Genomic DNA, 72089 nt, shown 5'->3' with positions numbered 1-72089 from the left:
ACCTTAAACAAAGTGTAACCATACCTTACAGTATACAACTAACAACTATCTACTCTACTATACTATCAGCCGTGGCTCTGTACAGCCACTGCTGGTCATCGTAGTTGCACTTAGTGACTAAAGATGCAGCTTTTTACACACACAGACACACACACACACACACGCGCACACACACACACACACACACACACACACACACACACACACACACACACACACACACACACACACACACACACACACACACACACACACACACACACACACACACACACACACACACTGACATGCAACTAAAACAAAGCGACAGAGGTTTGATATGCATTTATTTACCGTTAAAGTGGAGCTACTAGCGGTGACACAACATTGCTACTAGAATGTATCAGAAAAACACAAAATTAACACATTTCCTCTGTTTTACTGCTGTTGATGGAGGGAACACATGGTTAAAAAGAATGAATCTGTGCATCCTAGTATTAAAAGAAACATGCACAGTGTAGATGCACACAGCACAACTTGTATAAATGACCTTTAATAATGCTCTGAGAATTAAACGTCTTTGTTAGCTTAACAAGGATCTTTCATTGTTTAACATTTGTAGTTCTAGCAAAACTTGATGTCAGCTAAAAATAAACTAGGATGGACTAAAATAGGCTTGGCAGGAAAAGCTGGCAGCTGTCAACAGTTTCTTACCAGTTTATTTTTTGCTTAACCGGAAATTTCAATGAGAGATTGAAGGAAAGTGACAAAGGTGTGACTTTGTTTTCATTCAAACTCTTGGATTGCTCAACCAACCGTTTTAATTCTCACACCTGTTGTAGTCCAGTTTGGGCAATCTTCTGGGAAAAATGTTTTTGTTTGTGTCATTGTTTGTTTGTTTTCATGTATTCATCAAACAGCTGTCCTGTGTGTGTATGAAATGGTAAATGATAAATAAATAGAATAAATAATTTTATTTGTATGAATGTATGTGTCTTTTATCAGATTCTACTTAAACCTCCGCATTGGTGCAACCTTTATTTATCAATTTATCATGCGCATGCACCCGCACATATACCCCTTTTTTATAACACTAGAGTACAGAGTATGTACACCTCTTTGTACATCCAACCTTCAAACACATACTCATGTGGCCATAATTGACAACTCTACTTAAGCTCCCACATGAATACATACTTCTGACGAGCACTGTACTAGTCACACATTGGGTAATTGAAAATACTTAAACACACACCTGAATATACTAATTGACAAAACTGACCACCAATCAGCCAGCTACAAAAAGGCCTCAGTTAAGACATTGCAAGCATGGAGAGCTAGAGGCAGAGGAAGAGGAAAACAGAGAGAGAGGAGGATGTTGTTGAAGAGGCCATGCAAGGACATTTATCCATAATAAAAACGTTCCAACTAGAAAACAGGTATGTCTCCAACTCTCTACTGTACTCAGACTGTATATACTTACAGTACTGTACCAGGGTGGCTAATGCTCCTTTTCTAACAAAGTGGTTGTTTAAATTTGCAATACAGAACAGTAACAGCTGAATCTGTACCATAGTGTTGTGCTCAAGACCGCATTATCCGAGACCAAGACTTTCCCGAGACCAGATTGGTCCGAGACCAAGACAAGACCAAGAATTTTGGGAGTCGAGACCAAGACCGAGAGAAGTAGAGACCGAGACAAGACTAAGGCCATAAAATACATTTGAAAAACCATGACAAGGCTGAACAGTTTAAGAACATTCTCCCTTTAGTTTTAGTTTCTTACATGTGAAATACATTTGACAGACAAAAAAAGAAAACCCATGAATCAAAGATATTTATTGTTTTACCAAGTTCTTTTCCTCATTATCACATTAATAAATTTGAAGAATAGCAGAAATCAGTGCTTGTCTTGACAAAAAATCCACAGTCTGGGCACTCCGAGACTGAGACAAGGCCGAGTAAAAATGCTTTCAAGTCCGAGACAAGACCAAGACCTTTAGAATGTCATCTCGAGACCAAGACCGGTTTCAAGTCTTACAACACTACTGTACTACATAGATACATTTAGAAAGCTACTCAGGCATCTGTGTGGTGTGGTGTGGTGGTTCTACATGTCCAGTAGTGTAGTTTTTTACTTTCAGCAAAGCCAACTACAATATGTATTTTTAGTTACAGTGAATCTTTGACATGGATGGAGCTGCCCAGCCTCATGAATGTATTTACAATGACGAGGCTGGATTCAACCTTAGCAAAAACAGATGACGAGGACGTATTATAATTAGCCAAAGGGCAATTGTTCACGTCCCGGGCAGTGCGGCCGGGAGAAATATCACATTGTGTGTCCTCGAGGGCTACTGCACCATCATGCCAAACTGAGTCCAACACATGGTCACATTTCTAGATGCACTTGATGATGCAGTCGTACAGGATAGACCAGAGCAGCACAGGTTTGTTGTTCAATTCAATTCAACTTTATTTGTATAGCTCAATTTACAACAAAGTCATCTCAATGCTCTTATCAAAATATAAAATTCATAATAAGAAAGAAAAAACCCAACAAGATCCAAATGAACAAGCATTTAGCGACAGTGGGAAGAAACAACTCCCTTTTAACAGAAATGCGACCGTTTACAGAGCCAATGTCCGCTTTAGCTGTTAGGTTATGTTATGATTCAGTCTGGGATAATGTTGTTTTCCATCGCACTGCTCTGGTCCAGAAATGATAAACCAACCATGATCAATTTGAAGTTGTGTACTTGCCCCCTTACTCACTAATTCTGAATCCTATTGAGGAACTTTTTCCCTACGGAGAAGGTGCATATATGACCGCCAACCACATTCCTGTATGCCTGTTCTGCAGGCAATGGACCAGTTCTGCAGGGACATTGAGATGAGGTCAATTCAGAGATGGATTCGGCACACAAGGGGTTATTTTTCCTGATGCTTAGCGAGAGAACACATGATTTGTGATGTTGATGAGATCCTGAGGCCAGACCTCAACAAACGGCAGGATTAATAAACCCACTTGTGGACAATTGTGGTGGTCTATGTTTACAGTAGTGTATTGTTTGTTTTATTTTTGCTTTAACTGAATTTACTGTACTGTAAAATACATTACTGTAATGTAATGCTTTTGAATTGAGTCTTTCATTTTTTGCTTGTGAAAACATGCCTTCTGTGGAACTAACTAAAAACAGTGAAAACTAAAGACTGCAGTGTTTTATATAAAGTAAACTAGTGGGTTGCTGCTGAACTGAAAGTGAAATATGATGCAAGTGGGTATTATATTGTCATCACAGTCAAGAGCGTCAGTTTGTTTTGAAAAGTGGGAGGGACAAATACTAATAGCAAAAGTGACTTTTGAGAAGTGCTTGGGACGATGGCTGTAATTGGTTTTACTTTAGGTGATGCACTTATTTCATGTTTCATGTGATTGTCATGTATTGAATAAAAACAGCTGGACCAACACTTTCAATGTTTCCCACCCAGGGGTGATGCCAGGGTTTTTGGGCCCCATGAAAAGAAATCTTACTGGGTCCCAGGCCAGTGGGACATTTTGATATTGTTTATCTTAAAAGTATGCATTTTAATGATATTTTTGACAATCATTAATTGATAAGGGAAGCACTGAAAATAAACTCAAACTCATTTAGATTCAATCATTTGCACTATACTCCAAACCAATCTCTTTCTTTAAAAACAAAAAATACACATGTAGCATTTTATGAAAATATTGATTTACTTTTGGGATTTCAGTAGAACGTTAAACATTTCAGTCCCCCCCCCTCCCCAAAAAAATAAAAAATAAAAAAAAGAGAATTTTCTGGCTATATTTTGTGTTTTCAAGCTTTAGGGGTTCAAATTGTTCTAAAATAAATACAGACCACCAGCTTTTACTAAAAAAAATTAAAAAAATTCAGAACAATTTTTATTCTCTTTTATGTTAATGTTTTTTTCTCCCTAATAATTGATTAATTTAACACAGCTGATAAGCATATCTGTCAAGTTTTGGATTTGAAAATAAGGGAAATTTTCTGGCGTCCACTACGAGCCGTCCCATCCGCCCAACCAAGCTCCAGCTCCAGTATCCCTTATATTTTAAGATAGATGTACAATAAATCTAAAATACCCACTTGTCAAACACTTACTAAATACAATTATGTGATTAGAATCTGGTAGGTCGACCTTTATTAACATTGAAGTGCTGTGAACATTCCTACTAGGGCTGGGCAATCTGGACCAAAACTCATATCTCAATATTTTTTCTCCAAATGGTGATATACGATATAAATCTAGATAATTTTATTTCGAATGAAGTCTGAGAAGAAAGATCATTCTGGGTTAAATTTGCTGATCCAAAATGCTACACAGGCTCATTTATTAACAAACTGCTGCACAATATGTGCCACTTTTGGTTTTTTCTCCTGTAAGGGACAGCACGTGTGAGTGATATGTAATCTGTAATATGACTTGTTATGGGGAAGGTCTGAGTTAGGACTCTGTTCTGAGAAGTAAAAGCAGTGACTCTTAAAACTAGTATTTTGATACAAAATAAGCTATTATATATAATAGAAAACTCAATACATCTTAAATCTCGATATATCGTCCAGCCCTAATTCCTAAATCATAAAACAGCCTAAATAAAAACATAAATGGATATATTAAGTACATGTTTATTTAATATACTTACAGTTCATATACAAGTCAACACATTGCATATTTACTGTTAATTTCACGTTGCTTGTCTTTAAGTTAGACATTAACATTTTATTTTCATTATATATTTTATTTTAATTTCTCATGCTCACTCAAGTGGTTCTCTGTCAGCACTAATCTCGCGATAACTGTCACTCAGGCCATTTCAGGTGGAAGTTCTCGCAAGGCTAGTGATGGCGTTCAGTTTAGTAAAACATCTTTTAATTATTATTACATTAAATTATGGGATATTTACGGAAAAATACTAATACGGGAAGATGGCGCGAAAGAGGGGTAAAATACGGGAGTTTCCTGGTCAAAACGGGATATTTGACAGGTATGGTAATAATTGATTAATTTAACACAGCTGCAGTGATAATTGATTAATTTAACACAGCTGCAGTGATAATTGATTAATTTAACACAGCTGCTGTGATAATTGATTAATTTAACACAGCTGCAGTGATAATTGATTAATTTAACACAGCTGCTGTGATAATTGACTAATTTAACATAACTGCAGTGATAATTGATTAATTCAATACAGCTGCAGTGATAATTGATTAATTCAATACAGCTGCAGTGATAATTGATTAATTCAATACAGCTGCAGTGATAATTGATTAATTTAACAGAGCTGCTGTGATAATTGATTAATTCAATACTGCTGCAGTGATAATTGATTAACTCAACACAGCTGCAATGTTAAATGGTCTACAAATGTGTGTGGTGGGGGACAAAACGACCCCATATTCCTATTTACTACTCATTTCAGTTTATTGCATTTTTAACTTTGGTTGAGTTGTAGATGATGGATGTCTGACTTTGATCATTGAACAATATGAAGAAGTATCACTAAAGATAGGGTGTTGAATGTAAAATGACCAGTAGAGGACGCCAGAGCATTTTAGTTCACTGGCCACTTGTGCATTGGTTCTTTAGTCACTAGATGGAGCCACGAGCGTCAGTAGTGGGGTGGGAGATGGAGTAGAGGAGGAATCATTAAGTAATATGGAGGAATGGTCTGCATCCTGCAATGGAATGCTAGGAGCCTTATAGCTAATGGGCAAGATTTTAAAAAGTTTGTCAGAGATTGTGATGTGAAACCAGATATCCTGTGTATCCAAGAGACATGGCTGAAGCCATGCCTAGATTTCTCAATTCCGGGTTATGATTGTTTACGTAAGGATCGAGGGCATAGGTCTGGTGGAGGGTGTGCTACATTTATCAAAAGGGGTATTCACTATAAACAATGTGAATGTGAAATTACATTGGAATGTTTAATCACAGAGGTATGGAGCACTGAGGGGAAAATATCTATTGTAAATTGTTATAACCCGTGTAAACCTCTGATTTTGGCAGAACTTGAGGAAATTGAGAGGAGGACAGGTAACTCTGTGGTTTGGGTAGGTGATTTTAATGCTCACAACCCTCTGTGGGGAAGCCAGGAAAGGGATGCAAATGGTTTAGTAGTAGAAGAATTTTTAGATAGAAGCAATTTTGTAATCTCGAATGATGGAAGCGCTACTTGAATTGATATTAATACAAACAAGACTTCTTGCCTTGATCTCAGTTTTACGTGCCCTTCATTGGCAATGATAGCAAAGTGGGAAGTTTGGAATGATGATGCGCTCGGAAGCGATCATTTTCCTGTTATGGCTACTTTCAGCAGAGCACTTATGGTAGAATCTTCAGACAGGTGTCACAGATTGGATTTTTCTAGGGTGGATTGGGACAAGTTCAGGGAAGGTACTAATAAGGGGTTGGATGGGGTAGATAGTAACGGGTCTATAGATAACATGTGTAAATCTTTGACAGATATGATTATGAGAGTAGCTGCAGAGACTATTCCGAGTAGAAGGTTGCCCCGTGATCGAATAATTGTTCCATGGTGGAACAAGGAATGTGCTGAAGCAGTAAGCAATAGAAGGAAGGCTTTTAAAAAGGTAAGGATACGTCCTACTCAGGAAAATGTTATTGATTATAAGAGGTGTAGGGCTTTGGCTCGGAAAACAATTAAGGGGGCAAAAAATAAATGTTGGAGGGAGTTCTGTAGTACAATAGGACCAAGAACCCAAGTTAAAGAAATCTGGGCTTGGATTCATAGAATGGTGGGGAAAAGGAGTAATACTGCTCTACCTGTGTTAAAGAATAGCAGCGCAGAAGCTGTCTGTAGCAAAGAAAAAGCTGATATGTGTGTAGAAGTATTTCAAGAAGTGCATAACTCGACAGTTTTGGGAGATGAAAGTCTTAGAATGAGAAATGAAGTTCTGCGAGATAATAATTGGAAATTAACATGTAGTGAAGACACGAACAGCTCGATTAATCTGTATTTTTCTTTTAAGGAGCTTAAAGATGCAGTAGAAGCTGGGGCCAATACTTCACCAGGAAAAGATGAGATTAGTTATAAGATTTTGCAGCATCTGGATGAGCCAGTGCTGGAAGAGATCCATGCCTTGTTTAACTACATATGGGAAGCTGGATCGATGCCAAGGGTGTGGAAACATGCTGTAGTAATTCCAATCTTGAAGCCGGGAAAGGATCCCTCTTCTCCGTCGTCGTATAGACCTATTGTATTGACTTCAGTGCTGTGTAAGGTGATGGAGAGGATGGTCACTAATAGACTTGTGTATTTTTTAGAAAGAAATGGTTATTTTGTGAATTATCAAAACGGATTTAGGTTTGGGAGAAATACCATGGACTCGGTTGCAGTATTGGATCAGGATATCCGAAGGGCAGTGGTTAATAAGGAGGCTGTGGTGGCAGTTTTTCTCGATATAGAAAAGGCTTATGACAGTATGTGGCTGGAGGGTTTGCTGTTTAAAATTTTTGATGCTGGCATTAGGGGAAGAATGTTTGTATGGATTAAAGAGTTCCTTAATGGTAGAACAATACAGGTAAGAGTAGAAAATCAACTTTCAAAAATCGTTAGTATTTTGAATGGTACGCCTCAAGGATCTGTAATTAGCCCTGTTTTATTTAATGTAATGATTAATGGTATTTTTCAGGGTGTTAATCCAGGTTTTGGAAAATCCCTGTTTGCAGATGATGGCGCTATTTGGCATAGGGGTAAAAATTTAGAACGCTTAATCAAGCAAACTCAGGTAGCCCTGGATCAAGTAGTACACTGGGCAAAAATGTGGGGTTTTAGGATTTCAGCATCTAAAAGTAAGTACATGATATTTGGCCTGAAAAAGAAAATTCCACAAATGACTTTGTATTTATATGGAAACCAGTTAGAAAAGGTAAAAGTGTTTAAATTTCTCGGAATGTGGATGGATGAGAGGCTAACATGGAATACGCATATTGAAAAGACTGTTGGTAAGTGTGAAAAAGTTGTTAATGTACTTCGTAATTTGGCTGGCAGTGACTGGGGAGCAGATAGGTCAACTCTGATTATGATTTATAGAGCAATGATAAGATCTGCATTGGACTATGGGAGTATTGTATTTGGAGCTGCGGCAATAACTGTGTTACAAAAGCTGGACAGAGTTCAAGCAAAAGCCTTAAGAGTGTGCAGTGGAGCTTTTAGAACCACGCCCATACCTGCACTGTTGGTTGAAATGGGGGAAACATCTTTAAAAATTAGAAGGCAGAAGCTGGGGCTCCAGTACTGGACCAGACGAGCAGGACTGCAGCATAAATCTGCGGCCAACCGCCTCTTGGAGGATTATTGGGAGTTTGCAAAAAGGGAGGGAAAAGCCCATTTTTTGAGACATATTTGTCAGCTGGCTGGTAACGTGGGTTTGGAGAACGGGAGTGTTGCTGAGTTAATGTGGTCCCCTGTCCCATTCTGGCTTTTGCCAGAGCCGGACGTTCAATTGGGCATGTTGGGGCTGGATAAGAGTTTTGTTTGTGGCCAAGTAAATGAATTTGTGGCTCTAAATAAAGAAACGGCTTGTCACATTTTTACAGATGGGTCTAAGGATCCGACATCAGGAAAAGCCAGTCTTGGAGTCTACATTATGAATTATGAAATTGGGAAAAGTATGCGTGTATCTGATTATGTATCTGTGTTCACGACTGAGTTGTTAGCCATTAGGTGGGCTTTAGATTGGATTGAACGAAATAAACCTGAGATGTTGTATATATATTCGGATTCCATGGCTGCCTTACAGGCAATTTCTGACCATCCCTCCGGGGCTAGGATAGATACTGTGGTAGAGATTTTGTTTTGCCTTCACCGGATAGAGTTGATGGGGTCTAGTATTGTTTTTTCCTGGATTCCATCTCATTCAGGTATTGTGGGGAATGAAGCTGCTGATAGGTTAGCAAAGAAGGCTCTTCTCGAGACGGAAATTGAATATGTGGTCCGATTGGGGAAGGCTGAGTGTGTCAGTGTTTTCAAAGCTACTGTGTATCAGCAATGGCAAAGGGAGTGGGAGAATGAGTCTAGAGGGAGGCATTATTTTAAGTGTCAACCTTGTGTGCAGGGCACTAGACTCCTGTGGGCAACTTGCCGATCAAATCAAGTTAAGATAACCAGATTAAGACTGGGGCATTGTGGACTAGCTGCATATTTAAATCGAATAGGCAAACATCCGGATGGATTATGTCAGTGTGGGCAACTTGAGACTATTTCCCATGTTCTATTGGCCTGTAGATGTTATTCTGTTGAAAGGGGAACGTTATTTAAAGAACTTTCAACTCTTGGGCTGACAGTGTTTTCAATAAAGTCAATATTTGCACCAAGAACAGAGTCGATTTTAATAGATAAGGCAGTCGTGAGGTATCTCCAATCTTCCAACCTCTATTTCAGAATCTAAAATGGAGTGATTCTAAGTGAACAGAAGAGGGCAGCATTACGCTTCTTTTAGTGTACAGCCTGCCGGAAACCATTAGAAGAAGAAGAAGAAGAAGATGGAGCCACAAACAAATCATATCATTTATACAAAACCTTCAAATGATCTAGACTTGGTAAGAAATAAATAAATCATTTACCCTGTAAGTAGGTGACTGAACTACTGCTGTTGGTCACTAAATGAAGCGTTTATACAGGAAGTGAATTATTAGAGATGATCCTTGTAAAGGAGACTTTAACCCTCCTATTATCCTCAAATATTATTAACACATTTTATCCCTGGGGTCAATTTGACCCCAGGGATATTTGCCTCCAGAAAATGATTTTCAGGAAATTGTTGACTAGGTTTTTGCGTCAGACACTTTGTTTATTTTTTGAAAACATAAATGACCCATTGATAAGGAACAAAGACCGGTTCTCTAGCGCCACCATCAGACCAAACTTTTAAATTAGAATTCATTTGAATTGTTTACGTTCAAAATAAATACATTGTGCAATATAAATAATTGTATATGTTACATAATTCTATAGGCATAGAAAATAGATATGGGTTAGGGTTAAGGGTTAAGTTGAGCGACGCCACGAACTGCAGGCTATAGTCAGGGGCTTCTCCTTGGATGAGGTGATGATATGACCATTACTGCAGCGCCACCATCAGGTCACACTTTCAGTTTTAGAGTTCGGCTGCATCCGAATAGTCCCTCCTATCTCCTTTCCTATCCACTGTTCCTTCACCCCCGGAGGTGTTTAAGTGGTGGCCATGATTAAGAGCGTCCAAGTTCTCTTTAAGCTCAGGAAAAGAGGCTCAATGCTTCATTTTTAAACCTCCTTTAGCCTAGGAGACGAGATAATGCTGACCCACAATTCCTTGCGGCGACAACATTTAAAGGGACACGCACACCCGAGCGCTCACAAGTAATCATGTAAATTACCGATGCAATAATATGCCTTGAACAACTTTAAATAAATAAACTAAAACCCATATCTTACTATATGTAACACAAATTATTAGTTTATAACTGACATAAAAAAGACACTCTGTGATTTAAGAAAAAGGGATCAGAGACATTTTTAGCCACATTATGTTTTATTCAACATAATTCATATTAGTGAGTGGAAAGTGAGTGTGAGCAACCATTCTCAATGTGATGTTTTTTTAGTTTCACTTTTGTTCCTCGTAGCCTGGTAGTTTCTTTTCTTTTGATTTACATTCAAACTGTGTGATTTTGGAGATTATATCAGAGGAAAGTGTTATAAATGTGCTTTTAGTTCATTTTCGGAAATTAGTAGTTTTTTCACCACGACAGACGTCACTAACCTTTGCGGCCGTCAGATTATTACGTCACCTAGTTGAAGTGCGTCTGATTGTCAAAACAAATGTGATGGCCATTTCCTAACTCCTCTCCTAACACCTTTCCTTAACCATGTGACCTCATCCACGGAGTTAAGGAAAAGTGGATGAAAAAGGGGATCAGGGGGACTATTCAGACGCTGCCTTAGTGCATCTTGAAAATCTAATTTGGGGTGCACACTCATGGCTCTCACAGAATTAACCATATTGATTGATGTTGGTGAACCCCCGTTTCTCTCGTTAACATATTTATTTACCACTTCATATGACAATGCCTCAAAATCAGGGTCACAATTATTAACTCTGCAGGTGTGAGAACGCAAGGTCACACACAAGCTGTGTTTCCATTACCCATGGAAATGCACAAAATCTAAATAGCGCAAAAAACTGGTGATGAAAACATCTGAATTAAAAAAAAAAAAAAAACACTCAAATATCGCTAAAAGTTTTTATGCGTTCATGAGGAGGAATTTCAAACGTTTCAATATTTGCGGAAATGGAAACACCTTTTCCGCAAATACATGTCAGGATGTGACATACCTGTTCACAGGACCAATTCTCTCCTTGTACAATATCAAGCGTGAAACAACAAAGGAATAAGGAGAGAAATAAGGCGGTATGGGGCGTCCGTGGAGTCGCCTGCCCAAAACAGCCTGCAATGGAAACATGTTCAAAGCGCAATTACATTTTGTCAACATTTAGAAATATTGCTTTTATTTTGCGAAAATCTGTAATGGAAACCCAGCTACGGATAGGCACATTTTACACAGCTAAAACAGCTTGGGGTCAAATTGACCCCAGAGGAACAGCGTGCAATATGTGTTCAGCACATTAAAGAAATATCATCATTATAAATTTGTGCTTAATTATTTTTACCCATCAAATTAGGAAAAGTCATGAAATATGAAGCAAAAAAAACTATTATTTTTTGAATAATAAACATTGAATGGGGTCAAATTGACCCCAAGAATAATAGAAGGGTTAAAGACCTAATTTATCACCTGCCTCATCTTTTGGGTCATGGGATGACCATGGGAACTTAAAGTGGAACTACTGGAAATTCATCTGTGAGGTTTGCGTTCTTTGCTGCCCTGAGAGAATATGTGTTTTTATGCTAAAACAACTCTAAAGCCACTTCATTTACCATTTATATTCTGGAAGCAGTAAGAAAACTCAAGTTATTTCAGCTCAAATGTGCCAGAATATTTAATAAGTTCTTATTCATAGCCAAGACTTTTAACTTGGAGATCGGTTGGTTCAATGAATATTAATTTTCATGGTTGGGGGAGGGATAGGCAAATTATAAAGTGCAAATTATAAAGTGCAAATTATAAAGTGCAAATTATAAAGTGCAAATTATAAAGTGCAAGTTATAAAGTGCAAATTATAAAGTGCAAGTTATAAAGTGCAAATTATAAAGTGCAAGTTATAAAGTGCAAATTATAAAGTGCAAATTATAAAGTGCAAATTATAAAATGCAAATTATAAAGTGCAAGTTATAAAGTGCAAATTATAAAGTGCAAATTATAAAGTGCAAATTATAAAGTGCAAATTAATATGCCACAAATCTTAGAAATATACTAAACTTAAGTAAATGTTGCACTATGAACTGCAAGTAAAAAACCACACACACACAAAAAAAACACTGCTATTAAAAAAAGGATTTGTGATTACAACAGGATTTTTTTGGTGGGGACAACTACATTGAATTTGCGCTCCTGGGTTCAATACTAATTTTATTGTCATAGTGAGTGTGCCATAGTATATACCAGCGATTTTTAACTGGTGGGTAAGGACCCAAAATTGGGTCGTGGACCTGTATTAGGTGGGTCACGGGCAGCTGGTCAAAAATGAATAACACTTAATGTCTCTTGTGTTGGACTTGCCTTTTATTTTGAAAGAAACTTTTCTTTGACAAGCATGCTGTGAAATGCATGTTGCACGGAAAAAAAAATCAAGATTTATGTTTTTAAAAAGATTATATACAGTATGTGTGTGTGTTTTCACCAGCTATTTTTGAAAAACAAAATTTGATTGGTTGAATTCTAAAAAAAAAAAAAAGTGGGTTGCGATTTAATGACCGTAGCAAAATGTGGGTCCCAGTGTGAGACCAGGTGAAAACCCCGGTATATACGCTAAGACATTTGACCTTTAAATTTGTCTGATCTGATAGCTATCGGCTATAATATTTAAACAATGTTTAACTTTTCATTATCTGTCTGCTTTGTAGTGACTGAAATTATTCAAATTATCTGTATTAATACATATACATGAACAAATGTAATAAAAAAGGCTGATATGGGCTGCCGAAAGTAAAAATTTGATTTGCTGATAATTTTCTTGCTGATATATTTTCATTTGGTTGGGTTTGATGTGTGATTTCTACTCAGAAAGTGAAGCTCTCTATAATCATTCCAATCTCTCAGAGTTTGTGAAACTGAAATGTGAAATTGACTTGATGCATTTTTTGTGGGTGTCAACATGATTTCTGCATTTAAAAAAAAAAAAAAAAGAAAGAAAAAAAAAAGCAGATCTGTTATCTTATTTTCTATGTTTGAAACGGAATGGGGTCAGGTTTGGGTGCTGTGTGGTGAGTGAGTGGTCAGGTGATACATTTCAATTTGTGTGAGAAAGATGCACAAATGGATGTTGAATAGGTGAATCGACAGCTGGCCTCTGGAAAATGAATAAATGAGGTTTAGCAACGTATAAAGGACTTGTTCTTGACACGATCTTTAATCGTGCGTGTGCACACATTTGAATAATGTCAGGCTGTGATCATTGGCGGCTGGTGCATTTTTCTCAAGGGTGGGCTACAACTCCAAAATAGGCATACACCAAAAACAGGGTTTGTGTAGCTTTGAACAAATAAGTAAGAAACATTGCACTAACAGAACTGCTTTCAAACTAACCACATTTATCTCCACAGAACCCATAAACAAGCAATATTTAGTATATACTATATACTGCATAGTAGTGCTCTGAACAAGTAACAAGCTGCAGTGAGACTTTTTGTGAAGGAATTCTGTCGGGACTGCATCTGATTTCAGATGTAACTTTGGCTCCGTGCCAAATCCCTCTCAGAGCAGCTTGGTTTGTTGTGGTCCTCACATTAGGGGTTGAATGTTTTAAAGGTCAACTTTATGTGCATACTTGACTAGTCTAGTCGCCTAGTCGATGAAGTCACCAAGAGCCGAAGCCGAGCCGAAGCCGAGCCGAGTGGCAGCCGAGTGCCAATCTTGTGCGAAAATCTGTGACCCGAAAAAAATCTGTGACCGCAGGTGGCGACAGTTCCAACCCCTGCGGCGTCTCGGCGGTCATTTACTCCCCCTTAAACATGTTTGTAATTATTCTCCAGTCTGATTTACTTCCTGAGTGTCATGTTTAAGGGGAGCACTCATCTTCTCTACCGCAGTGGTCACAGATTTTTTTGGGTCACAGACTTTGGCACAACACCGCCAGCCCCTGGGACACGAGACATGCTATAGAAGCTAAGTAAACCCAGGAACACTGCTGCTTCGCCTACCATGAGTCTATGGTAACTGTTAAGCCCCGAGGTTTCCTCAGAGCTGCGCGTTTAGACTTTGTTTGGGTTGTTTTTACGCTACCTTCAGCTTCCTTCACCGAAGCCGGTGTTGTGCCAAAGTCTGTGACCGCTGCAGCTTCTCGGCAGTAGAGAAGAAGAGGTCTAAACCTTTTCGTAGCTATTAAGGAGCTATTTATTCCCCCTTAAACATGACGCTCCGGTGGGTGAAGTAAAAGCAGACTGGAGAAGAATTACAAACGTGTTTAAGGGGGAGTAAATGTCTGCCGAGAAGCCGCAGGGGCTGGAACTGTCGCCACCTCAGGTCACAGATTTTTTTTGATCAAAGGGACTATTCAGTCTTCCCCCGCTAACGGAACCTCCGTCCTGCGCTGCTGATGTTTTCTAGATCTGCATAATACACAGACATGTTCCCACTACAGCTAACGTTAGCATGTATATTAGCCGCAGTATCTGTCTACCAGCTGCAGTTTGAGCACAAACCAGGAAGGAGCGAGAAACGCTTTGCCGTGCAGGGGTACTAGGACCCTCATTTGCCGTGTCACTTCACCATCTTGGGCAAAATTCACGTACTGCAACTAGTCGACGTCACATAGACAGAGTCGCGAGCCAACACTAAAGTCGACTAGTCGACTAGTCTGTTCAACCCCTCCCTCACACACCACCAAATTATATTTGGAATGGAAACGTTTTAAGTGTGCTTCCCGTACCAATATTACAGTATGGAGCCAACGTGTGGATAACTCTGTTAGTGTTGATATTTTGGCTTAGAGACGTAAAATAAATGTTTCTGTGGAGTTTTTCGTTTCTTGTTTTTGCAACCGTTGGCTTTACACGCCACCATTGTTCAGAAATTGTAGACCAACGGAACACTGTTTCCTAGCAACAGCTAACAGGAATCAATGAAAGTACGTCATATCCTGACAAAAATGGCAGCTCTCCATAGTTTATGCCCCAAGGTATAAAATTGTTCTAAAAGGTCCTTTTAATGTGTGTGGTTTTTTTTTTTTTTAAAGATGCACATATTTTGTTTATTGGGTCATACGTGAAACATATTTTTTTTGTTATATATATTTCCACTACAGGTACCCTTTAATGGATTAAAATGCCAAATGAGTTTGGATGAAAGTGGCCTCCTCTATGGCTTCTTCCTATAGGAAAAGGAAAAACACTGTGATCTTTATCATGACTTATCTGTCAGAAATAGCTCTTACATCCAACCAGTGTGCTTTCTTCAATAAACTTTTAATCTGCAAAATTGTCTTAGCTAAAACTTGCTTTTGCATTGCACATTATATATATTTTTGTACCCTATTGTTTCTCTTGCTTCATAAAAAGCACAATTCAAATTCATCATGCAAATTAAAAGCAGCACAAACACTTCAAAGAGAAACTACTAACTAGACCATCATAATATTTGCACAGGAAAGAAGAAAACGTCAACCTAACCACAGCGTTGTCCTCCAACTGTGCCCAGCGTGCATTTGTTCTCACGAATAATGTGTTGCCTGAAGAACTGATGCAAAAGATGAGCTCTGTGGTTTTCAAACCACTTTAGAAATGGTAAACTGTGAAAGGCACAGTGTTGTGTTCAAGACCACACTCTCCGAGACCAAGACTTGCCCGAGACCAGAATGCACCGAGACCAAGACAAGACCAAGACTTTCGGGAGCCGAGACCGAGTCAAGACCAAGACCAAGACAAGCCGAGACCGTAAACATTTTTTTTTTCAATTTAAAAAAATATATAAATAAATAAAATTATGACAAGGTTCAACAGTTAAATAACATTCTCTCTTTAATTTTAGTTTCTTTTAAATACATTTGACTGACAAAAAAGGTGCCTGCAAAAAAACAACTACAATATTAAAACTACTACTGCTACTGATAAATTCACAATTATTCTACATATTTGACAACAAGATTTTTATGTCAGCTGAATGTACAGCAAGTGTTTAAAGGCATTTCTACCAAGAAATAATGATTCTTGATTCTGATTCTTTGAGTTGTGCAGGTCAACAGGTCACAGATTTCACAAGATAATATTTTAGTTTGAAAAAGCCTTTACACAGGTTATTTTTATTAATTCACTTAGTTGATATAGTTTAATTTGGTTACTGTAATGTAACTAGGATATTCAATTAACAAAGGTTTCCAGCTGTAACTGTAAAAGTGAAACTTTCTGAAATAAAACTACAAACAAGTTGTCAGCAGTGTAAAAAACATAGAGCTACAGGTAGATGTGAAACTAAATAAAACAAACTCAAACCCTGGAACAGTCATGTGACAAATTAATCAATAGTTCTTGTTGATAATTATTATTATTATTCTGGATACAGTGGAAACAGAAACTATAAAAAAATATTATATTGTGAACCTGTTTATATTGTGGGGAACATATTATATACATACATGTAATTGGAGTCTAAAGCCACAAAAAACACCACTTTAAAAAGAAAATAGACTAATATAAGACCTGTTTATAGTTATTTGAGTCATTCTGTGCTAGTGCAATTTGTGGTGATGACGCACTGGTGACGACATAATCCAAGATGGCGGCGGCCCGGACTACAGCCGACACTATGTAATAAAAGCCTTAAAAGACATGGATATAATGAAAAGAGTGGATGGACAGATGCATAAACATGCAGACTTTCACACGGACACACACGGACTTATTAAACACACACGGACCTCAGTAAACACGGTAAACGGAACAGACTTCCTTAGAGGCAGGCACTAGGACCCAGAGGTGGAGTAAATGCGTCCCCGTACTGCATGTACAGACTGTAATATCATCAGTTTATCATTTTACCTGTTATTAGAGCTACTGTCTTTACCAGGGAGATAATATTTATTACTGGTGATTGTTTTCTGGAGTTTTACTAGGATTTTTACCGGTGATTAGTTCATATCTCCTTCTGCTCCGTGGTCCAAACTGACACCGTAGCCACACACACACACACGCACACGCACACGCACACACACACACACACACACACAAAGATCCATAAACACAGAGATCTTGAATACACATTTTTATTACATGATTAACATCAAAAAGATTAACACTTTTTCTCATTTTGCCACAACAGGAAATGGTCTTTTTTTTTAATGTAACCCATAATCATGATTACACCCAAATAAATAATTTAAAAGCTACTTAGTGTTAAACACACCTTCTCCTTGTAATATGTTAAAAAAAAAAAAAGAAATAAAATAGTTATTGAAAATATTTATAGTAACTTTAATGCTTCTTCGCTCAATTCCATTCCTGTAAAACATAAAATTTATTAGATACATGCGTTTTAGGGCAAAACTTTCAATATTTTTTCACATAAATAGTCAAGAAATTGTAAAGATTGTCCAATTTTTCATTGATTTGAATAGACATTTTTTTTAATGGCTTATGACTTTAAGGGTTTTTCAGTCTGATTTCAGGATTTCATACCCTCACTTGTGTCATTACAACTCTTGGGCCTCATGATGTCATCCAATGCAGGTAATCCATACCACATGTACAGTGCAGGTTTTTATATTTATAGAAGTCATTCTAAGTTTCTTCATTTGCAGACAAAGAGAGTGACGGTTTCACTCCTGCATCTCTGCTGCAAAGCCTTCAGATCATGTACAGTCCAAAGAAGTTGGCATTGTGTGAGAGGTGGAGGGCAGCAGGGTTGGAAACGTTCACATAAACGCGGTCGTGTTTCCTGAGCTGATGGATGGAGCTGAGGTAACTCTCTGTGGTCCAGGACTGGCTCGGCCTCTGAGGGCTGCACACACTTGCTTTGAAGGCCTCCATCAGCGTGACAGGCAGGGCGTATCCTTTCCTCCTTAGAAACACAGAGTGAACCGTGGACGAAGAGGAAGAGCATCCCCTCAACAGCACCTCCACACGAGAGTAAATGTGGTAGAGTCCGGTCTGGTTGACCTGCAGAGCTCCATCCTCAGCCTGGTACGTCACTCCTCCAGAGGTGAACCCCTGACCTGCCTTTGACTCCCATCGCAAAACGTTTTGGGGGTTGTGATTCAACCCTGTCAGTGGAAATACACAGTGATTAATATGTAGATTGGAAAATAGCAAAACAATATGGGCTTCAAATTGTAAAGTTTTACATTATAAACTAAACAGCATTTTTTTGTGTGCAACATTCAGCAACAAACCACATTTAAAAAAACTTATGTGAATTTTTTTTTGTTACTTTTACAGTAATATCTGTGAAATTTGTGCTATTTTTATGTCAAGGTTAAATCTAAATGATAAATCTAAATCTAAATCTACATGTTAAATATTAAATCTAAACCTAAATGTTAAATCTAAATATTACATTTAAATATGAATGTTAAATCTTATATTTTGGTGCTTTCTGTGAATTTGCATATTAGCTAAATATTTAGTTTCACCAGTGACAGTTAGATTTAACATTTAGACTTAACATTCAACATTTATATTTAACATTTATATTTGGACACTTAAGATTTATATTCAGACATTGAGATTTAGATTTAACATTTAGCATTTAGCATTTAGCATTTAGATTTAACATTTATATTTAAATAAAACATTTAGCATTTATATTTAACATTAAGCATTTAAATTTAACATTTATATTTCAATGTAACATTTATATTTAACATTTAGATTTATATTTAATATTTAACATTTAGATTTAGATAATATTTAACTATTAGATTTAGATTTAACATTTTAACATTTAAATGTAATATTTAACATTTAGATTTAACATTTTAACATTTAGATGTATATGTAATAACTAACATTTACATTTAACATTTAAACTTAGATTTAATATTTAACATTTAGATTTAGATTAAACATTAACATTATATTTTTCCGAGAAAAAAATTATCAGAAATTTCACAAATATTGCTGTAAATCTGGTCAAAAGTAACTTTTTTTTAAATGTGGTTTGTTGCTAAATGTTGTAATAAGTTGCAGTTTATTTTAGCATGGCCAACTTTACAATCAGCTCCCCATAAAGCAACTCTTTAACGATCAGTGTTGTCACCTATGACGTGAGCTGCTGGCCTGTCCTGTCTGGTATTTTGGTTTGTTTCTGCTTCCCAGGGACCTGAAACACATCATTTTTTTAAATCTTCAATGAAAACATTCACTTTGCATGTTAAAAAATATTTAAAAACTGCGTGATGACCAACCTATTTGCTTCTGAGGTGTCTCAAACTCAGTCATGGGTTTGACCTTTAAAAAGACAAGAGGCACAATGTAATCTCAGATCAAACACACGCACACACACACACACACGTTCACTCGGCTCAGTCTACCTAAGAGGAAATCTTATCTGACCACAGACGGAAAGAGTGAGGTGTTGGTCTGTGATTCTGAATGTCAAACACAAGTTTTTAACAAATAACACAAAACCAGAAACCAAAATGTCACATTTTCCTGTCAGATGTTTCCTTTAAGGTGATTTCTCACATTCACAATCAAACACATCTCCATGGAGCTCCTTGTAAGACAAGTTGTTACCTTATATCTTAACATGATGGCCACTTTGCATTGTTTCTATTCATTGAAATATTTTTTTTTTAATCTGATATCAGATTCCTGCATGAGTGACTGGATCATGATGCTATCTGATTGATACTCAATGACAGTACACACTCCAAACCTGCACTAAACCACCATATGCACATAAAGAACACCTTGTTCTTTGCTTTATTGCAGAAGTTCTCAACCTTGAGGTCACAAGGCACTGGGAGGAGGTTGTCAGATGCCTTCAAGAAACTAAGAATTTTTTTTTTTTTTTTAACAATTTCAGCACATTTCTGCTCTTTTTTTACCCTTTTCTGTAACTACACAAAACTTGCCACATTTTATTCATATTCCATCACTTTTTCTTGCCATATTTTTTGCTCCCTTTAATGCTTTTTTGCTAAATTACTTCCATTTCTGCCACTTCTCCATCAAATTTCAAAACCTTTTCTGCCCATTTTTCCACTTTCAAGACATTTTTGACACTTATAAACCCTTTCCACCACTTTCCCACCTAATGTTGCATATGTTGACCCAATACTGTCACTTTTAACCTCTTTTCACTACATTTTCTGTTTATTTTTGCCAATTTAACCACATTCATGATTTGCAATGTCCATTATTTGCCAGTTTAAACTAAATTTTCCTACATTTTTAAATTCCATTACCCACAATTTGCAACTTTTAACCATTTTCTGTGGTTTTTAAAATCCCATGCATTTCACCACCTTTTACGCAATTTTTGGTCACTTTTAACTCATTTTATTCCTGAATAAAACAAGGATTTACATCTTTAAGAAGACTATATACTATGGCCCAAATAATTCTGAACTTCCTGGATAACAGTGGATATTATTCAGATAAATAAATAAATGTGGTTATCACAGATTCATAGAACAATTGACCTTAATTTTGCTGACTCTCCCCTTTATTCCCCCTGCTTTATTGTATGCGAGGCTGTGCTGCAGATATGACAGATTTGTTTTTTCTGTTTTTCTCAAACTTCACTTTGCAGAGTCAGCAAGAAGATGGGGAAGCTGGTTTCAAAATGAGTAACATGAGAAATCGAGAAACGATTTCTTGATATTTCTGCCAACTCAGACATGTAAGTAAAGAGTGCCATCATTGTAGGTTGATCGTTCACATTTTTCATACAATCGCGGTGATATAAGGAATCAAGGATTATTATTTTATCTTCAGAGATTTTTTGTGGCATTAAGAAGTATCAAAGGAATCTAATTTTAAAACAAATAAAGCAAGTTTAGTGAAGTTTGGGAGGAGAATCTGAATTAAGGTCTTTGGACTTCAGAAGATATAACAAAGTTCTTTGTAGGCATCTTTAAGAACTGTGTTTCTCAATTAAAGTTTTCCTCTTTGGAAATCCAAGTCTTGGCCAGCTCACTTTTGCAAAAGAGGTTTTTAAATCTCAATGAGATGAACAACTCCAAATGACACCAACAATGCCAAAAATGAGAGAAAAATACACAAAATAACTTCAAAAACACAAGAAATGACAACATTAACACACAAAACAACAACAAAAAGACACAAAATGACCACAAAAACAGACCATTTTTGTCCTATACTGTATTAATAATGCTCAGATTGGTTATTACTATAAATGCTGTCATGAAAGTTGATAATATGGCCCTTGGGAAAGACAATCACATTTTTCTGGCCCCCCTTTGAAATAACAGCTGCCCACCTCTGTTGGAAAGGGACATAAACGTGTTTGGTCGTACATGTTGGCACAAGCTTTGAATTTAACTGAGTTTAATCCAGTTATATTTAAAGCAGAAGAATAATACCATAAATAAATGATTTATTGAACTATTTATTTATTTATGGTATTAAGAGTCAAATCACAGTTAAGTGGCTTTAACCAAAGAGAGAATATCAAGCCAGAGTTATCTGCTTTTGCAAAATAATTATTAATTTGTGTTCGTGAGCGTGCATAATGTACAGTACTTTGTGTGTATCTGACCGACTGCAGCCAACAACTGTGTTCACAGTGAAAAGTCAAATAAAAACGACTATCCTCACTATAGGTTTATTGAACATTGCTGTTGCTTAGTGTAAATCAGTTTTGACCTTACATACAGTATACTCATCACCTGTTGTTCCTTACCTGCTTTATTTCTTTCAGTGTTTTCTGTATGTTGAAGATCTGATAGGCCTCAAAGCCCAGAGCAGCGAACACAAGCAGGAACAGCAGCAGCACCACCACAGCCGCTCCATGGCCGATACCCCAGCACTTCCTCCTCCTACGGTGCATCACTCTCTGCTGGGCGGGTGGGAAGGACCAGCACGGGATGAGGGCCGGGGCCTCGGCTGGGTGCTGTGGAGCTGTCCTGCCATCTACCATGAACACTGGTGGAAGAGGGAAGTTTTGTGGGAAGCTCATAGTGCAGCGTTATCTTTGCAAAAAAAGGAGTGAAGTTGTTTGATCTCCTCTGACTTAAAGATAACCCCAAACCCCTGCTGTCAAAGCTTTTACCACAAGCACTAGTCCCTCCCACGCTTCCTCTGAAGGGTGCATCCCTAACAGACATTTAACTCCACGCAGTGTTCTGCTTACCTGTGTAATAATGTTGCTCCATCACGAGTGCATTTGCAGAAATCTTGTTTTTTGTGCACAAACTTGTGTATTATGTATTATTTTTTATCATGTAGTTTTCTTTCAAATGCAAAGTTTCACCTTGCACTGTTCATGCAACCTTTGTAAAGATTCTACAAAAAGGAAAAATAAAGCAATTCCCATCACAGATTAGCTGCAAAGCATTATCTTTTTGAATACAGTATTTATTCCACACACACACCATAATTTCAGCAAGTTCTTTTTAATCTTATTTTTCAATAACATGTTAAAGTTTCATTTATTCAGACGGCTGTTTTTCAGGAAATTTACTTTCATTTCCTAACATGTTTCCACTGTCAACTGCCAGTCTTCTTCAGAGGTGTCTGCTGATCGCTTTGATGTTTCCTTGACTTCCACCAAATAATTTCAGCAAGTTCTTTTTGTCTTCTTTTTGAAAAATATGTTAAGGTTATATTTATTCAGACTGTTTTTCAGGAAATTTCCTGACACGTTTTCACTGTCAACTGCCAGTCTTCTTCAGAGGCATCTGCTGATCATCATAAAACCCCACATCAGTCAGGCTGCGCCATTGAAACAAAATACTTTACAAGACTTTATATCTGAAATCAGTTTTGCTCTTTTATGGTACGTTTTTGTTAGCAAACAATGACACGGCGGTTTCAGTAGCACACAGAGAATCCTTGGTGGGAAGATGTTGCTGCCACATGAAACAGTTGCAGGTTTCTGCCAGGCACCTTTTCAAGAGTTTGTAACATCTGTGAGAACGAACCTCAGCCTAGACCTCATAGATGTAATTACAGGAAAAAGCAGCATGTCAACCGTTTTCACACCCACTCATGACACAGTCACAGGGCTCTCTAACACATTTATACACAGGATCATTACATCGCAGATTAATAATGCACAAGCATCAATTAAATATTTAGGGTGCAGACTATTTGCAAAAAATCTTAGAAAAATTTAGTTTTTTTTTTAATTAATAATAATAATAATAATAATAATGGTTTAGATTTATATTTCGCTTTTTTCAAGGTGACTCAAAGCGCATTACAGAAATTACAGAAACCATTTTTCATTCACACCAGTCACTCACATCAGTAATACTAGTGGTGGAAAGCTACAATGTAGCCACAGCTGCCTTGGGACATACTGACAGAGATGTGGTTGCCACTTTGCGCCTACAGCCCCTCTGACCACCATTAACATTCATACGAGACAATGATTTGGCTGGAGCAGGATTTGCACCCCCAACCCTTCGGTTATTGGACGACCCACTCTACCACTGAGCCACGGTCGCCCCCAACATTAACAATTTGCGATACGATAATTGTGGATGAGGATGAATAATATATGTTTGTATTTGGAGAGGCTGACAAATGGTATTTCACACGATTCATGTTTTTTTAATTTTCTTGGATTCTCATTATGGACCAGATTTGGTCCCCGCCCCGGAACTTGAGTTTGACACGTGCTTTAAAGCTATATTATATCCTTCATTTTCAGACCCACTTATTCAGGGTAGCGGGGGTCTGCCGGTGCCAATCTCCGGCTCTCATTGGGCGCTGGGCGGGGGACACCCTGGACAAGGCGCCAGTCCATCGCAGGGCATATTATATTGCAACAATTTAGTTAAATGCAAACACAGAGAACTCTGTCCTGCAGCTGGCACACATAGCTCTATGACGTCACATTAACCATAAATTACCTGTGCTCTACAGACTGATGCGACGGTTTCCAAGAAGCGTGTTAGTCAGAGCGGGGCCTGTGCAGGCAGCAGCAGCACTGAGGTGTACTGGGTGGAAGTGGAGGTTTTTGGGGTCAAACCTGGTCCTATTTCTGCTCTATTCACTGCAAACTATAGCATGAGAAGGATGCGAATCACTGAATCAGCAACGCCGTCTCCACTCATGGCATGAAAAAGGCGTTTGCGGTTCTGATGACTCAGAACAAATCACAGAAAATACCTGATGATGGCAATAGGTTTCTCATTCTGATCCATGGCTCTTTCACATGCACCGTTTTTCCTTACGCTGCAGAGTTTGAAATGACACATCATATCTATTATGTACGCAATCCATCAATGTCTATTATCAGTGTTTGGAGTTAAGATATAATTAAGTATATGGCTGATACAGTCAGATTAGACACATTTTTAAATTACAATTATGTCTTCAATCATCCATGCTCAAATACAACTCTACTACGATTACGTAGACCGACATTTTTCCCATTTATAATTGAAAGTACTATTTTCCCCCTTACAGTAACTTACAATTACATTCTCAATTACTGAAGTTTGAATCACAATTACTGAGCATTTAATAAATAAGCCCATAAATGTAACCATTAGCTTTCTGTTAGCATCACTTATGATAACAGTTCAGTTTTGACCCATGTCTTAAATCAGCTGTAAAATACACAAAACATAATATCTATCAAATAATTTGTTTTCCATCTCTTTGTTACCTTGTTAAGCTTCCTTATCCATGAACATACTGGTATTAATATTAATGGTGGGGGCGTCTGAGCCTTGATTTCAAATTATGGTAAAATTATCCTCAAGAGAACTGACAAGAAAACTTGATATGAAACGTATTTTAATAATTGTTAACTATGTGTGTGTAAGGTTTGCGTTGAATTAAATTGCAAATAACAGTTTTTGCAGAATTTTCATGCCAATTACAATTACAAAGTCAATTATATGAACTCAATACAATTAAATTATGATTAAAACAGACAAAATATTTTTGAATTACAATTATAGTTGCGTCATAATTGTAATTAAATACCAAATACGTGATTACAATTATAATTGACCACAACCCTGCTACAGTCTGGAGGGACTAACGCTGTCAACCCCCCCACAGGAACCAGGAGAACATGCAAACCCTACAGAAATACTGCCTTATAAAATCTAATAAAGGTTTCAGATCAAGTCTGATGTTGCCTCTGACTGCATTGTAGTAAAATGTAATTTATTCCTCAGATTATTCTAAAACGGTGCACAAAGGTCAAAGGTCACAGTCATCATCTGAAGAGGAGTAACAGTCCAGGCCCAGGACGTGAGCCGTCCTCTCTTCTGTCCCTCCTCCTGACTCCTGCAGAGCAGCAGCTTTCTGTCCTTCAGCGTGACGCTCCGTTTCCACCGGGCTGTTCGCTGCTTTTCTTGACGTAGGCGTAGTACTTAGATTTGGAAGTCCAGCTTGCAGTAGTTTGGCCAGATGTTGCGTTTGTGAAGCCGCGGGTAGAAACGAAGGACCTCTGAAAGCAGCCGTAGCCACTGCTAGTCGTGTGCGGTTGAAAGAGAGAGGCTGGTCCTGGACGCCGCACACCGACCCTGTGGTATCTGAGTCAGGGTGGAGGGAAGCTACAGCTTGGGCCGAGCTGAGGCGTCTCTCTGCCACGGAGCATTCATGGCCACTGTCACCCCACTGGTTGATACCATCGTGAAAACTGGAGGGCCGAGGGTTTTTCACTGCATACAAAACACAATCAAATATGATCTACTTACTTTACCCTCAGGCGAGATTATATTTTACTATCATGCTGAGTCATGTGTGAATGACACAGGAGTTGTAAATTAGCATTAGCTACACTCTATGAGAATCACATCAGCTGCAAACTTATTTTGTATCTGTCAAATTGCATTGTTCCTGTCAAATAAATGAATAAACAAATAAATTATGGCAGGAGTGTCGAACATATTTTAGCTCAAGGGCCAAATACAGAGCAGTTTGATCCCAAGTGAGCTGCAAATTTAAGGTGGCAAAACGTGCACATTCAACATTATTCTGCAATATAAATATATGTAAAATAATCAAAGTTACAGACAATATCCATTCTTTAAATTTCATTGAGTTTGTGACCAATCTTTATTAAATACAAAATGATTCATGTTTTCTGGAATTTCAACATTATCCATGCTTTAAAGGGCCGGATTTGGCCCCCGGGCCTTAAGTTTGACATGTGGATTAGGATAAAAAAAAAAAAAAAAACTAAAAACATTCACATTCAAAAACCACTGAAAATCTTTGGACTTTTCACCTTAATTCATCTCGTAAAGTGAGTTTTAAACACAGTTAAGGTTATTTTAATAGTTTCAAGCAGAATAATAATATCATATAATGAATATTATTGTCATTTTGTTGATGATTTCATTCTAACTAACTGACAAACTTCCCTGTGGATCTTTTTCATAGGTGCCATACAAAGCAAAACTCACATTTTAAACTGTGTCCTGGTCTTGCAGAGTCATCGGTGTCCGCTCGCCTTTTGCAGTAAGCTCGAGGAGTCCAAGGCGTGTGCTGGCACGAGGGATCAAGGACTCGAAGTTTGGTAATGAACCTTTTGTACTCGCTCTCTAAAGAATTAATCTGAAGCTCAAACTCCGCAATTTTCCTCTCTGGATAGTGGGAAAGCTGGGATTGCTGTAAAAAAAGCCCATCAAGCAGAGATTCAATGACTGTAGAAAACATAAAAACAAACAAACAAACAAACAAAAAACGTATTGGTCACATAAAAAAAAGATGAAATCTTGCCTGCAAGTAATATTCTATGTCTTTTTTGATACTGGGAATCCACTTTTTCACAGAAGAGGCTGTTGTGAGGGATGCCTTTGAAAAATGAGATTAAAATTAATATAAACTTAGTCTTAACTGTTGTGAAAACATTTTAGTGAATTATTTGCTTTATACATTACCAGTTTGGGTCTTCTCTCGTGCACATCTTTGAGACGTCCCTCTAAAAAAAGTAAAAAGTACTCACTCACCACTTTTGTAACTCTTCATATCATAAATAAACTACGTTCCTTTTCCTTTGAACATTATAAATTCTAAGACAAACAAAATATGAATAGCTTAAATAAAGTGTATGAACCATGTTAATAATCCCCAATAGTTTAAGGTCAACAATACAATATGTAAAATTACTTTTACATTAAAAACATTGAGTGATATTTGATGTAATACTTGTTAAGTATGCTTTGAGTTAGGGATGTAAAGATTAATCGTGAGGCGGTTAAAAATTGATTAAAACGTGTCACGGTTCACATTGATACTCTGAAATTGAATCGCAGTACTTAAAAAAATTTTTTTTAATTATTATTACTTTTTTTTTTTTTTTACAGCAAAGGCCCAATCTATTTAGAATTTGAAGTTCAGTACGCACCACCGTGTTTTAAATCAGAAGTGTGGAAGCATTTTGTCTCCCCCAAGACAAAATGAAAGAGATGAGAAAGAAAGAAAGAACATCTGGAAGGTTAGAGGGGCTCAGAGAGGAAAAAGAGAAACAAGAGAGAAATAATGAAAGCTATAGTTTTATTTATATTATTTCTTTAATATGGGATTTGTTTTAAAATCCAATTGTTAAGGCACAAAATTTTCAGTTGCACTTTTAAAAGGAAAAGGAACTATTATGTAGTTTTGCATAGTTTACTGTAGAGGCAGAATTTAAATGAATAGGCTTCTTCTTAGGGGTGGGCGATATGGGAAAAATATCATATCACAATTTTTTCTTTGTAAATCACAATCACAATTTTTTTCATTCAAATCATTTAGACTATTTTAAAGTTATTTACCAATAAAACAAACCAAATCACCTACTTAATTATCGCCCTAAATGGAAAAAAGGAATAAAAGATAATTTAGGACAAGGTCATTATCTTTTTTTTTTTTTTTTTAAATTGTATGTAAGCACTTCATCAAACTGGTTCCAAGTACAATTAACATCAAACAAAAAGCTGACAAGTAATTTTAGTCACAGTCTTTTTACTTTGTTTACCTAAAGTGGTGTAGCATTAGCATTAGCAACACTTGGGCAGCATATCAGTCTAGTGATTTCTATTTGTTATTGAGGTAACACACTCGTATTAATAAAATCCTACTTTAAGCAGTGTTTGAACGCCTCATTTCACACAGTTTAGACAATAATATCCTTTACATAATAAAACGTTAATGCTTTGGTTACATTAGGCCTGGGTGATATGGACCAATATTCATATCTCTTTATTTTTCCTCAAAATGGCAATAGGTGATATAAACTCAATTTATTTTTATTATTTCAATAGTTTTATAAGAAAAACAATAATTGGTCAAAATCAGTGGAGAAAAATGCCACAAAGACCCTTTTAATAATCACGAGCAGCTCAATAACATTTTGTGTCACTTTTGACTTTTTCCTTCATTAAGGCTGAAATGTGATTAAATTATGTAGTGTTGCTTTTTTCAGGGCAGCTCTGAGTTGCTGAAAGTAGCTTTTAAAGTAAGTCACATTCAGGACACTGTCTCTTTAAGAATATGGAAACAGCCCCGTTAGCTACAGCAACAGCAGCGGAGCGTACCCCTGCCCCGTTTAAGCGCTTAATTAATCTTAATTAATGTCTGTTATGCTGACTAGCAAATGGTGTGATTTGGCAGAGCAACAAACCATTAGATGTTCTGTGTATGGACGACAGACATGACGCAGACACGGCACCGCAAGGGTTAAAATGTGAACTACAGACGGTTCTACGATGTCCGTGATTTAGGAGATCGTCGTCATGTTGAAATCCTTAACGATCTAATCGCACACCCTTACTTCTTCTTCATTTGTAATATTTATTTCTTTCATTCAGGATTTATTTTTTAATTAAATTACATTGTTCTGCATAGTTTACCAATGAATTCTTTTGACAATGAAAGGTAGAAAATAGTACAGTATTTTTATTTTCAAAGAAAAAAAAAAAGAGAATATTTTTCAGTCATCATTTGTCTACAGTCTCATTTTGTAAAATAAATTGTGAGAGAGTCGTATCGTGAACCCAGTGAATTGAATCGTATCGGGAGTTGAGTGAATCGCTACATCCCTACTTTGAGAACAAAATGGCCAGATTTTGGTGCACGTTTTGTCGTACGACATGTGATTTATGAAACTTTCATATTTGACCAATCCCAGCGTACAAATGATAGAGTGTTGATAAATCTGGTGGTTGAATTTTATCGTCATTAACATGTTACACCCTTAAATATTCCTTGTTCGGAGGCCACGCCCACTGAGGTAAAATAAACACCGTTATGGAAAGAAAGGAAATCCTCACATTTGGGGTAGAGCAAAAAACAAAGACGTGCTTTATCACAGTGTGAAAACTGGACTTGGAGGTATAGATTTGCAGTGTTCCCGTGTTTGCAGCGCTTTGCTGTTTGCCCCTGTCAGCCACCGTATAATGGAGCTCAGAAAAAAACACTGAGCAGGTGAAGTCTGCCCCCCTGTGCGCACTGCAAACAAACCACACAGCATTGATTCTGGAGAAACACACGGAAATACGACATTTATATCGACCTCAGTTGTTTGCACGCTTTAGGCAATAAATATTACGCTAAAAGAAATTAACAAAACCCTTAAAAATGACAAAATATTGTCCCTTTTCTGTGTTTATTAATTTAATTTATCAATTTCACTTTTAATTTATCACATTACTGATTAAATACTGCAGCGCAGGTGTATTTTACATTTTAAAAGCATGAATAAGATCCGGTCTCCGTCTTGTATTAGATATATTAGTGAAGGCTGTGCTGGACACAGTTCCTGAGCTTTACTCCACATTAAAATAAACTCCATTTACCAATAAAATCATCTCATACACTTTCTCTGGGGTACACAGCAGCATTTCCTTTCCCCCAAATCTGCAGCACCCTTTATGGTACTTCAACACATTAGTCACAAGTCAAAAAAAAAAAAAAGGTTAATTTATTACAAATATTCATTAAGTGCAGCAGTATTTAATTTTAACAAGGCATTAACTACATCTGCTAGCTTCCTGCTAACTGCTCTGACCACATGTTTTACATTAACCTGTGTAAATAAATAGTGTGTGAGCTTCTTTACAAACCGTCTCTCTCTTTCTGGAGCCACAGTCTGTTCAACCTCCCTTGTTGCTTTTCCTCGTTTCTCGCCATTTTGTTTGGGCGGTACAAAACAAAACCACGTGACACGCGCTGGCCAATGAAGTTGCGCTTTTCGACCAGGGAAGTACGCCCTCTACTGCATGGAGGAGGTTCAGACCTTTGGAACTTTTTGTCTCTTCTTAACGGAATAAAAGAGATACGTGATGGAAATATGTTTCTGATATTTAAATAATATCTAAAGTCATATTCAAGCTGTATTAAATAAATCATTAACATTCAACTGCAGCTAGATTTTGGTGTTTGGGTCCATGGAGTATGGAGGACGAGGAGTGCCACAACTAAATAAATAAATACACTGTTCATTAGTTAATTAAAAGTGTCAATTATTAATTCAACTTGTCAAAAAATAATTTAATGTGTTCATAATTAATTAAATCAATTTTACATTTCATTTGAATTTAATTCATTATTGGCACTTTTAATTAATTCATGAACGGTGTATTTATTTAATTAATTGTGGCACTCCTTCCTCCGTACTTGAGAAATGTGTCACTGATTTAGAGAAAAACAACTATGCATTTATACACATCAATGTATATCATCTAAAAGCACAACATGTGGGTTTTTACAATATTGGGTGTGATGTAGCGAAAGTCTCATATTCCCTACTAACATCAAACTACTTATTTTACAATTATCTAATTCTTTGATTTTATTTGTTATTATTATTTGTTGCACATTATGCACATGTATGGTTCACTTGTTTCTACAAATCAAACAATAAATTCAATTCAACTTTGTTTCTATAGTGCTAATTTGAACAAAAATCATCTCATAGCACTCACCAATAAATAAAATTTGTGTGTAGGTACAGAAAAAGTCTTTCCTGTCTTGTACGTGCTGTCATCAAAAAGTGTGTAGGGGTTTTTTAAAATTCAAGAGAAAACCCACAATGACCCATTTGTGTCACTAGTAGTCTTTTAGACGTTTTTTTATGGTCAGTTTTGCATTTTTTTCCATCTTAGCATGTGAAAAGGAAGAAGAGATCATGGAAACATATGCAGTCATCTTTATCAGAATGTGGACTCAAACTAGACATAAAAAGGTTATATCATACATATTTTAACTCAAATCTCTTTACTTGGAACGCAGGACAAACAGAAATACTACTTTTAATGTCTATACAGAAATCTTAAAGCACAAAAACCAACACAATACTACCATCTGATACCACAATCAACAATGAACACAACAATAAACAAAGCGGTTGGTCTTTGTAAAATGTATTTTAGATGTATTTAATACAAACACTGACCAATGGATAAAAATGTTTTATCAATCCCTAAAATTTCTGTTTTGTTTTGTTTTGTTAGTTTTGATTTCTGTTCCTAAAAAAACAAATACTGGGTTAAAAAAAATCTATACTTACTCTTTATTGAACATAATCACCTTTTCAATTTTAATAGAAGCAAGACAACAATGTCTTTTCTATTGTCAGCACAGTCATTAAGAAGCCCAACATTACAGGTTTCTTTTTAAGTCACGCAATATTGAGGAAGACTTTGTGATGATGATGCTCACTGGATGAGAAGCAGAATTGTGTTTATCTGAAGTTTCTAAACTAAACCAGTGATATGGACCAAAACCCACATCTCCATATTTTTTCTCAAAATAGCAAAATATGATACAAATCTCAATAATTTTATTTAAAATGAAGTCTGACCAAAAAAAAAAATTCTGGATTAAGTTTGAATTTTCCAAAATGCCACACAGGCACATTTACTAACAAATAGCTGCACAATATGTTTCACTTTAGTCTTTTTCTCCTCTTAAGGCAGGCTTACACTATGCAGTTTTTGTCCCATTTTGAGCAGATTTTCGACTCGTGCGTCTATTTTTGGGATTTTGCGAGTCTCTGCTAAATCGTGTGTCATGCATCGTGTAGTATTCATGGGGTCACAAGAAGCGATTAACACCTCACGACCAGCTCCCGATCAGCAGTTGTATGGTCGTAAGGAAATCAAACATGTTTGAAATCCAGTCGCTCCTCGTGAGGGTATCTCACAGTTAAAGCAGTGCCACTGACCGGCTTACTTTAAACTCTCACACTGAAAATGCGCGAACACCGTAGGATCGCAATAAAATTGACGGACTGTACTGCCCACGTCTGTCCAGCCAGCTCCTGTCCATCACATTGTCGTCTTTTCTTTTTTAAAGCTCTTTTTGTTGAGATTTGTGAGTGTCTCTCCACTTCTGGGTTCTTCTTCTAATTTGTACGTTACATTTTTGGAAACAACACCCCGACGTGTCGTGCATGAACGTACAGTGTGAGCAGTCTGATCGTGTCAGAGTGTCGGTCCGTATAGTGTGAGAGCATGAATCGTGAGCTGCGCACATTCGGGCTCTGCACATTAGTCGCACAGTTTGAGCTGGAGCTGAGTACAACGACTGAAAAAATCGCACAGTGTATCCCAGCCTTAAGGGACAGCACGTGTGAGTGAGTTCTGTAGTGTGGCTTGTTATGAGGAAGGTCTGGGTTAAAACGCTTTCAGCAATCCATCAAACAAGCAGCGACTCCTAAAACAAAATAAGCTATAAAATCTAAAGTATATATCAATATAGGCAATATTGTAATTCTTTATAAAATAGAAAACTCAATATATCTTGAATCTCGATATATTGCTCAGCTCTAGTATAAGCACTGCTTTATAGTCTATCTAAATCTATTTGATGAGAAGCATCCTTTTCTTGAGTATGATGCTAATGTTCTCATGCTGTGGTGAGTTCTCACTCTCAGCCACCTGAAGCGCCGTCTTGCCCACTTTGTTTGTCATCTGCAGATTCACCATATTTTGTTGTCCTTTCGGCCCCGTTTGGCCCCAGTTCAGAAGCCTCTCCACAACACTTGGATGGCCACCACGTGCAGCACAGTGCAGAGGAGTGTCTTTACTCTGATCTGTGGCGTTGACCTTTGCCCCCGTCTCTAAGAGCACAACCACCACGCCATCGTGTCCTTTTTCAGCTGCAACATGCAGCGATGTCTTCCTCCAGGCATTCCTGTCTTCAAGCCCTCTGTTGTTGACTGAACGGAGAAGAATGGACACGATGCTGGCGTGCCCACCAGCAGCTGCATAATGCAGAGGTGTAGAGCCATCCATGTCTCTCACTAAAACCTTTGCCTTGTGGGACAACAGTGAAGCTACCACGTGTTTGTCCCCATCCATGGCAGCGAGGTGAAGCGCCGTCTTTTTCTCGTTATCCGAGACATTTACATTGGAGTTGGCAGAAAGCAGCAAGTCTATCAGGGAGCTCTTTCCTCCTGAGTGAGCGGCCAAGTGCAGAGCTGTCCTCCCCTGTCTGTCCTTCACTTCTGTGGCCGCTTTGCCCTGAACCAGTTGGACCACCACGTCTGTGTGAGCCAGCTGACTGGCTATGTGTAGAGGGGTCAGTCCCTGCTGGTCTACACTATTTACCTAAACAGAGAACATCCCTCAGTAGAGTCACGCATTGAATCATTTCACAAACAGACAGTGTAACAGTTACCTGTGCGCCGCCTTTTACCAACAGAGCCACTATTTCTGCTCTGTCATAATGAGCGGCAACGTGCAGGGGAGTAAAGCCCTTAACTGTCTTAATGTCGGGGTCCATGCCTTTTTCCAGCAGTGCCCGAACTATAGAAGTGTTGCCACTCTGCACACCCAGATGCAAGGCAGAGGAGAAGTCAGATAATCTTACATCTAGGTCAGCATTTTCTGCAACCAACACTCTAAAAACAGAAGAAAAACTAATGAGAAACACTTTACTTTGAAGTTTGATACATATTTTATGATATAACACTGTCATTATATGTCATTAGCATTAATAAAGTGTCACAAGGGCTGTCATTAAAAGCACACTGTGTAACTTTTGGCCACTAGGGGTGCTAGACCTGTTACTTTCACGTTAAGCGCACCTAGCGGCCACAAGCACCGCAGCACTGTCGCAAAAATCAACAGTCAGTCAGTCGGGCCTCCCTTGTCTTTTGGTTTGTGTATGCAGACAGTAGTTGACCTGTAACTTCGGGATAAGGATCGGTCGGGCTGGCCATGAGTTTGGCTTGCACCGGAGGCTACTCCCTGGTCTCACCGCCGCCTTCGGTCCACTTTTCAGGGGGGTCGGCGCGGCGGCCGGGATCTTTGCGGACAGGGACGGGCGACCTGGCGTGCACGGGGTGGTGTCCGGCGCCGGGGGTAAGGTGGGTCAGATTTGCTTGCCTCGGCCATGACCAGGTGATACTGATACTTGATACTGTCAAGCGCTGTATATTGGCCTGAGGAATCATTTAAAATAACTCATATGGGTCAACTCCTTAGGTCAAAAAGTGAGCAGTGTGCCTTTAAGTATCGTTCGATAAATTATGACACCTTGGGAGCTATGTTGGCATTTTTTGGGTTAGGTCGAGGGATCTAGTGGAGTTAGGTAGGGTTAGGGTTAGGGGTTAGGCTTAGGGTTAGGTGGGGATTTCTGAGCCTCCCCAGTTAGATAGGGAATCAAAGGTAGGCACGCCTGTCATTCATGTTCCCCTCGTCCTTGTGTCACTCATCAAAAGGTTTGGAATATTGTTTCAGTATATATGCAGTGCCAGTGCTAACAAGAATGAGACAGGGACAGTGGAAGATGGGTGCACACTCTGCATGGACCCTCTTTTGTAAGGTCAGAAATGGGAGCCTGTCTGGGCTAACAACCACAACTGGGTCTGTTTGGACCTGTCCCAGCTTCCAGCCTCCAACCCCTAACCAGTGGTGTTGGTATGGGTTGGAGGTGGAGTGTTTGGGTATGTTTCTGCCTGTCATTTCTGGGGTAATTTTAGGGTTAGGGTTACGGATACGGTTAGAGTTAGGGTTAGTGGTTAGGGCAACAAAGTGTTAGGCTGAAGGAAACAAATGACACTAAATGACAGCTTTCATGACATTTTATTCATGCGAATGACAGGTGTCTTGTCATAATAATGACAGCGTAATGACAACCTTATGTATAAAACTTGGAGTAGTGTAACCGAAACACTACATTGCTAAATGTGTTCACTATTGCTCAGATGTTCAAAACACTTCCATGTGGACATAAGTGTGGAAAATCAAACACCACAGCATGTAGAATGCTATTACAAACCATTGTGAAGGAACAAGTCACTCTCAGAGGGTCATTGACTTCTTGTACTGTGATATTAATTATTCCTCTGTTACCTGTCAGCGAGATTAATACAAAGTGGAAGTGGTTTTGAAAGGACAGGAACTCAAAATGACAGAGGAGGGTGAGGTTCAAACATTGGAATAGTGCTGAACTCGGGTCGAATAGAACAGCTGATAATTTTATCACTTACATTTGCCTCAGTTTGTGTTTTCAAATCTGTTCCAAAGTGACAGTGAAAACCCCAACAGTTACAGAGCTACTTGTTTTGATGCTATAACTCAGATTGTACAGCGTGGATTACATTTTCTGCAGTAAAAAGCAGAAAGAATAACAAAGCGAAAGTAAAGCACATCAGTGTGTCAATCGTTTGCTTCTCCTCAGCTCTCTGTCAGAGGTGTGAAGTCGAATAGAAAAGCTAGGCCAAAACAAACATTCGAGGGGGCCAAATACGGAGTAGTTTTATCTCTAGTGTGCCACAGATTTTATGCAGGAAAACGAGCAGTTTTAACATTATTGTGTCCTAGTTTACACTTCTACGTTTACATAAAATACAAAATATGTAAGAAACCAATATATCCAGACATTAAGTGACAGATATGAGTCCCAATTTTTTTTTTTTACCAATTTCTATTTTATTAAGGGAATATTAGGTCAGCATTTGAGGAAAATATAAAGATTTTGTAGGAATTTTGAGGTTTTTTTCACTGTTTAACATTAAAAAATGACTAATCATGCAATTTAAGCACAGTAAAAACTGTGAACCCCTGCAAATATTGTTAAGTTTCATTTGCACAATGATTAATGTTTTCCCTGTCATTTTTACTTTCTCCTGCGGGCCGAATTAGATGCTCTAAAAGGCTGGATTTGGCTCCTGGCCATGAGTTTGACACGTGTGCTCTAGAATTTGGTTGCGTGTTCACATTGGCACGATGCACATCAATACCAGCTCTTCTAACATATGGTCTAGTTACTTTTAAGGATGTGGAGAAGAAGAACTTTTCCATAATGTGGATCACTTCGCAGCTGTAACAATCCCCTGACTGACTTACCACATCATCATGTTTTGTTAAATTGGGGAACGATTTTGATGTTTATATGACTTTTGGAGGACATCACCTGAACACCTCTGTGTGTCCCAGCTCTGCTGACAGTAGGAGAGGAGTGTATCTTTTTTTGTTCCAGATGTTCACATCTGCTCCGCCCTTTATCAGTAGGTCCATCATTCGGTCCTGATTCAGTCTCACAGTTGTAAAGAGAGCAGGACCCAGTACATCTTCACCCAAGAATCCTTGAGATTTATCTGTGGTGAGGACACATGCTTACAAATGTGATAGGTTTAAAGTATATAAGTTTTTTTTTTTTGGCTTTGTTTGGTGTAATTCAAAAGTGTTCTGAAAGGACAGTGCATTTTTACATTTTCTCTGGGCTCTATAGATGAGGTTTAGAAATCCAGTAGCATGATGTGACCGTTCAGCCAATCAGAGATCTTTTTACAAATAGAGTGCTCCATGAACAGTTTTGGGGTGTTGCTATTGGCTGCCCGACAAAAGTTGATGCGCATTAATGTCTTCTGTAGTAAAGTGCAATGGCGGATATTCCAGCAGGAGAAGTCTCCATGACGGTGTTAGGTACAACGCTTACACGGCAAAGCAAGAGGAAAAAGGAAGACCAACGTGGAGAAGGAACAGTCTAAAGACCCAAACATACTCGGGCGGAACGGATTTATGGGGGTCGGCTTTGAGTTTGCGTGGACTACAGTAACTACAGAGTGATACAAGCTTTGTCAGAGTCTCTAAAACAGGGATTCTCAACTGGTCGCACCCTGTGACCCACATTTGTCAAAAGAAACGTTTCTTTCAAAAATAAAAGACAAGTCCAACATGAGAGATATTAAGTATGTATTTATTTTTGACCAGCTGTCCGCAAACCACCCAGTACATGTCCGAGACCCACATTTGGGTTCCAACCCACCAGTTGAGAATCGCTGCTCTAAAACACCAGAAAACTCTCCAATAACACAAGATAAAGTTTTTACATTTGTCACTCGTATCTATTAAGAAAAAAGTCGCTAAGAGGTCCGCAGTTGTGCGTGTTCACGAGGATACTGGTAAGGGACGATAGGTTGCAATACAAGGAGGGGAGGGGGAAGCGTGGTTGTTTTTATACAAGGATCACATTCTACATACTACAGCATTAAGAACTAAAGCGTAAAATGTAAAATCTCACCAAGCAGCAGTTGGAGGATTGTGTCTTGTTTGGACTTTAGGGCTTCGTTTATGATGTCAAAGTTCACTTTAGCTCCAGCATTTAGAAGAACTTCCACAGCCTTGCTATTGCTCTCCTGGACTGCATAAAACAATGCTGTGTTCATTTGGTTGTTCATTGCATCAACAGGGGCCCCATTTTGCAGCAGTAACTCCATCAGCTTCCAGTTATCTTCTCTGCCTGCCATGTGCAGAAACGTGTTCTTTCTCAGGCTTTCGGGCTGTGAGGCCTCCTCTTTGACCAGAACACTTACACTCTCTAGCTGAAGTTGTTCTGCAGCCAAGTGAACGGGAGTTCTACCTTGATCATCTACAACATGGATGGGTGCACCTGCTTGGATGAGAGCTTTGACAATGTCAGTGTGCCCCCTGCTGGCTGCTCTGTGAAGGGCCGTGCATCCAGTGTTATTTTGCAGGTCCACTTTGGCTCCTTTACAGATCAGCAGCTCAGCGGCAGATACATTCCCATGTTCTGCTGCAACATGTAACAATGTATTTTTGGAGGAATTAACTGTGTTGATATCTGTGTCATTTAAAAACTTTTCCAGTAATGCCATGTCTCCATTTGTTGCTATCAGCTGAATGAGGTCAGACATACCTTTAGTTAGTTTATCCTCTACTTTTTTAAGTTCCAGGATGTTTCTTCTATTCTTCTGAATCCTCGCTTTTAATCCAGGGGAAAGAAGCACATTAGTCCTTCGAGGTTCATTTTGGGAAGTTTTGATAACCTTATCCATCTCCAGTAAATACCCTATTAGCTGTCTTCTTGGGTCTTGAAAGTGTTCGTTCACATCCCCAACAAAGGTTTTGATTCGCTGGTAAAGCTCAGGCTCTGCCAACATGAGACAAGGGTGGAAGAATTTGCGACATGCTCTTTCCCCTCTGGACTCTACGATGTCCAAGATCCTCGAGTTCTGATCTTTGCGACTCCTGAGGGTCAAAACGATGGATCTCTTCACTGCTGTAATGACTCCATGAGTAACGAGAAGATTCAAAAGATCCTCTGTGTGTGAGATTCCGTAAACCAGATCTCTTCTTTTAGTCCGGATTACATCCACTGCATAAGGGTTTGTATACTTTGATTCTGCCTGAGCATCTAAACTTTTGGGTAAACTCATTTTAAATATTATAAGAGACTCTGGTCCTGGTTTTATCCTTATCTGTCATGACAACAAGTTGATAGTGGCTTGGTGTGTTCCGCTGCTGTGTCTTATACCACATTGCTAAGAGAAACTCTTCATCCAGGCAACTGAAAACAAAACTCATTCTTTATATTCATCCAACCAGCCCAACCTGCTTTCTGACACTGATTCAATGCTGCAAATACAGTGTAGTTGCAATTTAGTCTTTTTAAATGGTTTTTAGTTTAAGTAATTGAAAAGTTAGCAAGTATGAGTAAAACTTTGTCCTCCTTTTCTTATTAATTCCTTCTGACCTGAGTTAAAGGAAATTTATCAAAATGAGTCTTTGTAACTTGAAAAGGCTGAATGGCAAAAACATGTCAGCTTTGTGGCTTTTTCCCCCATGTGGACTCATGTGCCTCTTCAGACTATGCTTTTTATGACTTTCTTTTATTACAAACTGCTGTGGAACAGTACAATTTTTATGACAAACATAGAAAATAATTTGTTTCTCTCCGGTGTGGATTTGCGCGTAAAATCTTTACTGCATCCCAGCTAACAATGACTTCTCTTCTATAGTTCATCATGAGACCCTTCAGAATTGTATTCTTTCTAGGGTGAAGCTACATTCTGCATCGCTTCAAAACTTTTCTTAGTACAAAAAAATGTTGACTTGATTTATGTGCATTTGGAGACCTTAAGTAAAATACTTGATTTTTGTGAAAGCGTTCGTACATTTCACGTCAGTATTCATTCATTCCAAATCACACTTAAAGGCCTTGCTCTATTTCCAAAACAAAGCCACTATCATCGGTTTTAGCTTCAGAGTATGACAGAAGTTCTTGGTGTCACCATATTTGTCCGTTATATTCATTCAGACATAAAAACACAAACATCACTAAATTTGACAGATTCTATATATCGGTCCCCTTTAAAGAGTGACTAAACCCTGACAACAGTCTAGGCTGGAAATTTTTAAAAAATGCCTTGATTTGACCAGGAACAGTTAAGACACGCCCAGTCAATAGTATAAATAAAATCTCCAAAGAACAATCTATGCTATGCTAACTAGCAACTCAATACTCACAACCTCTCTATTTCTAATTATCTCAATCCAACCCACAGATTGCAGAGTCCACATGTACTAGTTTTATTAGGAGGGGCAGGGCCAACAGTGGTGGTTCATGAAGTAAGAAGTCCCCAAAACGTCACAAACCACCATTCTCAGGCAACAGCAAAATTCAATTATGATTGCAGGGTTTCAACCCTCTTACATTTTTACAAAGAAACATGCCAAATGAAATACTGAGTAACACTTTACATTAAGTTTTATACATAAGGCTGACATCATCAGTATCATTATCTGTCATTAGTACGAATAAGTAGAGTAGAGTATCTTTATTGATCCCGCAGTGGGGAAATTAACTGTAATGACAGATCAAAGTGCAATAAAAAAGACAACAGAAGGCAACACAGAAAACCCCAAAAAACACCCAAAAAATAGGTGCAATGAAGACAATAAAGCAATACAATAATAGAGGATATACATAAATATTAAATAAAAATAGAAAAAATTATATAAAAAGTATAAAGAATACAGATATATACATATTTACAGGTGGGGCAAGGAGAGAGATTGCGGGTGTTTGAGTCTACAGTATCTATAAGGTGTCAGGAAGGCTGCATGTCATTAAGTACGGTTCACTAAATTATGACACCTTTGGAGCTATGTTGGAATTTTTAGCGAGGTGGAGGGATCTAGTGGGGTTATGCTAGTGGTTAGGGGTTAGGGGTGAGGTTAACAAAGGGTTAGGGTTAAAGTAACGAATGACACTTAAGGACAGCCTTCACGACACCTTATTCATGCTAATGACAGGGTAATATCAGCCTTATGTATAAAAAGTTACCAAATGTTTGGACTAAAATCTCAAGTTGGACATAAATCATTCACCAGCACAACTTCACTCCCAAAACCATTTGTTTTCAGTGAAAAAAGAAGTAGTTTTGAGCTTTAATGACACTTTAAATATTTCACATTGAAGAGCAAAAGTTTATGGATGCTTATTCCAACTTCATAGGAAATCAATAGATTTGCTTTATCTTTATATAACATTTAATTCATTATTTTTGTATTTCATTTGTTGGCTTGAATGAATAAACTGATTAGCCTAAATATGATAAATAACTGTAATCTAATGATCTATTTTTACTGGTGTGTATTTCCATCACTGTGCATTTCCATGTTATTTTTGGTTGAATAATGTAGATTTGTCAGGATTATTTACACCCTGTAGAAGTTATACAGTATGTTAATCTTTGATTGATTTTGCCTTTAGATCGTAAATGTCCCAGGACAGTTGTTCAATGCAGAGCAGCAGTTGAATCCTGTTGAGGGATTACAGCTCAGGCTCTTCCCGTAAGACACGCCCCCAGCTGTGACGTACATGGTCCGAGTTTGGCCTCTCCTTATATGGAAGGAAGGACTCCGTTTTCCGGAATGATGTCACATGGCTCCAGATTCAAGAAACCAAGGCAGATTAACCGGAATATAAGGAATCGATTAGATATCAACAATAAAGTAACATTGAAATGCCTATTTACACAAACCCCCCGATCACCACCTTCACAAAGACAATATTACCTGCAGCACTGTATATATGTTTATATATTTTTATTTGTATTTTTATCTTCGGAAAAAAATAAAAGACAAAAGTAAAAAAGAAATAATGTATCCTTTATCCCGATGCTCTATCTATCCTTTATTTATCCCTTATTAGTTATACCGATCATTATTATTATTAATGTTGCTGGCTTGTGGTTTTTTTTTGTTTTTTTTTTATTTTTGGTCTGCGAACTTACTACCGAGACAAATTTCCTGTGTTGTTTATTAAAACTGTACTTGGCAAAATAAACTTTTCTGATATCTATAAGAAACCTTTCAATTTGATTTGATTTGATTTATTGTTATTTCGAACATAAACGCAACAGCAGTGTATCTCACAATGAGGAAAATAATAATTAAACAAAGAAATAAACAACAACAACAATAATAATAATAATAATAATAATAATAATAATAATAATAATAATAATAATAATAATAATAATAGTTCTTAGAAATGAAGAAAACAAATGGAAATAAATCAAACAAGGCAAAGAGAGAACAAATGGTTACAAAATCCTGCTCATGAAACCTATACAGCATGTTCAAAAAAAGAGTAGGAAGAAGTATATGATCCTATCCTACTCCTTGCAATATCTAGTTCTATTCATATAATCTTCTTATAATATGCACATATTTACACTATAAATATACACACATATATACACATAACTCATTGATATATATATATAATTATACAATTCATGTGATCCATTATACATTCATCTGTCCACACAAGTATACACACACCTATTTACAGTTTATCCCTTTAAACACTTGTGCTTCGAGAAGATAAACTTTATGTATTTATGTTTAAATTGCTTTAAAAACTGTTCCCCTCCCTGTTGATATATATAAAATTAAAGGAAAAAAAAAAAAAAAATGTTTAAATTGCTTTAAATTCAGACATTTTTTTTTTATTTCAACACACAAACTGTTCCACAACCTGGTACCACTTACTGACACACAAAGCTTTTTTTTTTATTGTCCATTCTTGTAGTGACCGAATGTTCATTTTGTCTCTTAAGTTATAAGTTTCAGCTTTTTCAAATAAACAATGTCTGAATATTTTAAGGAGAAGTTTTTTATGCTTTAAATGCTATTTTACTTGTTTGAAAAGCTACAATTTATGCTGTTAGTCATTTAGATTTATTGTATATTGGCTCGGTGTGGTCCAAATATCCTGTATTATGAACATAACGTATTGCTCGTTTTTGAAGTGAAACTAATGGTTATAATCTTGTTTTGTAGTTTTTCCCCAAACTTCTGCACAGTATGTGAGATATGGTAATATTATTGACAGTATAGTGTGTGGGCGTGTGCTGTTATTTAAAACAGCACTTGCTCTGTTGAGTACTGCTTTACTTTTGAAATCTTTGAATAACTATCACACATTTTGTTATTTATCCAATGTTTTTTTAAAAAAAAAAAAACTCAACTCCATACAGAAAATTAAAGATTTAATCAATGGTATTTCATTCTCACCAATAAGAAAACTAAAAAATAAATGAAACAAATTGATTGGGTGTAAAAATAAATAAATACACTAGCTTTTATTATTGAAAAAACTAAATCTATGATTTTAAGCTCAAATTAAAAGATGAAATCAGTATCAACTTTGAACATAAGTATAGCAGGTAACAGAATTAAAGACAGAGGGGAAGTTATTTAGACTAATTGTAGTTATTGATGACAAAATGTTGTGGAATAGTTATATTGATCAGACAGTGTTAAAGATGGGCAGAGGAATGGCAGTGGTAAGACACTGTAATAATTTTATACCAAGTTACCAATCAACGACTAATTCAGGCTCTAGTTCCCACACATATTAAGGTGCAGACATCTGGTCAAATGCAACACAAAGCAATTTACACAAAGTAGCACAAAATAAAGTGGCTTTCATAACTCTGAAATGTCCAACATGAAGGCATAATCAACAAATCTGGTCAGAAATCAAAAGTAAATTATTACTTATCAGTACCTTTCATGAAAAAAAAAAAAAAAATCATTATTCATAAAATCCTCCAAGCAATCTTTAATAAACTCACATTATTTTCTGATGAACATCAACATTGTACTTGACAGGCATCAGAGGTTTGTTTACGTTTGGCATACTATGAAGAAAATAATGTTAAAAGTTCTCACTGATGATTAAGTTATATTATTGTATTGTGTTATATAATGATCCCAACGGGTTAGAAGGAGAGTTCTGTTTTTATTTATTTTGTTGGTCTATCCAGTTTTTTTTTTGTTTGTTTTATGTCTTGTTTATTTTCTGAAATCAAATTGTAGATAATAGAGCTGCTGTATGACAGGACTATGAATGTTATTGAATTGTATTGTCTTAAAGATAAAACCTCGGGAAAAACAATTACTGCATTTCTGCTGTAACTATGGATTCGAATAAATAAACAAATAAACCACAACCAGAAGTCTCAGTTTCAGACCAGTCCTTTAACCAATAGCGCCCTCTGGTGTTGGACCATGTGCATGCGCAGTACCAGCTGTATTCTCACCATGTGCCCCCCAGTGGTTTATGACACTTTTGGCCATTTGTACCACTTAAACCTTTTCATTATGCTCCAAATAAAAAAATAAAAAAATAAAATAATACAAAGCCATCTTTTTATGTTTATGTGTCATCAGGCTCCACTGAACCTTCTCCCAATGCCAAGTCTCACACTAGCAACTTGTAGTTTAAGATATTCATTTTTTTTTCTGGTTTATTGTTGAATTTCGACTTCTCGTTTTAATTTGTCTTCAAAATGTTGAGCCAAAAAGGGTTATTTATGGTTTGATGATAATGTTGGGTTCAGATTTATCTAGGACATCAAATAACTTTATTAGTTCCACAATTAATACATTTTGTATTCTATTCTGTATCGTGCATTACATTACACATTGTTTTATGTATTGACATTGTGTTTGTTTCAATTTGTAGTGTCTTTGAGTTTTTTGAAAAGTGCAATATAAAACTTCTATATTATTATCCTAAAATGACTGGGAAAATTGCCTTTAAATCATGGACATTAATTAATAAATATTTTCAAGTAGCCTTAACAATATGCTCATGTACCCTGGGTTGTGAATGACTACCTTATCTGACTTCTGCTGTTTGGTTTCCATAGCAGACTGGTAAATAAACTGTTGGATGAAGTTAAAAGGCATTCATAGGAAATAAAAAAACTTCGAAACTAAATATTTACTTTTTATTGAATACGATAACAATAATTGAAATATTGTTCAAAATGTCTGATACACACCTTTGTAATCGTACTTCTATAACATTTAATCAGATTAATACAGTCATTAACAGGTGGTTGTAATAATATATGTGTTGCATTTATAAATTCAGGTTTTGATAAATTACAACGTCGACTCTATTACCCTGTTACGAAACACGGTGAGACTTGTAGTTGTATTTGTGCAGTGCACTATGGGTGCTGGGACCTCAAAATACCTTCACCAGTAAGTGATGTTGGCTTGTCAGCTGACACACAATCAGTTAACCTGGATCAATACCAGCACTAATGGAATTTACCTTGAGGTGCTCTGAACTGGCAACTCTAACATGTTGCGACATGTTTTATTGTTTGAGTTCCTGACTGACACACCCACTGTTATTTTCCCCCTGTCAGGCTGACAAAGAACACACAGGCCAGGCAAAGCCCTGCAATCCATCTGCTTTTATTTTCTTAAATATTTGGAGTAGCTTTTGAAGTGCTAAAAAAAAAAAAAAGAGCAAATATAATAAAAAAAAACAATATGCTTATTACAAATGGCAAACATAAGTACTCCAAGTTGATCATATATACATATAATAACAATGAGTGAAACCTCATTAAACAGCTGTAGAAAAAAAACCAAGTAATTCTTGAAGCTTTTCTAACTTAATTTCTTACAATTAAGAAAAGTTGTAACTCAGAGGTCAGGCAGCATTTGTTACAACACGCCCACACACTGGTGGCCCATGGCGGCTACAGGAAGAGAAAGTCTGCGTTGTGGGATCTTCTGATAATACTGCGCTTCTCCTCGGATGGTCATGATGATGAAGTCCATGCAGCGCTGAGTGGAAATCAAGAAAGCTTTAGTTCAGTCCAGCACTCAACGAAACAGAAAGGGTCCCTGCATGTTCCCATGTCCCGGGCTCCGGTCCCTGCTACTGTCACTGTCCAGAGCCCCTGACCGGGAGCCACACTCAGGAACGGTCGGCGCGGCCCCCGATCCCGCTGCAGCCTCCCAAACCTCCTCCCAGTACAGGGACTGGGAGACACAGACCCTCTGGTCCACAGGGAGCGTCTCTTTCAACCACAGTCTTTACTGTCCTCAGAAGGTCTGGAGCTGCTGGGTCAACATGAGCTGACAGCCGCTGTTTACGTGGTTCATCACCTTCTGCTTCAGCTGTGCGACCTGCTCCCGCAACATGTTGGCGGTGGACGCCAGCTCCGAGTTCTGGGACTTCAGGTTCTTTACTTTGTCTTCCAGTCTAGAGATCCGCTCCAGCTTCCTCTTCCGGCACTTGGAGGCAGCGATGCGGTTTCTCATCCGCTTCCTCTCGGCCTTAATGCGCTCCTGGCTCTCCATGTCAATCGGGGACAGAGGGGGCGTCTCGCCCGGCATCTCCGGCACTGTTTGCGGCTCTTCTTTCAGTGCCGTGATCCGAGGCAGCTGGGTGGAGGTGGGCTGGCCGTAGATGGGAAGCTGAGGCGGGGCAGTGGGGAAGGACATGGCAGGGGCAGAGTTAGTGTAGTTAGGTGCCGAGACGGTGCTGATGGCCGGGTTAAAAGTGTTCAAGTCCTCGTAGACCGGAGACTCGGGGCGCATTGAGGCAGTGCTGTAAGCCGTGGCCCCGGCCACGGAGGACACCGGCGGCAGCGCCGTGCTGACCCCGGTCTGTGCAGCCGAGCTGACGGTCACGGTGGCGGTGTTGGGCATGTGCTGGTGGTGCAGCTCAGCCAGGGCTCGGACGAAGCCCTCCGCGAAACCTTCTTGCTCGTCCGTGACGTTCTTGGGACACAGGAACTGGTTGGGGGTCGGTGTGGTGGTGATGATCCCGTTGCCAGACTGGATGATGAGCCGCTCCAGCTCAGGGGAGGCCAGCTTTAGCAGACCCACGTCTGGGGACGTGAGGATGTCGCTGGCTTTGGGTCTGAGGTGAGGTTTCAGAGTACCGCTGGGGTCGGACAGGTTCAGGGTCATGTTGTGTTTCAGGGCTTTGGGGTTGCTGAATCCGTAGCCGGCGTTGTCGTGCTGGGAGAAAGCGTTGAGTGAGTCGTCATAAAAAGTAGTTTCCATCTTGGTATACATAGAAGTAGACAAGAGTCAAGCTTCTACTGAGCAACAGTTCTTCCTTTCTTTTCTTCTTCCTTGTTACTAATGGTTTCCACTCATCCAAACTTTGAGCGCTGGAACCAAGACTTATTTCTATCACCCAGCGACGGCTGTGCACTCAGAGCTGACTGAACACTTCACAGAGCTTTAGTTAAGTTATCCAACAGTCCGTGAATGCCTCTCAGTCCGTCCTGTGTGTCAGTGTGTTCACTCTGAGCGGAGCGGCGTGGACTCAAACCTTATCTGCTGCCGCTGCTCTCTAAAAATAGCAACGACGTCATGACGCAGCCCTCCTATTGGCCGCAGGGCGGGTGGGGGGCGGGGTTCTGCTGATAAACTACGTTACCTAGGAGACCACTAGAAGATTCTCCCTCTCGCGCTGAATTCTGGGATGACGTAATGGTGAAGGGGGGAGCCTAAGCGCGGTGCATTGTGGGATGACGTATGGTTTTTGAATATCGAGTTACCCGCCTTGTCACAGTACGACACATATGGGGCGCTGATTGTAAAGCTGCGCATGCTAAAATAAACAGCAACTGTTTGCAACATTTAGCAACACACCACGTTTAAAAACACGTGATTTTTAAAGTTACTTTTGACCAGATTTACTGCAGTATTTGTGATATCTCTTTTCTTTTCTTCTTTAGGGGCAATGTTAAATCTAAATCTAAATGGTAATTATTAAATCTACATCTACATGTTAAATATAAATGTTTAATATTAATCTAAATGTTAAATATAAATCTAAATGTTAAATCTAAATGTCAATGTTGAATATAAATGTTAAATCTGATTCTAAATGTTAAATCTAAATGTGACGGGTGAAACTAAATATTTAGCTAATATGCAAATTCATCAGAAACACCAACATAAAAACTCATTCAACATTTAGATTTATATTTCAAATTTAGATTTAACATTTAAGATTTACATTTAACATTTAGATTTTAGCATTTAGGATTTACATTTAACATTTAGATTTAACATTGACATTATATTTTTACAAGAAAAACCATCTCAAAGTTCACCAGTATTGCTGTACATCTGGTCAAAAAGTAACATAAAAAGAAATTCATATATGTTTTTTAAACGTGGTTTGTTGCTAAATGTTGCAAAAAGTTGCTGTTTATTTTTGCATATGCAACTTTACAATCCGCGCCCTATAGATGCAAACTTGATGGTATTTAACTTTTATCTTTGTTTAATATAAACCACTTTTAATACAGTCTCCGTCAGGACTATTTACCTTGTTTGTTCCCATAATGCTAACTAATTATCACATTCAGATTAAAATGGAAATATGTTTGTTTAATACACTTAACAGAGAACAATCCCTTTTTTAGATTTTACAGAATATATTTATATAATACATTTATTTCTCCATTCTTCAAATTCATTCACATAGTTCAAGAAAAATAAGCGATCTTTATCTCATTTGACATTAAGAGACCCTGCAACACTGGAAAAAGAGCACACGGGTGAGAAAATGGATGGATGGTATTAAGAGATACATTTGTAAATTGAAATGTATTTTAATTCATTCTTACGTATTTCATTGATTAGGTTACATTCTAAAATAATAAAATATTTAGGCCTTATTTCTATAAATTTACATGATTGAAAAAAAAAGAAAAATCTAAGGATAAGCATTTTTCGAGAATTACAATAACTACAGCATTACCTGGTTGTGTTATAGTTGTTTTATGTCTTTCCATTGTTGTGAAATAGTAAAATAACAATAAACAACTAATACATGTTAATAACGGAATTATTTTTTGGTTATTTAGGTGTTATGTTATTTAAATCTGATCTTGATTATATTTGTGAAATGTTGTTGTATATTTTTGTCATTTTGTGTGTTGAGTCATTTCTGTTGTCCTTTTATGTATTTTTTTTTTTGGTCGTTTGTTTTTAAAGTCATTTTTGTGAGTTTAATTTTGGAGGCCACACAAAATTCGACAGAGGTTCGCATGTGGCTCCCAGGCTGCCTTTGTCAGTTCCATATTTAGAATCTGTATTAGACCGGACTCAAAACGCTACTCACTTTGTTGTTGTTGTTGTTGTTGTTGTTGTTGTTGTTGTTGTTGTTGTTGTTGTTGTTGTTGTTGTTGTTGTGTACATTAGGTAAAATCGCTACTCCTCTGTTATTCGTGAACAGATCTGGCTGAATTTTGGTAGGTATAATCTATGGATGTGTACACATCGATGCTCAGAGCCCGATTTTCGATTTGGGGCCCAGGGGGTCCTAAAGGGCCCCAAAAGAAGAAAAAAATGAAAGTCGATTTCTTGTTATTTACGAGTTAAATATTACAACGGTTGGTGGTACCGAATCATTGGAACATACCAATGTATAAATGGGGCCCATTTCCCCGTACGTGTCACGGGGGAGCCAGGGGTCCCCGGGGAACCCATTTTTCAAATAACTACTCGTCTGTTAGTTCGGAATGCAGTTTGGTATGAATACTCTATGAATGAATATGATGAGTTCCGGTAATTTACAAATTTATGGGAACATAGTGGTGTGATATTGTATTTAAAAGGTAATTCAACGTAGATTACGATTATGTCTAGCACAATTCAATTAGGGGCCCGGGGGCCCACCCCCTTTTTTCACCAATTTCTATTAAAGTTGTTTTCTCATTTATTTGTGAGTCAAATATTGTGCCAGTTGGTGGGACTGAATCATTGACACATACCAATCTATGAATGGGGCCATTTTTTTACTCGGTGAAACCGAGTCATTTGACTGAATTCTTGAGAACGTGGTACTTGCCATTCAGCGCAGAGATGTTCTGCGGGCCCGGCCGTAGTTCGTCCAATATGGACTTTTCTGTGTTTGTACTTGCTATTGAAGCATTTCTATATTCTGTTTAAATTCTTTTTAATTTTTCTTTTGAGGAAGTCAACTTTTAGTATTAGATCAACATACATTCAGCAAGAAATGGATTAAAGCTGAAACATTTTTCCTCTGCCTTACTTTAGGTCATCTGTAGAGACTTCAAAAACACATTTAAGACATTTTATCACAGCTACCATTACAAAAGATAAATTTACAGACTTCTGTTCATGCCCATAAAGATCAAGTGTATTTCCTATTACCTTTGTCAGGGTGTATAAATGGTGGAGTGCAGTCCATTGTCCTCTGGCCTATGGTCAGAAATCATGTGGCGTTAATGGCAGGAGGCTAACCCAAGTTCTCTGCACTCACACTGTCTGGGTCACTTTCTGCCCCTCCAGCTTTACTGCCCGCTCTCTCCACCATATCCAGGCTAAATATGTCCCCCCTGTGTGACGTGTAAATCAGTCCCCTGGCGCTGGCTGGCTCTCAGAGGCTCCTAAGGAGGATGAACTGGACCATAAAGCACTTCTACAGTCAGACTTTTTATGATTGCTTGTCTTTATGCACTGTTGTACGTGTCAAACTGTGGCAGGTAATAAAGTCAGATAGTTACCTTTATGGGTCTGGTGCTGTTTTTTTAAATTTTTTTTAATCTTAAATCCGTTAGATAATGGGAGGCTTCCTTATGATTAAGAGATGATACAGACAAGCCAAGGTTAGACTTTAACATAACATTGTATCACACTGTCACTCTTTCAGCTTCTTTCATTGTCATTTTATTCACTTTTTCACTGTTTTCTGATCATCACTTGAGTTAAGAAAAAAGTAGTTGGGTTATTTTTTAAATTTCAAATGTCCATCAATAATATTTTTGGATGTACTCTTTAGTAAAACATAGTCCAAGCTTGTGTTTGCATACACAAACACACAGTAAAACTAAAACAAAGATGGGGAAAAATAACAAATACTAGCCTACTTCAAAATGGGCACCTGCGGCTCTCGGTCTAATTTTCTGCAGCCCCAAAGCAAACACTCAAAATTGCTCCAAAAACACAGTATATTACAGAATAATACACAAAATGAAAACAAAAACACACAAAAATGCACCAAAAACACACAAGATGACAACAACATTACAAAATTAACAGAACAAAATAAAAAAATATAAATTGACAAACCTCACAAAATAACAAAATACACAAAAGGACTCCAAAAACACAAAACATGAAAACAAAAACAAACAGTACGACTCATATACACCGAAAAAAATTAGAGAAAATGACAGGAAAATATACACAATGACAACAAAAACAGTAATAATCAGATTAGTCATTATTCTAAATAATGACATGCATGTTGATAATGTAGTCCTCAGATCTATCAGGGAATACTAAATGATAATTAAAGTAAGTGAAATAAGAACAACTGGTTTTAATTTGGTTTTGTTTTATGTTTTTTGTAAATACAAAATCAATCAAATAAATTACTGATGACATTATGAATACTTGCTCTACACTGCTTAACTGGTCTGTTTTCATTGAGCAAATGCACAAAATATAAAGACTGTAATGTTACACAATATAATCAAATCTCACACAGGATTAGGTGTTGGTGCTTTTTATTTCTACTGGCCACGTACGTTTTAGTGTTACATTATATTGTTGACTATATAAAAGTAAGAGTTTGTTCCATTTTAGCTGCATATTGCTGACCTTAAATCACACAATAACTTTCTCCACATTACGTCCTCTTTCACTTCAGCCTTAATGCTGATCTTTGTGTTTCTATTGCATCTTCTTCCCCTCCTGTTTCAACTTTCACTCCTATTAATTTAAAGATAACTATTGCACTGGTTTTTCTGCTGCACTGGATCCTCAGTGTTTCTCCCACAAACTCCGTCCCAACTCTTATCTCTCTACTCTTCCTCTCTTGTTCTCCGTCGTCCCTCTTCCTCCCTCATCTTACTCCTATCAGTGGCCATACAGGCTGCAGGATTTCCCCTGCCATGGAAACAGGCAGTGGCCCCAGGATTGTTTTGTTTCAGGACATCTCTTCAGCAAAATCTCAGATGTTTTTTTTTTTGGTATGTGTTGGTTCCAGTAAGGTAAACCTGTCCACTACACTCAGAGCTTGTAGTGCATGTTTATGTCAATTGCAGGTTGAACGAGAGACTGTTTAAACCCTTGTGCACACTCAGTGTCCCACATGAAAAACAAATCTGAAGTTGTGTGCGTTTTGTGCATCTGACTGGATTAAAAAACACAACACGGGAATCATCTTTCGAACATCTCATATGATTTAAACAATTACATTTTTTGCAACATGCAATTGTTATACAAACAAATAGATGAGGCAAATAGATGAATTTAGAATTGAATTTTATTCAATTCAATTGACTAATTATCTGCCGAAAGGGTGTAGGTTGAAGCAAAAGCTTATACACACCCATCTCATCACAAAAAACAAAACAAGGCTCTCAAAACATTTTCACCCCCCCAAAAAGAAACTAATTTTACTATTTTTACAACACACATTCAATACCGTATATATTCTTCACAAAGTTATATATATATATATAGAGTTAGTTTATACTGTACATGCACATCAAACATATATACATAAGTACACACATATACACATTCACGTGCATGTATGTATAAGTGCTAAAAAGACATTTTCTGCTCTATGCTATTTATTAACATTCCTGACACAATATCATGATATTCAAGATAATACCAACATTTTATTTTGATTATGTTAAAGACAACAATTGAAATAATGATAAAGTCGGCAAAAATCACACTTAAATGCGCAATCTGGACGAAACATTGTGGGGGTAACTAAGGTACCAACCCTACATAACTGGAGTCAAATTTATTTACGATTGGTAAAGTACGAACCGATATATGAAAATTTGAAATTTTGGCAATGATGAGAGATAAGGATTTTTATTTTTTTTTATTTTTAGTGTTTATTGTTTATTGTTATTTGTTTATTATTGTTCCAGATCCGTTTCAAAGTTTACTTGCATCATCCATGGAGCAAGGTTTACCTTTTGTTAAAATGTTGTCAAATACCGTTGATGTAATCCTACTCAGATAAACAAACAAATAAACGGCGGTGTAAATCTGACCTCCTGGTAATAAAGAAGTGCAGGTAATAAAGAAGAGAACCAGAGTTCTTCTTTGCCCTCTGTAACTGTAACTGTAGCTGCAGTTATCTAACTCTGATTACATCAGATTGAGGGATCAGATGATGCTGCCTCTCCGTGCAGAGATCAAAGTTTCCCTCTCCTGTCCGTCGGTGTCTGCTCTGTGATGGACTGCTCCCAGATGTAGGGTGTACCCTGCCCTGTTGGCTGAGAACTCTTCTGCAGCCTCAAGCACAATTAATGGCTGTAAAGACTAGACATCATCAGAGTGTCCTGGTTTTTATGCACCTGTGACCTGAATCACTCAGTGGACACATTAAATATTACCAAGTGTAGATTGGGAATATACAAAATACATCCTATAATTTGGCGAGGTATAAAAACAACAGGTTTTATGGCTATTTATTGCCTCAGCCATGACAGTTTTCCTGATTGATTTGTTAATATATGTACTGATCAGTGTGTAACTGCTGGAAGTCTGCAGCTGTGCTGAGCTTGCATTTTCTTCTGCTAATGCTGTATGCTGTCTGGACTGTGTGGGTTGTATAGGTTGTCGCACAACATGGACAACATATGTTTGAATCCTGTTTTCACTGTCAGTACGTGCAGGTACATTTTCCCTGGTTATGTTTTATCCCACAATCCTAAAACATGTATTTTGGGTTTATTGTAATGTTTTATTTGACTGTTGAATGTTAGCATTTTCCAGTGATGTGCCGTGAGCGCTAGGGTTGGGTAGGCAGGGCGTTGCAAATCGAGACCACCAATGTCGACACCAATGACAATTTCATATGTTTCGGCTGTTAATCTAACAAAATCAACATCGTAAAACACCATTAAAGAAACAAACAATTATTTAATATAGCCTCCATACTCTCCCAACAAGATATATCTCATGACACAACAGCTCATTCGTTGTTTGTGTTGGAAACAGAGAAACACGGAGAAAACGACAGCAACAACAACTCAGAACAACCTCAGTGAGGCACATCCACAAAGTCATTCCTTCCTTTTGTACCATTCATTGTGGAAAGTACCAACAATGTTCTGACCATACCTTTGCTGAAGGTCTGCTAGCTCAGGTATTGGTCTACCATCTTTTAAAAGCTGTCGTTTTTCCTCAAAAGAAAATTTCTTTATTGTCTCTAGTGCTGTCATCCTGACTGTAGTGTTATCCTGCCCACTAGCAAGAGAACGTAGCAGCAGCCACGCTGAATCAATTCACTAATGCACCGTGAACATACGTATAGCGTTTAGCATAGCACGGTTAGGTCCAAAGGCAGCGCAGAGAGCTACGTAAATGGTTTTCATCTTGGGGAACTGACTGTGAATGCGTAAACACATAAAAACACGCTATGGGAATAGAGGCAGAGAAGCAATGTGCCTTTGGAAGAGGGTGTGGCCTCCTCCTGCCTTACAGCGGAGTGAGACTGTGCAGCGTCTCTGTCGTACCAGGAAATAGCAATGTTTAGTCAGTTCAGTTCAGTTCAGTCCTAAAGTTATTCTAATACCATAATCTACGTTGTTGGACCTTATGTATCATTTTATTCTATCCTACCTGTGTCTAACTTAGTGATTTACACCTGACAGCAAGTCTATCCCTCCATGTTAAAGTGTAATTCACATATTAAAGCACATGTAATCAGTGTTGTATCATATATCATGTAGAACATCATAAATAATAACACTGCTTAATTAGAGATACTGTACTTTCTCAGTCTTTAAGTAACAGGAGGTGCTGAACATTTCAAGCTGCATTTTGGATTTCATCAGTTCATGTTTTGGTACTGCAGCAAAAATGAAGCAGAAAGTGGCCACCAACCTGATTTTATCATTAATTTGGTAAATGGTAAAATAGTAAATGGACTTGATTTTATAGCACTTTATCCCCACACTGAAGCAGTCTCAAAGTGCTTTACATATCAGCTCATTCACCCAATCACTCTCACATTCACACACCAGTGGGACAGGACTGCCATGCAAGGCGCTAGTCGACCACTGGGAGAAACTTAGGGTTCAGTGTCTTGCCCAAGGACACTTCGACACATAGTCAGGTCCTGGGATCGAACTCCCAACCTCTCGATCAGAAGACGACCCTCTACCACCTGACCCACGGTCGCCCTATTTACAAAAATAAACGATGTGTCGTTGCATTTTTTGGTAGTCAACATTAAAAATGATGTTACTAATAGTTTTTGCAATATTGTATATGTTACACACATTGTGGTTGGTGTGAATCTGGAGACGTTCTATATATTTAATTAGTCATTAGTATTTAAATTAAAAAGAATACTTGATGAGTCAAACCACCACTAGAAGGTACTTTAAATGTATCTCTCTTTTTTGTAGCAAAGTGACAGTGTTCACTTAAGTCTTCAAGGTGCAGCCATTTCAGTTCAGTTATTTACTTGTTTGTGCTCTGTTTGTTTATGTGAAATATTTTTGTAAAACCCTTTTATCAAAATGAGAAAAAATGTCAAAGCTAATTTTGCTCATGTTTTCTTCTTTATACATGTGTAAAGTGTCTTTGTCGGTATTAGGGATGTAACGGTGTGAACATTTCACACCACGCTTATAGTGACCAAAATAATCACGGTTATTGGTATACCGCTGTATTTTTAAAATGTCTTCAAAATGTTGAAAAAACACTGATAAATTGAAATAATTTCACCAAAATGTATATTTAAATAGATTTGTTATATATTAAAGTCTTAACAAAAACAACCTGAACAAAACACTGCAAAGTATAAAAACTGTGCAAGATAAACATTAAATACAGTAAATAAAGACTTATCAAAACTGTGCAACATTAACAATAGTCACATCAAAAATGCAACATTTACAATAACCACAGTTAAAAAATTGTTTTTTTTTCTTCATAAAAACGATTTAAAATAAACATTATAGTAAAAATAAAATAAATTAAAAAAAAATCTCAAAGTAAAATAAATAAATAAATAAAATAAAAAACCATCAGATAAAAAAAGTGCAGGTGTAATTTCACATTAAGTAAACTTGAATAAGTTTATACCACTACTACCTTTATTTTTTTTAAAAATGAAATACAGCAAGAAAGTGTTAGACACTCAGTGAAGTCACTGACTGTGAAAAAAAAAAGAAAAAACATCTCCGACAGGCAGAGACATAACGTTTTCTACTAAACACCACGTCTGAACGAACCCACCTTTACCACAACTCTGGTTAATAAGTACAAAGTGTGTGTGTGTGTGTGTGTGTATATGTGTGTGGCCACTAGTATAACGTCCTACCTCTGCCATGTCTTCTTAATAATATACCATAATTTTGTGTTGAATACGCAGACACAAACATTAGTTATGGTGTTTACATGCATCAGATGTTAGTTAGTCTAAATCAAATAAAACGACAATAAAATATTTGTATTTCCTAGAGAAAATGCAGGTGCTGGCACATGTCATTGACATTGCATTAGCATTAACATAGCATTAGCATAAGCCTAGCATTATCAGTAACATAGCATTAACATTAGCCTAGAATTAGCCTAGCATTAAGTAAGTAATATAGTAAGTAATATTTATTTATATAGCACCTTTTACAGACAGGAGTCACAAAGTGCTTCACAATACATACAGTGCATACAATACAATACAAATTACAGTTACAGTCACAAAAATATGATGGTCATAAAACAACCCTTTATCACTGGAATTTAAAATGCTTTCTGAAACAAATAGGTTTTCAGTTGGCTCTTAAAAGCATCAACGGAATCAAGCAAACTAGCATCAGCATTAGCATATATTAGAATTGGCCTAGCATTAGCATTTGCTAGCATTAGCCTAGTATTAGCATTAACTTATCATTAATCTAGCTGTCACTGCCCAATACTTTCATGGAGCAGATCCTTTCAATGCATCACTTCCTTCACTCCCAATCCTTACGACAATGCTGCTGGGACATGATGTTTGAATATAAACTGACCATACAACATTTGTTAAATATTTCAATAGTACACATTTAAATATATGACTGTTTTGTGGTATTTTTATTTTTAATTGTTAATTAAAACAAACAAACAAACAAACAAAAAAATGGATAAAAACACAATACACAACATTGACAATCAAAAACCAAACAGAAAATAGGATAAAAATCAAAAATAAACCAGAATTCACTCAAAATATAAATGTCTGATTTTTTTTAAAAAAGCAGGGTTTCAACCTTTTAAATAGTACACAAACTGCCGTAAAATAGGCCGACCGGATGGAGACGCGTTTCGTGCATGCGTAGAAAGGATCTAAAAGGATCCGCTCCGTGAAAGGATTGGGCACTGACACTAGCAATAGCATTAGCTAAAATTAGCCTAGCATTAACCATCAGACAGCTGAGTATTTTAAAAGTTGAATGGTTGAAATCTGTTAAAGAATGGCTGATCAGCTGAAGTTCAAATTTGAAGCTGTTCTTAAATCACTGAAATTTCTAATTGAAACAAATGGGGACATATTTTTGTCAAAAAATGTATAAAAAAAAAAATGACAAAAGTTACAAATCACAAAAGTACAAGCACTCCCGTAGTAAAATTTTTGATGACGGAAGAAAAAAACACTTTAACAGGTCATTATTTCGTGTTCATGTAACCACAGTTAGTCATGAATTTTTCAGACACTGCATCTTACCTCCACGATATAAACAATAAATTGTTTTTAATAGTAAACGATTATTTATCATTATGAAAATTTTATTTTTTATTTAAAAAGAACAATATTTAGATTATTAGATCATTTATTTGATGTTTCCAAGTTTGTCCCACAACAACGTTCATGCTGTACTTCCCCAGTGTTTTTTACTTAATGCACAAACAGCAGCCATTATTATAATGAATAAAGAAAGACGCTGCTAATTGTCCCCATCCCTCCTCTGGATTTACAGCCTGGTATAAAAGGATGATTCAGTGTGTGTCTGATTATTATACGCACTCACACACGCTCTCTGAATCTCCCTGAGTGATGTCTCTTTGTTCCGCCCTTCACCAAAGTGTAGAATGATGCCTACTTTTTGACAGGGTGTTTTCAGACACTGCTTTAATTAATTTGCCCCATAAAAAATCAACCATGATTCCCAGCTGCCTCTCGGACACCCTCGGCAAGGAAAGACTTTATTAGGTTTGACAATTAATCGTCGCTAACTACCCAGACTAATCACACGTCGGATTTATAGTTCAGAATCCTATGGTTTATCGATTGGCTCTCCCTCATTTCACCCCTCTATGCACAACGTAACTCACATGGGGGAGGACAATGACATCATTGGACGAGGGTTGGGCACCATGGAGATTCTCAGATTTGAGCTCTTCTTTTTGAGGCTGTAGATGTTTATTTGTCCTGCCTGTAGTGAGAGCCCTCCTTCAGTTAGAGGGGTTACATAGAGCAGGATTTGTATGTTTGTAGGGCTGCTTGTCTGCAAGCACTTTTTATTTGTTGTCTCAGAGTAATTCAATCTATGAGAGTGAGTCTGGGCCTCATTATGTAAATGAAATAACCTCATCTAAAGAGAAAGTAGAGTGAGCCTCAGCAGGACTCTCATAAAGAACGCACGCGCACGCGCACACACACACACACACACACACTCGTGCGCACACACACGCACACAGTAAATGGCCTGCCTAACTTGACACTGCCTGGTGTGTTGTGCGTTCACGTGCAGTGTGTGTATATGTGTGTGTTTGAACTCTCTGGGGAACCTGTACTGGTCCTCAGCTGGCTGAATTCGGCCTGTAACAGGAGGGAGAGTGTGTGAGTGTGTCACCAGGGAAAATGATCGATAGCTATTAAAACCCACCAGTGCCTCTGTCCAGATGGAGCACTGAGTATGTGTGTGTGTGTGTGTGTGTGTGTGAGAGCGTGTGTGTGTGTGTGTGCATTTACTGATTTTAGTCGTGATCAAGTACTGTGTTTATACAGGTGGGACACTATAAGGTAGCAGTGCTAACCTGTTCCACTTCATTTACGCCCGTGTGCATGGGGGACCCTCCCCAACTACCCCTCGGTGTGCGTTTTAGTGCGTTTCATGCTAAATTTTGTGTGTTTGTCTTGTTTGTGTGAGCGAGTGTGACTGGAAAGTTGTCAGCCTGTGTTTGGACTTGCTGGTTATTCTAGCTCTGGCTTTTCAGAGGCAATAAAACGGTGTGTAGAAGGTGGAGGAGGAAGAGAGTGACAGGACTGAGCGATTGTTTTGAAGTCGAGCTGCAGTTTGAGTTTGAGTGTGAGAGCGAGAGAGGCCGAAAAGGGGAAGAATGGACGCTTGTTCTTTTGCATTTACTGTAGAGAACACAAACATTGGTTTGACAGAAGCACAAAACACATACAAAGTGACTCGGGCGTTGGTTATTCACTATTACTATTATTTGGATAAATGGTTCATTATTTAATTGCTTCATAAACTTTAAAAATATGTGAATAAAAAATTGTCGTAATTGTCAAAAAAAAAAGCTGCACTCCTTTATGGCAAAGAAAGGGTTATCTTTTTTTGTTTTTGTTTTTTTCTATTACCTAGCTGCTACCAACTAGGGCTGGGCGATATGAACCAAAACTCATATCTCAATATTTTTTCTGAAAATAGCGAAATCCGATCTAAATCTTGATAATTGTAATTTTAATAAAGTCTGACCAGAAAGACAATTCTGGGTTAAATTTGCTGATTCAAAATGTCGCACAGACACATTCATTAACAAACTGTTGATTTGGTTTATCAATGAAGGACCTCGATCTAAGATGTCGGGCTTCTATGTTGTGAAATACAGACATTTTTGGTTGTAAATGCTCAATATTAAATATTCACAGGTGGCCATATTAGATTTTCATATATGGTCATGCCAGTCAAGGTTACTGTCAAATAGGCATCATATTTAGAATCCCTGAGGTTGAGAAATGTGTTTTTAATTTTAATTACGTGACTTTTGGTTGGCTAGTAACAGAAAAACATGTTTTTGGGTGGCCACTATTTTGAATTGTCCAATATGGCAACCCTGTTGACAATTGGCTGCGGCTCACGCCAGATTTGAATTCTGCAGGTCAAAAACTGCAAGTATGCCAAATTACATGCTTGTAGACAAATTAGCTCAATTCCTCCACTAACAGACTAGACTACTATAAGAGACAGCATGTGTGAGTGAGTTCTGTAGTGAGGTTTGTTTCAGAGGAAGGTCTGGGTGAATATATCTTGAATCTCTATATATCGCCCAGCCCTACTACCACAATACATTTTTTTATTAGATAGAAAGATACGCCAAAAAGAAAGGGAAAAGGTTGAAATTGCTCTTCAAAAGTTTGTGTTCATCTCCACCATAAACACTCTATTATTGACATTTTCAGAAAAATGTTCACACATTGCATTGTGGGATGTGGAGTCCCGTTAACTGAGGTAAGAATACATCTATGGACCCGTGTGTCCACGACTCCACATCCCACAATGCAATGCACGTAAATGTCAACAAACTAAGTCTTTTTGGTGAAGATGAGAACAAAATTTAAAGCTGCAATTTCTACCTTTTTTTTTTTTTTGGAGCAAATGATCTTTGATTTATTGATTAATATGAGGCCTACACTATGGATTTATCTGATAAAAATGTTCCGTGATCGATGCTGATAGGATCACAACACATTTTAGTTGTTGCTCAAGCAGCTTTACAATATGGAAGAGTTCACACATGAATACAGTAGCTTTGTTTTCCTACGCTGCGCTAACTACTACTGTAACAACAATCTTTCCTTGTAGGTTTTCTACAGCTTCATTCCAGAAGGAGGATTTTTTGTGTCCACGCTCAGAGTTGCACTAACTCTAAACTCTCAAAGTTCAGTGTTTTTTGGGAGCTGCGCTGTGTATTGTTCGTAGCCATGGCAACAAAACTGGGAATTAACAAGATTAAACTAACTCTAGGTTGATTCAGGAGAAGGTCTGCCAAACTAACCCCTGGAAAGGATTTCTATTTTTATTTTTTTGTTTTGCCCTGCGACGTTACCATGGAGTGTTCCAGTCTGGAAAATACAGGAGTTAGTGAAGCAGGCTCTTCTTTTCCTTAATGCCTGCACCTTGTTTTCATGTTTTATCATCAGGTATCTAATGTTAACCCTCTGAGAAGAGATACTTTATAGTGTATGAACAACATATATCAAACTCATCGTATCTTTGGTAAATATCAGTCTCTTGTGTTTTGTGTGTTTAAGAGTAAGCTGGGTGAGGCTGAAGAAAGGAAGCAGCACTACGTTGTTGAGTGACAGTAGTTTCAGTTTCACAGCTTTAACTGTGTGTGTGTGTATCTAAAGTCAACAATAAGAAGGAAGGCTGTACTATGTTGGTTTGTTCATTCTTTTTCATTTTTCTCAGTCTTCGTCGATCACACTTTTCATTCTCAGGGCGTGTCCTCTGTTGATACCATTATAACCATTTACTAATAAACATGTTGGTTGTCCTGTTGCTATGCCAACCGGGGAACAAATATTTAGAGCTATGTGGCACCTTCCACCAACATTCCATGATCTGCTGTTTTGGAAATTTCTCCTGTCAAGCATCAATCCATCGCTCTGTTACTCCGTCTCCACCAAAGTGTAGTTTGTCCCCTGTCTTCCTCTCTCTCCCTCTCTCTCTCTCTCTCTCTCCTCTCTCTCTTGTGATCAGATAAATGAACGTTTGTCTTGTGGTTAAAAGAACTTGAAACAGTGTTTGTTAATAAGCGGGTTTGTCTCACAGTGAGGGATGAGGCAGATCTGGAAGATTATATGCTTGGTCAATTGACTGTGACCCACAGGTGAACGTGACAGATGACAAGTACTCACGTTACTGTAACTGAGTCGCTTTTATGGGTACTTTTTTGAGTATATCTCTAAATCAGTATTTTTACTTGTACTTCAGTAAGTTTTAAAAGAAGTCAAGTAGGTAATTACATTTCTACACCAAACCGTTATTGAGTAAATGAATCCATATGTTCTTGCTCGTGCCATTTCTGATCAGCTTTCTGACCCATCACTTTATTGGTGTTTCTACCTATTGTGTTGTTACCCACATGGTACATTTGGCATGGCACTGTTGTAGAGTTCTTAAATATTTCATTGGTGTTATTTTATTTAAAAATAATTATACATTTTGACAAACCTTTTATTTTATACAGATGCCTTTGTGGAAAATAAGTTAAATTCCAATTGTGCAAGATTTGGTTTCTTCCTTTTTAAGTTTATACATGAGATGTTTACTGTATGCAAGGGAACCATGGAAAGATTTATTACCAACCATAAATGTTTTTGGGTGAAAGAAACTAGTAACTTCTACTTTGAATACTATTTAATTGAACTACTTTTTACTTGTACTTGAGTATTTTATGTATGACTTACTTGTACTTGTACTTGAGTAGAATATATCACTACTCTTTAGACGTCTGCTGTGGCTAACATGTGCAAGTCAAAAGTAATCAATCACTCCCTTACACTGATTCCTTTCACAATAATACTATTTTATTGTACTGTGTGTAATTGTGCAATAAAAGCATGTGTTTTCCCTCAAAAATAAAACAGAAGTCCAAATTGGATGGAGAAAATCAATGGCTGCATGAGTATCCATGTGTTTTTGTGATGTAATATTTAAAAAACAAAAGTGATTTATTTTATTTGTTTGTTTTTCTGTTTTGGCAGAAATGCTGAAAAGCTTGGTGCATCTTCATCCAAATGTCTCTCTGGGTCCTCTCGGCCTCCTGAGAGCTGACAGAGTTTCAGCTTTTTGTGGTGGAAATATTAGGAGCAGAGAGTAACAAACAACATTATTCTAAAATCTCTTCCAGCTTAACTTGAGGCATCACAACTGATTCCCACTCACCACACCAGTGTCCTGGACTGACTCTGTGGTCTCGCCTCAGTTGACAATGCCTGCTTACCTTACTATGGAGGTGACTAAGGAATAGTTTGGGGATCTCATACATATGTAACCTTTTACAGTTCTCTCCTGTTAATATAAAAGAGCAGCAGCTCTATTTTGAGCTCATCCCTGTTGGCTGAACTCCTTACCCTGTCACTCTGCTGAGGAGGCTCTTTTTGCTCACGTCTTTATGAGAGATCCATAACTCCCAGCAATTTAGTTTTCAGAAACCAGAAACGTATTTGTATAAAAGCATATTCAAGCATGTTTGCTATGTGATGAACTGTTGCACAAAGGGAGCAAGCCAGTTGAATTATAACAAACTTGTAAATTGGTCAAGTCTCATTTTATATACAGTGAAATAGCACAATTAATTAGCTGTTCAGGTTTCTTCTTAAAGCTGCTGGACACATCTTTTTTTAATCAAATAAATCCACAATATCGCTCTCATTGATCATTTGTCAAAAAAAAAAAAAAAAAAGAATTAAAAGGTTGAAATTGCTGCTTGTTTTCATTTCCAACATAAAAACACAGTTTGTTGATATTTTCATGCATTGCATTGTGGGATGTGGAGTCGCAGACACGAGTGCATAGAAGTGTTTTAATTAAATTCTGATATTATAGGGAATGCAGAATTAAATAAAAACACTTCTATGCGTCAGACTTCAGGACTCCACATCCCACAATGCAATGCATTCAAGTTGTGAAATGTCAGTGTTTACAGTGGAGACCAAAACAAACTTTCGAGCGGCAATTTTGACCTTTTCACCTCTATTTTTGGAGTAAATGATGTTCATTTCATTGATCTATGAGGCCTACAGTATGATTTTACCTAATTGAAAAATAACCCCCGGTGCTATTGGTACGTTTACTGAAGTACACGTATGTAGCGCCTTAGGGCGGGGGTTAGGTTTAGGGTTAGGATTAGGTTACAACCCAATATTGCAAACATTTTTAGGGTTAGGGTTAGGGTTCGGTTTAGTCTTGGATTGGGTTTGGATTAATGGTTAAGGCTTCACAATGTATTGATCAGACAGGTTTATAGTGTCTGCATCACTGTCTTTGCTGGCAAAGATCAGCCATTCTCAACTGGTGGGTCGGGACCCAAAAGTGGGTCGCAGACCAGTACTGGGTGAACCATGGACAGCTAGTCAAAAATGAATAAATATTTTATGTCTCTAATGTTGGATTTGTCTTTTATTTTGAAAGAAACTTTTCTTTTGACAGGCATGATGTAAAATGCATGTTTGCAAAGAAAAAAAAAAAAAAAAAAAAAAAATATATATATATATATATATAGATAGATTATTATTTTCCTAAAGATTATATACGTATGTTTTCAACAGCTATTTTGAAAAAAAAAAAAGTGGGTCACGATTTAATGACCGTGGAAAAATGTGGGTCCCAGGGTGAGACCATGAACCCCTGGCCTAGATGCAACCTTACATCTATAGATGTGTGTGTGTGTGTGTGTGTGTGTGTGTGTGTGTGTGTGCACTCTGTGATCAGTGGCTAATTCTGTGGAATGCACTTCCACCATCTCCACTAATCATTAATCCATGTATGCCTGTAAGAATGTTGGTTGGGAGAGAAATTTCCCCAATGGCCCACAGATAGCTGCTGTAAGTAACTAATCCTTTAGGTGAGGTGGCAAGGTTTTATGGAGGCGTGGCTTGACAGAGTCATTAATGAAACTCCACGTTAAGGTCTCTGAACGTTGCAAAGATAGGTGTGCTTCTGTGGAAATTGACTTACAAATGTGTGTGTGTGTAAGTGTGTAGTTAGACTGGTTTTTCAGAGAGGAGTAGAAAACAGTCTCAACCGAAACCAACACTGGTGTGTGCACAGTGCACACGTACACACAGTCTTGTCCATGTTTCACATGCAAATACACACGAGTGATTGATCGAGAGGTTGGATTCCTGTCTGCACTAAAGTCCTCGCTCTATCTCAGAAGGTTAAGAGCTGCGGCCCTTATCACGCACTGGGACTGAGTGTGTACATAGATACAAACCTGTGTGTCTGTTTGCTTAAGCGTATGTGTGCGTCTGTGTCTGTGTGTGAGAAAACACAGACTTGCCCATGGGACTGACTGCTCACGCTGTGTGTTTTGGCTCTGTCAGGCAGACATTGCTATGCTGCGAAGGTCAGGTGTGTGGACCAGAGCTCATATTATGTGTGTATTTGAATTAGGTTGCTGGCCTGAGGTTGTAACCTCAGTGACAAGTTGATGTGCAATTTATTGGCTCCCAGCAGGTTTAATGTGAATTCTTGGGATACTTCCTGTCTTTGCTGCTGAGGGGAATTGGTGATGAGACAGGCCACCATGAGGAAGTTTGAGGCGTACCTTTAAAAATAGAAAGTATCCTTGAGCGATTCTTTGATCACTTTATGATGTCAGGAAGATTACAAGCAGCTGTGGGAATGTAGAAAAACACACAAAAAAACTCACTGTGGCCATACCTCGTCGTCCGCCACCTGTAACTGTTTGCTGCTGGCAGTCTGTGAAATAACCTGAGCCAAGATAAAGGAGGAATGAATATGTGAAAAAGTATGATGTGCACAAGCAAAACTCTTCATTAAAAAATGACAGGGAATTTGTGAGTTAAAAATAAAATTATCAGACAGTGTATCAGTTCCAATTGTCACTGAGCAAGATTTCCAAAGTGAAACATAGGTTTAAATAACTACACTACCTGTAACTACAATCAACATGTGAAAAATAAGCCAACATAAAAATATAGAAGTGACAGTAAACAAATTACAAGTACTCACGTTACTGTAAATGAGTTTGCTTTATGGGTACTTGTACTATTTTTTGTGTATATTTCTAAATCAGTCATTTTACTTGTACTTAGATACATTTTAGAAGAAGTAGTAAAGTATTTGTTACATTTTCTAGACCCAACCGTTACTCAGTAATTAAACGTAATGCACGCAACTTTCTCATTTTTAGTTAATAAAAAATAGTTTCTACTTAGAACCTAATAATTTTATTTTTTTTAATTGAATTCATTGGGTTATTATATTTTTTTTAAAAAAACAATCATACATTTTGAAAAACCTTTTTTATACTGATGCCTTTGTGGAAAATAAATTAAGTTCCAATTGCATAAGACTGATGTTTACTGTGTGCAAGTGAACCGTGCAAGGTTTATTACCAAAAAAATAAAAATAAAAATGTAGAGGGTGAAAGTAACTAGTAACTTTTACATTGAGTATTATTTAATTGAGCTACTTTTTACTTTACTTGAGTATTTCATCTATGACTTACTTTTGTACGTGAGTACAATTTCAATCAGGTAACAGTACTTCTACTTGAGTATATGTCAGTACTCTTTACACCTCCGTATAATACACATTAATGCATGAGACAGTACTGTTAAACACATAGTTATACACAGTCTATGGTGTTTTACTTATGCTAAATGGCTGTGGTTTGTAGGGGGTTAAAAGAGACTCTGGAAAGGATCCAACTCCCCCCACAGTCCCAGGTTACCTGAGGTCAGTCAGAATGTTCCACTGTCTGATTTCTGCTGCTGTCCTGGTTTCTTTTTCCTCGTCTCTACCACCTCTCCAGTTTCCTCATTTGTCTCTCTCGCAGTTACCTTAATGCATTTTAGAAGGGTGTTTTAATAATGAATGTCCAAAATTCCGCCCCCCCTTCTCTCTCTGTCATTCTCTCTCCCTCCTGTTTTAATGTTTGTCAACAACCAAGTAATCCTTTGATATCAGGTCCAGGTTTATCACACTAAAATTACAGAAACTGAAGGTTCTTTTTGCTGTCCCATGTACAGTATCAGTGGTTCTCAATCTTTTTAGTCTATGACCCCCCAAAAAAGGGTTCCAGAGAACAGGGACCCCCACTGTACCTGAAGGTGGTTGAACACAGACATGAACATTGAAGAACAGTCATGTAGAGATAGGGTCATCTATGAGGGGGGAGAACGGGGAGAGATTTTTGCGGTCCATCTATGAGTCAGCAAAAATGATGTTCCATTGTGAATCTGTGATAACCATATTTATTTATTTTCTGAATAATATCCACTTTTATCCAGGAAGTTTATTGATATTTGGGCCATACTATATAGTCATCTTAAAGATGTAAATACTTGTTATAATCAGAAATAAAATAGGTTAAAAATGGTGGAAGAGGTGGTGAAATGGGATTTTAATAACCACAGTAATTGGTTAAAAGTTGCAATTTAGCGTGGGCAAAAACGGACAGAAAAAGTGGTAAAAAGTGTTCAAAGTGTCAATATTGGAAAAATTAGTTGGCTTAAAAGTGTCAGAAAAAAGTAGTAACAATTCGTTTAAACTAGCCAATAACGGGCATGAATCATGAATGAGGTTTAATTGGCATGAAATATGGTGAATCGATGTTAAAAGTGAAACTAATGTGTTGACATATGTGACATTAGGTGGGAAATGTGTTAAAAAGGGTTTTATAAGGGCTGAAAATGTCTTAAAAGTGGAAAAAAAATGTGCAGAAAAGGCATTAAAATGTGGTGGAGAAGTGGCTGAAATGGGAATAATGTAGTAAAAGTTTCTCAAAAGCATCTGGCGACCCCCTCCCAGTGTCTTGCAACCCCAAATAGGGTCCTGAACCTAAGGTTGAGAACCCCTGCCATGTATGACTGAACAACTACAGATGAAAACTAGATGCTCTATCTATTGCATTTATAGGACGGATAAAAAGTGCGATCCAAATGTTTCCCATGGCAGTATAAAGCTAAATCTCATGTGAATTCAATAATAATCCAGGGAATGATTTAGGATGAAGGACTAAACATTGAGAAATCTCACCACTGACTTCAAGCTCTTTCATATGTTTCTAATAACTACCAATTCATAGCAAATGTATGTGCAGTACTTCTTTTCATTCATAATTATTGTTTTGACATTTTCAATTTGATTTCTTTTTTATGCCTATTGACTTTTGAAAGAATGTCCTTTCCAACCACCATCAAAAAGAAGCAACAATAAGGAACAATTTGACAGCTCCAATAACTTAATGTTTTTTTGAGTACATTTCTATTAATTTTTTGGATGTTTTGAGAAATAATTCCATTTCTGGCAGAGTCGGCTCTGTTATTTATCTAGTCGTTGCATTAGCTAGCTTAGCTACATTCTGGGAGCCTTGTAGCTAGCCATATTTACTGTGCAGACATGAATATGTCAGTGTTAAATCTGTTAATTTGACTCTCAGCCAGGGCAATGAAACAGCCTGCTCCCTACGACGTTGAGCAATTCCTCCAACGTTTACGACCTGTGCACGGGTGTCGGTGCACGTTTGGTTCTTGCTGTTTCATGTGGCAGCCACACGTTGATCACGCTTCTCCCAGTGAGCAGCAAATTCTTTCAGTTCAGCTGTTTGTTCTCAGTGATAGGTTAGAGCCTGTTAGATGCTGCAGGTGTAAGACAATAAAAGCCCCTTTTCAGGTGTTTGTTTTGCTTTTCAGGTCTTGCTTGTGAACACATTTAAACAGGTAGTGGTTTGTTAAAATCACCTGATGGACGCATTTAGCAGAATTGCTAAATTGACTTAAATTTGACTCTGTCAAACTCTCACTTCTTAATGGCACATCCAGAATGATGTGCATTCAAATGGGCAGCAGAGGAAGTCATTTTGGCATAATGGCGACAAATGAGTGGACTAACTGGTTGTAATTACCCATTGTGTGTGTGTACGTGTGTCACTGGGGGTTGTGTTAGACGCACGGGGTGAGACACCAATGAAAACACAGCTGTGTGTTATTTCTAAGGCCTGCAAGTGATTATCCTCTGAAGCTCAATAAGTTCATTTTTATTAAATCTTCATGAGTTCATCTTTTTGTTTCTGCCTTGATTTTAAGTTTTAGTTTTATCACGTTGTTCTGTCTGTTCAGTGCGTGGAGCAATGGAGAAGGAGACGGAGGTGGGAAGAAGAGACAGACGTCATCACAAACGCCTTACTGTCTCTATTCATCCCAGCACCCTGGTGGGTAACTGTGGGCGCGTGACGTTATCGGAGCGTAGTATTCCACTGTTTGCCTTTGACGTCCATCCACCCTCACACGCGCAGGCGTATATAGTAGTGGGTCGACAAAGTCGTGTGACAGGACTGAAATTCACGTGTGTGGTTTTCCTGTGCAGAGAAGCGAAACCACTTCTTTAGTGAAACCTCCCTCATAAGCAGAAGGTGTATTTCATACCTCAGTGTTTCTCAAGCTTTTTTGGCTGAGGTAACCACTATCTCTAAATTTTGAATCCAAGTACCCCCTCTTTGTCCGACTAAAACATTTTGCTCAGAATTATGTGGAAAAAATAACTATAGAGCACAATGATGGAATGAATGAGCGATAACACTCATTTTAAAAAATCTCACTTTGTAAATAAGTGAAATGAAACAGTATGTAGTGGCTACTGAATAGATTTGTTTTCTATAGATTTTATCATTTACGGTCATTTACCACCTGATGTGGGACCAGGTCTGACTTTTGTATTTTCAGTTCATGTTCTAATCAAAACCATGTCCATGATCATTTTGTGTTTTTAGTGTCATTTTGTGTATTTTGTTGTTGTTTGCCCCTTTTTTAATTATTATTATTCTCTTATTTTGTTTTTTGTCGTTTTGTGTGTTGTTGGTATTTATTTGTTTTCTGTGCGTTATGGTTGTTTTTTATGTCTTTTGGTATGTTCATTTTTTTTTTTGTAGTAATCTTGCGTATTTTTCTCTATAGTGTGTCTTTATTGTCGTTTTGTGTGCTGCTGGTAAAAGTAAATATTTTTTTCTTTTATTGTGTTTGTTTTTGATGTTGTTTGTCTGCTCTTTTTTTTTATTTTATTTTTATTATTCAGTATGCTTTTCTCTTATTTTTTGTCGTTTTGTGAGTTTCTGGTAATATTTAGTAGGGGTGTGTATTGCCTGGCATCTGGCGATACAATTCGTATCCCGATACATAGGTCACGATACGATACAATATTTAACTATAAGGTATAATTTTTTTAATTTTTTTATGACTTAAGAAACAAACAAAAAAAATTGATATGGTTGCATTTTGAATCGATCCGAGAATCGTGCAATGTAATATCGCGATATATCGCCAAATCGATTTTTTCCAACACCCCTAATATTTAGTATGATTATCATTTTTAACTAAAAATAAACATTATAAAACTCCACACTTTTTACGCTCTCTCTCCCAAGTACCCCCTGTAGTGCCATTGCGTACCCCCATTTTAGAAACACTGATTTATCTCACACGCTTGTAAATAATGCTCCAAATAAAACAATGTGAGGAATTTACAGTTAGCTGAGAGCCATGGCCAGTCAGCACATTTAACCACCACAGTGGCGTTTTACAGCTGGATGCCAGTTTAGTGGCTCCACACCAGTACTTTAAACTGGGAGCTGTGCAATCTTGAACATCCAGATTATCAATAAAGTCCAAATCCTTGGTAAAATATTAGACAATGTAGCACAGAGTACAGGAAGGACTTACAATGAAACTACTCAGGCTGCTTCCTTTTTGAGCCGCGGCACAGAAAAAGTGGCGTAGCGCCAGTGTCTCCTCCCTTAGCCCGAGGTGGGGTTTTAAAGAGAGCTGCCATAGAGTTTGGGAACATAGAAAACCAATGGTATGATGAGCTGTTGATGGACTGACTGATTGCTTTGTTTGTCATTGTGCTACAAATACTCTTCAGGTGTTACATTACTGTAACCCATTAAAAACACAACACATCATTATGAGATTGTTTATCCTGATCCTAAAGCACAGACTTGGTGAGTGAGGGTTTTTCATGCTCTCCGTGCCATTAGGAAGTAAAAACTAACACATTGTGCTGGTACACACACACTCGCCTCATTGTGTTTGTGCACCTGAAAGCTGTGTTTATTTTTGCTGCTGCTGCTGCTGCTGTACATGCGAGCTCTGTTTTGTGCGTCGGCTCCGAAAAAGCAACTTCCTGACGTTCCCTCCAAGCTTCCCGTCTGAGAAGTCAGAGGTTATCTGCAAATCCCACCCTTTTAACCCACACAGGACCATGCAGCTGTTTCCTCTGATGATTATGGATCAGATTTGATCCCTTCCACACATGCATGCACTCGTGGGCTTCGTTTGTCACAAGGAAGCACAAAAAGGGCCAACGTAAAAAAAATGTGTCTACAAAGTCTAAGGGTTTTCTATCTGGAAGGTTTTTTTTTTTTTAAAGGGCCCGTGTTAAGCTAAATTGACTTTTCTGTGCTTTAAACCTGATTAAGTGCTATTAGGGCTTCATACACGTGCCCAAAGTGTTTTTTCATTGATTCCCTCAATCGTTAGTTAGAGGGTGATTTGCTCCTTTCTTACTACAGGGTGAGCCCAAACACCTCGCTCCAATTTGATGACAAAGTTGACGCGGCACTGAGCTGGAGAAGCCACGCCTCCAGGAAGCTCTCTGCCGTGATTGACATGTAAACAGACACGCCCACAAAAGTGAGCGTTTCAGCGTCCTTTGCGCAGTGCTATATATGTATTTTCTACAGTCTATGTATGTACCTGTGAACGCCCCGCCCCCACGCTCTGTCTCGTGTTTATAAAGCAGCATGAGCTCAGCTACGGAGTGGGTGGGCCGTCCTCTGGATCTCTGCACCGTGTGGGGAGGAGGAAGTCAGTGTCCCATCTATAGACACGCCCACTCATGAATATGCATAAGTAGGCCGCAAATCAGCCTGTTTGTGCAGAGTTGCTCAGAAAGTTACTTTTCAGAGGCTAAAACTCTGGAAAACAGGCGAGTTTGGGAAAATAAACCTCAAATACTATGTTTTTGGGGTTCTTAGAACAAAAGAAGATGGGTGAAAAATATTATTGCAAGCCTCTGATTTTCTATAAAAAATTTTTGTCTAAATTTATACAAGGAAAGCAGTAATTAAGATCCAATTGCTATTACAAAGGCAAATGCAAAAAATTGTAGAGTTATGTACGTAACGTGTGTTTAGATGATTCTCTCTGTGTGTGTGTGTGTGTGTGCACGCACATGTGCATGTGTGTGTGTGTGTGTGTGTGTGTGTGTGTGTGTGTGTGTGTGTGTGTGTGTGTGTGTGTTGAAACATCTGCTTCTCATTGATTCTGTTTTCCCTATCCTCCATGGCCCACCCTTGCAGAACTCCAAACCTCTGGAGCCGTTTGTCCATAAAATAAAAAGCGAGGACGTCAAAGATAAAAAGTGCAGAAAGGATTAGAAATAAACTTTGGGATTTTCATTCATTCGTTCATTCTTACGTTCCTTCATCCATCTATGTCCATGAAAACAGTAAACGTAAAGGTTTTGTGCTCAGATATGTTTTATG

At 37.7% G+C, this 72089-nt stretch overlaps 4 protein-coding genes across 4 annotated transcripts; all 4 read right to left on the bottom strand.

The window, feature by feature from the left end:
- Positions 1-17634: 17634 nt before the first annotated feature.
- Positions 17635-22334, bottom strand: faslg (Fas ligand (TNF superfamily, member 6)). Its single transcript, XM_028445490.1, has 4 exons — positions 22016-22334; positions 19551-19593; positions 19403-19465; positions 17635-18407 (listed from the first exon to the last, which is right to left on the bottom strand). The coding sequence occupies exons 1-4, from the start codon at positions 22289-22291 to the stop codon at positions 17992-17994; spliced, it is 798 nt and encodes a 265-aa protein (XP_028301291.1). The 5' UTR covers positions 22292-22334; the 3' UTR covers positions 17635-17991.
- A 2671-nt stretch (positions 22335-25005) lies between these two features.
- On the bottom strand, positions 25006-30447 carry LOC114462562 (uncharacterized). Its single transcript, XM_028445488.1, has 5 exons — positions 30351-30447; positions 27186-27226; positions 27025-27099; positions 26709-26913; positions 25006-25961 (listed from the first exon to the last, which is right to left on the bottom strand). Exons 1-5 carry the CDS (start codon positions 30415-30417, stop codon positions 25498-25500), a joined length of 852 nt encoding a protein of 283 aa, XP_028301289.1. The 5' UTR covers positions 30418-30447; the 3' UTR covers positions 25006-25497.
- A 2642-nt stretch (positions 30448-33089) lies between these two features.
- Positions 33090-38917, bottom strand: caiap (CARD- and ANK-containing Inflammasome Adaptor Protein). Its single transcript, XM_028444019.1, has 5 exons — positions 38489-38917; positions 37762-38449; positions 36652-36835; positions 33910-34132; positions 33090-33839 (listed from the first exon to the last, which is right to left on the bottom strand). The coding sequence occupies exons 1-5, from the start codon at positions 38915-38917 to the stop codon at positions 33090-33092; spliced, it is 2274 nt and encodes a 757-aa protein (XP_028299820.1).
- Positions 38918-43682: 4765 nt separating this feature from the next.
- jun (Jun proto-oncogene, AP-1 transcription factor subunit) lies at positions 43683-47207 on the bottom strand. Its single transcript, XM_028445485.1, has one exon. The coding sequence runs from the start codon at positions 46887-46889 to the stop codon at positions 45909-45911; it is 981 nt and encodes a 326-aa protein (XP_028301286.1). The 5' UTR covers positions 46890-47207; the 3' UTR covers positions 43683-45908.
- Between the last annotated feature and the right edge of the window lie 24882 nt (positions 47208-72089).

This window comes from Gouania willdenowi, chromosome 4 (genome assembly GCF_900634775.1).
Source record: "Gouania willdenowi chromosome 4, fGouWil2.1, whole genome shotgun sequence".
In the NCBI taxonomy this organism is placed as follows: domain Eukaryota; kingdom Metazoa; phylum Chordata; class Actinopteri; order Blenniiformes; family Gobiesocidae; genus Gouania; species Gouania willdenowi.
This window is presented reverse-complemented; position numbering and strand designations above follow the sequence as displayed.

Bases quoted from the DNA above. Each gene is read 5' to 3' on its own strand.
- faslg (XM_028445490.1), bottom strand. From the start codon at position 22,291: ATGAGCTTCCCACAAAACTTCCCTCTTCCACCAGTGTTCATGGTAGAT. The intron at 19,466-19,550 runs GTTGGTCATCAC...GATGTGTTTCAG, and splicing joins GACACCTCAGAAGCAAATAG to GTCCCTGGGAAGCAGAAACA. The intron at 18,408-19,402 runs GTGACAACACTG...TTCCACTGACAG, and splicing joins GCCAGCAGCTCACGTCATAG to GGTTGAATCACAACCCCCAA.
- LOC114462562 (XM_028445488.1), bottom strand. From the start codon at position 30,417: ATGGCGAGAAACGAGGAAAAGCAACAAGGGAGGTTGAACAGACTGTGG. The intron at 27,227-30,350 runs GTTTGTAAAGAA...TACTTTTTTTAG, and splicing joins GCTCCAGAAAGAGAGAGACG to AGGGACGTCTCAAAGATGTG. The intron at 26,914-27,024 runs GCAAGATTTCAT...CTTTTTTTACAG, and splicing joins ACATAGAATATTACTTGCAG to CAATCCCAGCTTTCCCACTA.
- caiap (XM_028444019.1), bottom strand. From the start codon at position 38,917: ATGAGTTTACCCAAAAGTTTAGATGCTCAGGCAGAATCAAAGTATACA. The intron at 38,450-38,488 runs GTGCTTCTTTCC...AGGATTCAGAAG, and splicing joins ATGAACCTCGAAGGACTAAT to AATAGAAGAAACATCCTGGA. The intron at 36,836-37,761 runs GTGAGATTTTAC...TCCTCACCACAG, and splicing joins AATCCTCCAACTGCTGCTTG to ATAAATCTCAAGGATTCTTG.
- jun (XM_028445485.1), bottom strand. From the start codon at position 46,889: ATGTATACCAAGATGGAAACTACTTTTTATGACGACTCACTCAACGCT.